Source organism: Trichosurus vulpecula, chromosome 3 (assembly GCF_011100635.1).
Source record: "Trichosurus vulpecula isolate mTriVul1 chromosome 3, mTriVul1.pri, whole genome shotgun sequence".
Classification (NCBI taxonomy): domain Eukaryota; kingdom Metazoa; phylum Chordata; class Mammalia; order Diprotodontia; family Phalangeridae; genus Trichosurus; species Trichosurus vulpecula.
In genome coordinates, this window is record NC_050575.1 from 193,750,396 (window position 1) to 193,822,484 (window position 72,089).

Consider the following 72,089-nt stretch of genomic DNA (forward strand, 5'->3'; position numbering starts at 1 on the left):
TGATACATGATGAATTTATCACAAACAGGAACCACAGACTTCCAAAATGGATATTGTCTCTAATTGAATTTGCTTTAGGAACATTGTTTATTTAAGAATGTTAAGTTCCTCCAGGGCAAGCATTGTTTCATTTTTTTCTGTGAATCACTGGCACCAAGCATATTTCCTTGCAAACAGTAGAAGCTTAATAAATGTCTATTGAATTGAAATGAATTGAGTGTTGTGATATTCTGCAGTGAAATATGTTGAATAATTACTTTCAATTACTGTCAATTAATTACTTAAGCTGAAATAATTTTAAATGACAAAGGTATACCAATCCAGGAAAATATCTTTGCAAGTGAGTCCATATTTCAGTAAATAGGTAAAAATGTATTTCCAACTTAATTTTCATACTTTTAGGCTGTTAGGTTCCTGGACTTGAAGTTCAGAGACCTGGGTTCAAGTCTTGTTTCTGATTCTAGCAGTCATATCATGGACAAGTCACTTAACTTGTCAGAATTTTGGTCTCTTTCTCCTTAAAATTTAGATTGTAGGGGAGGTGGAGCCAAGATAGCAGCTGCAAAGCAGGGACTTGCTTAAGGTCTTCCCCAAATCCCTGCTAACACCTGTGAAAATGGCTTTTTTGAACAAATTCTAGAGCTGTGGAACTCACAAATAGTTGAGGGAAGCAGGTATCCAGCCCAGGACAGCCTAGATGGTCACTGGGAAGGGTCTATCACAAAGTTCTGGGAGTGGAGTACAGTCCAGCGTGGGCCACACCAGGATCAACCTGAACCTGGAGTTGGTGGGCAGAGCAGTTCTTAGGGCCATGAGTCACTGAGCTGTAGCAGTTACCAATTTCACAACCCACAAACACCAAAGACCATGGAGCAGGTTAGTGGGAAAACTGCTGGATCTGGGTAAGAGCAGTCTGGCCCCAGCACTGGGGGTTGTGGAAGTGGCATAGCCACAGCAGCAGGAAGCTCCTTCCACTGCTTCCAGAGCTCCAGCTGTGGTTGCTTTGGCCTCTGGCCCACCTGGTAGGAGGAATCAAGTGGCAGATCAGAGCAGGAGTGCAGGGAGCACTTTGCTGGTGCAGAAGCAGTGTTCTCTTGCTTTGCCCTGCTTGGATCTGGGTCATGGTACTGGTTGATGGTTCTTGGAGGAGGAGGAGGGGTTGTGTGGCAGAGTTTGCAGTGAAGGTGGAGTAGACGTAGCTCAGAAAACATCAGCACATCTAAAACATCTAAAGCTTGGGACAAAGCATTCTCCACTCTATAAGCAGTCATACCCTGAGAAAAAGCTCAAGGGTCAAGTAGTTGGCTGGGAACATGAACAGGAAGTGAAAAAGGGCTCAGACACAAACAATAGAATCTTTTTTTGGTGACAAAGAATATCAAAACATACAGCCAGAAGAAGTCAACAAAGTGCAAGAGCCTACATCAAAAGCCTCCAAGAAAAATATGAATTGGTCTCAGGACATGGAAGAACTCAAAAAGGATTTGGAAAAGCAAGTAAGAGAAGTAGAGGAAAAATTAGGAAGAGAAATGAGAGTGATGCAAGAAAATCATGAAAAACAAGTCAATGACTTTTAAAGGAGACCCCAAAAATACTGAAGAAAATAACACCTTAAAAAGTAGACTAACCCAAATGGCAAAAGAACTCCAAAAGCGAATGAGGAGAAGAATGCCCTGTAAGGCAGAATTAGCCAAATGGAAAAGGAGGTCCAAAAGACTACTGAAGAAAATACTACCCTAAAAATGAGATTGGAGCAAGTGGAAGTTAGTGATTTTATGAGAAATCAAGAAATTATAAAACAGAACAAAAAGAATGAATAAATGGAAGACAATGTGAAATATCTCATCGGAAATAAAAACACTGACCCAGAGAATAGATCCAGGAGAGATAATTTAAAAATTATTAGGCTACCTGAAAACCATGATAAAAAAGAGCCTAGATATCATCTTTCATGAAATTACCAAGGAAAACTGCCCTGATATTCTAGAACCAGAGGGTAAAAGAGAAATTCAAAGAATCCACCAATCATCTCTTGAAAAAGATCCCAAAAAGAAAACTCCTAGGAATATTGTAGCCAAATTCCACAGTTCCCCGGTCAAGGAGAAAATACTGCAAGCAACCAGAAAGAAACAATTTCAGTATTGTGGAAACCCAATCAGGATAACACAAGATGTAGCAACTTCTACATTAATTGATCAAATTTCTTGGAATATGATATTCCAGAGACAACTTCCGGGGGTGGAGCCAAGATGGCAGCTGGAAAGCAGGGACTTGCATGAGCTCCCCACCACCTCCCTCCAAAAACCTATAAAATATGGCTCTGAACAAATTCTAGAACTGCAGAACCCACAAAATAGCAGAGGGAAGCAGGGATCCAGCCCAGGACAGCCTGGAAGGTTGCTGGATGAGGTCTATCGAGCATGGAGTGGAGGGTAGCAGAGCTCAGCCTGGGAGGCAGCGGGACCAGCCAGACCAGGAGCCGGGCAGAACAGGCCCTAGCACCCTGAACCAGTAAGCTGTGGCAGTTACCAGACTTCTAAACCCACAAACACCAAAGACAACAGAGAAGGTTAGTGGGAAAAGCTGTGGGGGACAGAGTTCACAGTTTGGCCACCACCCCAGGGGCACTGGGGGAGGTGCAGCTACAGAACTACATCTGCAGTTACTTCCAGGCCCAGGCCCACGTGGTGGAAGGAATTAAGTGGTGCATCAGAGCAGGAGTGAAGAGCCTGCTGAAGTTAGGTCTGCGTTGGTGGTTCTTGAGGAAGGAGGAGTGCTGGGGTGGCAGAGCTGGGTATATAGAAAAAGCTCAGAAATCAACGGGGCATCCCCTCAAGCTTGGAACAAAGTACTCTTTGCACTACAAGCAGTCATACCCCACTGAAAAACTCAAGGGTCAAGTTAGTTGACTGGGAATATGGCCAGGCAGCGAAAATGCACCCAGATTCAGTCTCAGACTTTGCATTTCTTCTTTTGTGACAAAGAAGACCAAAACATACAGCCTGAAGAAGTCAACAAAGTGCAAGAGCCTACACCAAAAACCTACAAGAAAAACATGAACTAGTCTCAGGCCATGGAAGAGCTCAAAAAGGAGTTGGTAAAGCAAGTTAGAGAAATAGAGAAAAAATTGGGACAAGAAATGAGAATGATGCAAGAAAACCATGAAAAACAAGTCAATGACTTGTTAAAGGAGACCCAAAAAAATACTGAAAAAAATATTGAAGAAAACAACACTTTAAAAAATAGGCAAACTCAAATGGCAAAAGAGCTCCAAAAATCCAATGAGGAGAAGAATGCCTTGAAAGGCAGAATTACCCAAATAGAAAAGAGGTCCAAAAGACCACTGAAGAAAATACTACCTTAAAAATTAGACTGAAGCAAGTGGAAGCTTGTGACTTGAAGAGAAATCAAGATATTATAAAACAGACCCAAAGGAATGAAAAAAATGGAAGACAATGTCAAATATCTCATTGGAAAAACCACTGAACTGGAAAATAGATCCAGGAGAGATAATTTAAAAATTATTGGACTACCTGAAAGCCATGATCAAAAAAAAGAGCCTAGATATCATCTTTCAAGAAATTATCAAGGAGAATTGCCCTGATATTCTAGAGCCAGAGGGTAAAATAGAAATGGAAAGAATCCACAGATCACCTCCTCAAATAGATCCCAAAAAGAAAACTCCTAGAAACATTGTCACCAAATTCGAGAGCTCCCAGGTCAAGGAGAAAATACTGCAAGCAGCCAGAAAGAAACAATTTGAGTATTGTGGGAAAACAATCAGGATAGCACAGGATCTGGCAGCTTCCACATTAAGGGACCAAAGGGCTTGGAATATGATATTCCAGAGGTCAATGAACCTGGGATTAAAACCAAGAATCACCTACCTAGCAAAACTGAGTATCATGCTCCAAGGCAAAATATGGACTTTCAATAAAATAGTGGACTTTCAAGCTTTCTCAGTGAAAAGACCTGAGCTGAATAGAAAATGTGACTTTCAAACACAGCAATCAAGAGAAGCACGAAAAGGTAAACAAGAAAGAGAACTCATAAGGGACTTACTAAAGTTAAACTGTTTTGTTTACATTCCTACATAGAAAGATGATGTGTATGATTCATGAGACCTCAATATCATAGTAGCTGAATATACATATATATATGTATACATATATATATATATATATGTGTGTGTGTGTCTGTGTGTGTCTGTGTACGTATATATGTATATATATGTGTGTGTGTATATATATATATATATACACACACACAAAGGACACAGGGTGAGTTGAATATGAAGGGATGATATCTAAAAAAATAAAATCAATTTAAGGGATAAGAGAGGAATATATTGAGAGAGGGAGAAAGGGAGAGATAGAATAGGGTAAATTATCTCGCATAAAAGTGGCAAGAAAAAGTGGTTCTGTAGGAAGGGAAGATGGTGCAGGTGAGGGGAAATGAGTAAGTCTTGCTCTCATTGGATTTGACCTGAGGAGGGAATACCATACACACTCAATTAGGTATCTTACCCCACAGGAAAGTAAGTGATAGCATGGAGGGCAGATAGGGGGAGGAAGTAATCAAAAGCAAACACTTTGAAAAGGGAGGGTGGAGGGAGAAAATTGAATAAAGGGGGACAGGATAGGATGGAGGGAAATATAGTTAGTATTTCACAACTTAACTGTTATGGAAGTGTTTGCATAATGATACATATGTTGCCTATGTTGAATTGCTTGCCTTCTTAGTGAGGGTGGGTGGGGAGGGAGGAGGGGAGAGAATTTGGAACTCAAAGTTCTAAAAGTAGATGATCAAAAAAAATTGTTTTGGATGCAACTGGGAAATCAGATATACAGGCAATGGCTTATAGAAATCTATCTTTCCCTACAAGAATGTAAGGGGAAAGTGGATGGAGGAAGGGAGTGGGGTGACGTAAGGGAGAGTTGACTGGGGAATGGGGCAATCACAATATATGCCGTCTTGGAGTGGAGCGGGGAGGATCGAAATGGGGAGAAAATTTGCAACTCAAAATCTTGTGGAAATCAATGTTGAAAAGTAAAATATTAAATAATAGAATAAGATTTTTTAAAAAAAATTCTGGATTGTAATACCTGTATATCATCTTGCTAATAAACTCACATTTGTCTACTATTTGATGGTCACAAAGTACTTTGTAAGCTTGATTTCATTTAACTTCACCACCAGTTGCTTAGGTAGTACAAATATCATTATCTCCAATTTGCATATGGAGAAAGGGAGGCTCTGAGCTAATAAGTAGTGGAGATGTCATTTGAACTCTGGCTTCCTAACTTTTTAGTCTGGTGATCAATAACAGCCTAATGTAGTTCAGATTAAGGACTCAGGACTCGATGCTTTATTTGGTCATAAACTTCCTTCGTAGCCTTTAAAATAATTTCTTGTCTTACTTCTGGGTCATTTTATTTGCAAATTTCCACTGTACCCTCCTCTCAAAAAAAGCATTGTTTATCATTACATCATCACCATCATCGTCATCATCCAGATACACTTTTACATATTTGGTTGCACCTACTATACTAAAGACGGGATCATGAGATGCGTGAAATAGGACAAATCCCTTTCCCTCCCTGGACCTCTGCTTCCTCATCTTGTAAAGTCAAAAGGTCAGAATTTATGAACTCTACTTTCTTTGAGCTAAAAAAAACCTATTATTCAGGGGCAAAATGGCCTCCATCCTTCAAGACTTCATCTTAGCGCAATCTGAAGTTGTCTGAATATCACATCCATAATAATTTTACAATTGATTTAAAGAAACAACCTGGATTAACATATCATTTAACCTCTTGAGGCCTCATTTTTCTCCTTCAAGTAATTGTAGGGTGTAGAAGGGAGTAGCCAAGATGATGTTGAAAGGTACCTTCTACCTCTGACATTCAGTTATTCTGTGAGTCAGATAACATTGGAATATGAATGTCTTCTTTTATTTAGCAACAGTAGAAAACTCTGGTGTCCTTTCGCTGTGGCCTCTGTGAAGTTGGCATTTCTATTCCTTGCATCCTCTTCTTCCCCACCCCCAACCTTCTCTGTTTACATTTCACTTGAGTTCTTTCACCCCCTCCCTCCTATAGTAAATTGTCAAGTCATGAGATCGTCCTTTGAAATGAGGTTTGATTTAGGATAACATTTCCAAGTCCCATAATGTATCCCTCCAGAGCCTCCATTAATGCTCGTTATCCATGGCAGAATGTTTGATTTCTAAATATAGGAATAAGGCAATTTTTTAGCTTCCTGAGGTTTTTTTCTTCCCTTTAGAGAAAGAAATGAACTCTGTTTTTTTTTAAAAAAAGACCAGTTTAAAAGTCTTTTTCTATGTACATTTCTTGTTGTTGTCCATCCTTCATTTTTGAAGAGGACCAATTACATGAGGAATGATGTCTTGATTTGCACATGAATTGTGATGACAAAGTCATCAGCCTCACTCTGTCTTCCTCAGTCATCAAAGTCCAGTGGCATGACAAAAGTCAAGATGACTGGTGATGGACCAGAATGCAGTGGATGACCTTGGCATCTTTGAAACCTGACCAAGCTCTGAGCACTCCACAGTGCCTGCTTCAGTTGCTTTCATGGTTATTGGAACAAACTGTTTTCATCTGCCCATTCCACCAGGAAAAGTCTTCATATGCTTGGGGTAGACATTCCTTTAACCCTGTCAGTTAACCTGAACCTTGTTATCTCATCTACCAACACAGTTTCCTACAGTGTGGTAATAAATACAATAAACATAAAGATAGGAACTGGGACACCGATCTGGGAGGCACTATGTATGATACAGGAAAAACAGCGATAGCCTTGAACTCAGGAAATTCAGGCTTCAGTTCCACCTCAAAAACTTAACAAGCCATGTGAATATGGATGTTAGTAAACCTTTCTGGGCCTCAGTTTCCTTATCTATACAATGAGATTGATAATATTTGTACTACTACCTCATTGCTCTGTTGTGAGGAATTGGTTTCACAAAAAAAAAAAATTGGTATGTGCATATGAGTTATCATCTAGATATTTTGAAGGTTATTTTGCCAAAATTCATTGCACGTTGTTTTGGTTAAAGAAAATTGGTGTTCTCAATCATTCCACTTCAAATCCTCTTCTCACTTTGTTCACATAACCCAAATCTTTGTTTCCAATTTCTCATTTCAGTTCCTACAATAGAGGATTTTAAAGTGTTCTTTTGAGAGGCTGGAGATAGTTGATTCTGCTAGTTGCGATTACCTAGCAGCTGATATTCACGTAGAATGTTAATGTTTTCATCTGATTCTCATCGTAATTATGTACAGTAGATAGTACAAGTACTATTACTTCCATTTTATGGATGAGGAAATTGAGGCTAAAAGAAATAAAAATGGCCTATAATATTAAATCTAACTCTAAATCTAGGACCTTATGACTTTTGTATAGTCCAAATCAATTTTGCTCAGATATAGACAACTGGCCTAAGCATTTTAAATTCTGTCTGACCATCCAAATAAACCCAAGTAATTTATAGGTACCCTGTAGACCCCTTAATCCAATCTGAAGAAATAGGCCTGCCCCCTGACATAGAAAGCAAGAGTACCTGGCCAGAAACCCATAAAACCTCTGAAAAGTAGGGAAATCTACTATGGCAGAACAGAGATCAGCAGACAGACCTGGATTGACACAGGGAAAAAGATAACAAAAATTCTCAAGTACCTATCAAGCAAGGCAAGTCAAGTCAAGTCAACAAGCATTTATTAAGTGTTTACGATGTTCCAGGCACTGAGCTAAAAGCTAGGAGTACAAATAGAAGCAAAAAGAAAGAAAGCCTCTGTCCTAGAAGTGCTTATATTCTCATGGGGGAGAAATAACAAAAAAGGAGGACAAACAGAAAATAAAAACGTGGTATGGGTAGAGCAAGGAGTATAATAATAGGGAAATTGTGGAGAAAGTATTCCAGAGAGTCAGGAATGAGAACCCAGAGAGGAATTAAGGAATTAATATTCCTGAGCCAGGAACCCTCCCTTAAAAAGGGTATTCTGGGGAAGAATGACAACTTAGAGAAAGAGGTCACTGGGAATTGTCTAGTGAGAGAAGCTTGCAGAGACGGAAGGATGTTCCAGGATGCAAAAGATACTGAAGCATAGTAGAGCAACTACTTCCAAGATGCCACACACATGTCTCTGAAAGCCTCGTTCTTTTAACCCTCCCACCCCATCTCCTGGACTTGGCCCTGTGGATTTGCTGTACCCATTGCTTGAACTACTTTGGCTTTAGACCACTTGTCTCTCTCAATCTACTTTGCATGTGATATTCAATAATCCAAACTTTCTGACCACTCAATCATCTAAATTCCACAGGTGCCTACACCCTCATGACACAAACCACTGACTCTGAGGTCTCCTATACTGATGAGCTCTTGTTCATTCCATTAGAAAAATAAGAAACTATTAGACCTTAAAAATGTTTATAGGGACAAGCAGATCATAATGATTTCTTCCCCCAAAATGTCAGCAAATGCTTAGCTGTTTAGCCTAACTAAATGACCTCAAATTATTCTTCCCTAATTCCCTGAGGTCTGTTGTCCCCCTGATGATCCCTGAAGAATCAGAACCCCCTACTTTGTCACCCTACCCAGAAATGGACCCCATAGTTTGCCCTCCCTCTTTATTCCCTTACCTTTCCTTCTGCTCTGCTCTCACTCTCTGTCCCCTAATCAATGTTTACTTTCCATTCCTTCAGGGTATTTCTAGGGTACTAAGGGTAAATGGAAAATAAAACTTAATACATATATCATAGCATAATGAGAGCAATCATTGTGGGGACAGAGAGCAAAATGATTTCTCCATGCGCCAGTCTTTGTCTCAGTGTTTTATTTAAGCAGGGTAAAAATCAAAACAAAATAAAACATTCAGACAAGACAATGACTGAGATATATTAAAGACATGGCTGAGGGGGGATGGAACATTATTTCTGTCTTCAAATTCAAATTTTTAGATGGGTTGTCACATCAAAATGGGATTCTATTTATAGTCTTGGAGAGCCAAACAAGAACTAATGTAGGCATAAGTCACAGGAAGGCAAATTATGAGTTGATTCAAAGAAAAAAATTCATTAATAGTTAGAATTACCCAAGAGTGTAATACTCTGACACACTGTTGAGGAGGTACAGGAATAGCTAGTTCCCTCATTACTGGAGGCTTTGGAAAGTAGGAAGATGACCCTTTATTGGGATGAAATAGAGAGGATTGGAGGAATTGGATATATTAACCTAGAAAAGAGAAGATTGGTGAGTGAATGTCACATAAATGCTGTTTTCATATATTTGAAAGATGTCCGTTTGTAAGAGGGATAAGACTTTTTCTGTTTTGCTCAGGGTCAGCACGGGGAACAACGGGTATATGTTGCTGAGAAATAAATTTCATATCTACGTAATGAAACCCATCCTAACAATTAGAGATTTCCAAAAATGGAATTGTTTGCTTCAGGAAGAATAGTAGTTTTCCAGTCACTGGAAGTCTTCACATAGAGACTAAACATTTGTCAGGGGTATTTTAATGGGCATCCTATTGACATATGGTATATATGACCTTAGAGAGTTCTTCAAATTCTGACATTCAATGATTCTATCAATTGGTTGGCAATATGGGTAATTCAATACAATAAAGTACCTGTTATGTGCAAGGCACTGTCCTAAGTTCTCAAGGTACAAATTAAAAAAAAAAAGATAGTCCTTGCCCTCAAGGAGCTTACGACTTATTAGAGGAAGGCAACACACAAAAAGAAGCTGAAAAGTGGGAATCAGTAGTCAACAAGGTACCATAGAAAGAGCCCTAGCTCTGAATTCAAAGGATGTGGGTTCCAATGTCATAAGTAGTGTTTACTATCTAAGTGATCTTGGCTAATTGATTTAGCCTCTCTATTCCTTAGTTTTCTTATCTGTAAAATGAGAGATTTGGGCTACATGATCACTGAGGCCTGCTCAAGTTCTAGCTCTGTGACTCCGTAGCCCAGTGACTTGTCATATAGGTGGTACAGGGCATTCATTATTCAGCTAGATGTTGCATTAGAAGACCTCTGAGATCCTTTCAAGCTTTGATGTTGTATGATTCTATGATTTGAGATAGTCAGGATTTTAGACTCAACAGACTGAAATTGCAGGATGAATTGCTGTTTTATAATAGCAATAATGAGCTTGGCATTTCTCAGCATGCTGTTAATAAATGGGAGGCCTATACTAGGTATGTGATTTTTGCTTTGTGCCAAAATTTAACTTCATGGTACATTAATTTGACACGAAGCACAACTTTCCATTAATAATTTCTGTGATGTTGACATTGCAATGCAAGGACAGTTTGTTAACTTGAAGTGCTATACCCTACCTCCTATACCTTGTAGCCTACATAATTTAGCAAAGTGCCATCTTTGATGACGAGAAGATGGGATCTGGTTTGGAAGCTGCTTGGAGTGGCAAAGGAGCTGGGAGGCAAGAGAGATCTTGGATCAAAGGCTACCATGTCTGGATTGGCAGTTATCACGTTTCATAGCTAACCCAGTATAAATATTCACCTTCTGCATATATACCAAAACTACCTTTCTGAAATTTAAAGCTAGAATGAGATGCCTGTAGATAAAGGTCTTTAACTTTAAGAGTTTTTAAATACTGCCATCTTATTCACCTTTGTTGAGGGCAGCTAGTTGCATCATAAAAAAGTTCTGGGCCTGGAGTCAGGAAGACCTCAGTTCAGTGCCGGCCTCAAACATTCATTATGTATGTGATCCTTGGCAAGTCACTTAATCTCAGTTTCCTAATCTGTAAAATGGGGCTAATGATAGCAGTTACCTTTCAGGATTGATGTGAGGGTAAAATGAGACAACATTCATAAAGGGCTTAGCACAGTATCTGGAACATAATAGGTACTATATAAATGCTAGATATTGTTATTATACCTTTATAAATGTTATATATTATTATTATACCTTTAGTCCACTGAAGAAGTTAACTCTAAAGCAAAACATTTCAGCCCACTGGGAACTTTGAAAGCTGATTTTCAGAAATGGTCTAGTTTTAGAACAGCAACTAACACCATATGCTACAAAAAGCTCCAAATGGATATATACTTCTCTTCTGCCTTTCTTACTTCCTTGGTCTTTTTCACATATTATATTCCAAGTCCTTCTTTTGGTAGGACCAGTCTTGCTGAAGTCCATTCTTTGTTAACTGGCTGAAAATGAAATCAAGGATTCTGTGAAAGAGAGTCACAAGAGTAAGCCAAAATGAATGTCAAGTCAACAAGTGTTTATTAAGGGCTTCTTATATGGCTGGCACTGTGCTCAGTGCTTCTAATATAAATGTAAGTCAAAAGCTAGGCAGCCCTTGTCCCTATGGAGCTCATATTCTAGTGGGGGAAACCAAGTGTAAAAGAGATGGAAAGCTGGGGTGGAAGGGAGAAGGTTCCCATGTAAGAGAATGGTGGTGTAGGCCGGAGAGTCAGGAGTGGAACCAGGAAAGGAGTGAAGTAGTAAGTATGACTGTCCTGGGCACATCTTTGGAATGGAGATTCCAAGGTACTGTCTTAAACTCTTTGGCTCAAGTTCACATTGGAGGTAAAGGGGAATGGGGAAAAATCTGTTATTATGATTGTTTCCTGAGCTCCATTTAAAAATCCAATAGTTTCTTACCCATGGAATATAATGGATCCAAAAAATGACCAAAGTCAATAATATTCAATGTTGGCAGGGTTGTGGAAAGACAGGTGAGTCAATAAGGCAATAAACACAACATCAACGATAATTATGAATATACCTATGTAGTTCTGTATTACAGAGTATGAGAGAGTCTCCATAAAGTAGGTAGAAAGTATAACATTTATTCAGACACCAAAGAACCATATCCTATAAGCAAATGTTCAGCTCCCACAGCCAGTCAGTCTACTTTGTCATAACAGCAAGGAACTTAAAACATGATATCACAACATGGAGCCTCGCCAGTCCAAAACTTCTCTGACCCCCTGATGGGATATTCCCCAAATACAAAATCACAGTACAGCTAAGTCAGACTGTTCAGCTCTATCACAATAGTGCCCATTAGCAGCAATTAGCTGCCATAACTACTCTCTCTCTCTCTTTCTCTCTCAGCATTTCCTGTGACATAACTTCCTTTTGCTGTCAGGAAACTTTCCCACCATATGTGACATAGGCTTCCTGTGATGTAAGAAGGTCACATGGCCTATTAATGGGTGGGAAAGATCTTAAAATCTAAATTGCTGCTGCAACAGGTATACTAATATGCTGTTGTCAGAACTGCAAATTGCCCCAAGCCTTCTATAAAACAACTAGGCATTATTCTAACCGACTAAAATGAGTATATCCTTCAACATAGAAATTCCATTGCTATGCATAAAGCCCAAGGAAGTTCAATATTAAAAAAAGTGTTTTATACAACAAAATACATAGAGCAGAACTTTTATAGTAGCAATATCTAGAAATAAAAGAGGTGTTCATCATTTGAGAAGTTATTAAATAAATGGTGTGACTAGATGTAATGGAATATTACTTTTCCATAAGAAAAAATTAATGTAAAGGCTATAAAAAAGCATGAGTAGACATATTAACTAATATAAATGGGAATAAGCAGAAAAACACTACACACAGTGACTACAACAATGAAGGTGGAAAGTAAAAAAAAAAATGAAACTGATATTGTATAGGTAACAACTAAACCTGATCCTGAAGAAGGTATGAGATAATTAAACTCCTCTTCTTTGCAGAGGTGAAGACATAATGTGTGTGTATATGTGTGTGTGCGTGTGTGTGTGTGTTGGTATGTGTGTGTGTTTAAAACATTGCATATGCTGCCACTCTTGTATTCATTTATTTTGCTAAACTTTTTTCTCTCGGTCTGTGTGTGTGTGTGTGTGTGTGTATGTGTATTTACATATATCTGTTTTATCCTTTGGCATAGGGAATGACTATCTGATGATAGGGTAGAGGGATGAATTTGGAAAGGAAAGTCATATCAAAATGGATGCCACACAATGATCTATTTCCCTCAACTACCAGGACCTGATCAGGCTTGGCAGAACTAGAACAAGGCCAACTCTGTGGAGAGATGAGCATTAAGGATTCATCATAAACTGTTTCAGTAAAGAGTGAGCACAATGATGTTGGGTTGCTGGGGAAGACTTTTCAGTCATACATATGCTCCTCCCCAATTTGTTCTGACATTATGACCAACCTAAATAATATCTCTAACTGGATTTAAGAAGCAAAACAGGAGGTGGACACAGGCTGGAAGTTAGTTCCCAGGTCAAGAAGATGAAAGCCAAATCACTTGACAATGGGAAATATCTGGTACCTTTTCATGTGGGGAGAAGTTGAATCTCCAGAGCCTCTGCCACACTGAAGAGAAACCTTATAACTGCCCTCAGTTGTACTATGTCAAGGCTTTTGCATTAAATACAAACCTTATATGCATATGGCCACTCATTCAGCCCAGAAGACCTACCAGAGTACGTATTGTGAGCTGTTCCATCAGAAAGACCATTTGCAGAATCACCTGTAGACATATAATCCCCATAAGTAGGTCATCCAATGTCCAGTGTCTGGCAAGAACTGTAACATAAACCTGGGCTATTGGTAGTATGTGCCCAAGAATGCTGCCACTAGTGGCAATCTTAGCCGCAAGGTATGTGTCAAAACCTCTGCAAATACCCAGGTTCTGCTGGAGCACACTCAAAGAGAGCTTCAGGCAGGGTTAAGGAGAAGAAACATTCCTGTGATGATTGTGATTGGTGCTTCTATACCAGGAAGAATATGATGAGACACCTGGTAGCACATATAGGGCACAAAATCTCCCTTTGTTGATATTGTTCCCAGATGTTTGTAAGGACCATAATTCAGCACGTAAATAAGTGACACTTAGAAAAATTACTGAAAATAAAGGCAGAACCAGTAGAAATGTTGAGACTCCTCAGCTGCAGCTCCTCAATCACAGTGAAAGAGTTCAGCCCAGGTCTGTGTGTGATATTCAGGGACATGATAGGGGTAACACCTTCTCAAAGATGTTACCTATGGGCATGTTGAGCACCTAACTTTCGGCTAAGGTCATGGATGCCCCATTCTCTGGTTAAAAAATTTTGGCCAATTTTCCTATGAAATCTTCCTCACATAGACTGACATACTATAATCCACATAGTCACAAAGAGTCCAACAAAACTGAACAACAACATAACTTCCAGTAATTCCTTGGACAGAATGGGCAGGAGAAAGGGCCTCCTTGTTTCCTTCCCTGACTTACTCATCCCTTCTGTACTACTACTCTGTATCAGTGTTGTGAGCAATTATACCATTTACACAGTTGATTCAGACAAATCTTTTCAGAGCATTTCATACCTTCTTTGTAAACAAAAACAAACAAGCGAACAAAGGAAAAACCCCAGCTCCTTAATTGAAATACTCTGCTCAGGAAAACCACATTGCACCATACACACTGGGCTCTAGACTACTACTCTTGACACATCAAGCCAGCCCCTACTGCGTGTAGGGTTAATACAACTGTATCTGTCAGTTGAAGCTATTTAAATTATTTACTGTATCATGGGCTCACTAATGAGAATAAATTAATACAGTAATTAAATATGCAGTAGGAAACTGGTACAGGTCCAATTTGTGAAAAATGCCTGTGTCAGCAGGCAGCAGATAATTATCACTGGTGGGAGACTATAAACATTTTTTAAACTTTTGCTCTGATAGCCAAGATCTCAAACTGCTCTTGAAATCTGGCATACACCTACACTTGGCGAATTGACTTCTATTCACTACACGGCTTCTCACACACCTCCTCCCAATTCTCAGCAAAATATAAGCCTGAGTAAAATATTTCTCCTAAAATTTGGCATTTGATATTGATACGTGAATTGAATGGTGGCAGGTAGTTGACATTTCAATATGTATTCCAGACACATAAAGTCATATACTGTGTTATTTACTAATCACAGGCAGGTACTGGTTAGTAAAAGCACTGTATTGTTAGTGGATGGACTATTTCTTTCATGACTAAAGAGAGAGAATACAGCTCTTTTAGTTGCTGTCCCAAGACACAATCTTATTTATTCTACTGTTGAAACCATAAGGTCATGCATCATTTCCAGAGAACAAATATGAAAGTAAATAGTCTTTTTCTCTTCCCTCCCCTTGTAAGAAAAAAGATGTGACCAGGGTGAAAGGCACTGCTTTGAGTCTTTAGAATGATCACAAGATACCCACTAACTGCCCTAGATGTTGCAACTATGATATTTTCTTGTCACTGTGGACCCTGGTTTGCTAAGGATGAGGAGTTGCAAAGGATGAGCATAATTGGCAGTATCTGTGCTAAAGTTTGGGAAAGCTAATGAGAGGAGCAGGGAGATAAAATCTGGGCACTTTTATTTCTGAGGGAAAGGAGACCTCCATCTCTTAAAAGTGTAGGCATCCTACTCAAGGTGATCTCCATGAAGCCTTCCTTGATATGCCAGTTAGCAATAAACTTTCTTGCTTGCCCCTCTCTTTCTCAAAGGACACGATACAGAATATTCTTATCGATTATTATATTCATTTTGTATGTGTCACTTCCCTGTATAGATTGTAAATATCTGATCAAAAGTTTGTATATCTGTCATACAGAATGCTGCAGAGGTATTCAATAAATGTTGATTTTTGTTGTAGTTTCAAACTCTATTTCAATTATTCAGTTTTCTTCACTTTAATTTAACTGATTCCACATACTCTTCCTATGGTTCAGTTAGTTATCTCTGACTACCATATAGACAGAAGCAGCTGTTATAAAACTTGTTTTCCTCAAGTTTTCTCTGTCCCAAGTAGGTTACAAATTTCACTTTAGAGACCATCAAATCTAACCTCCTATTTTACTTTGAGGAACTATAATTTAGAGAACTAAGACTCAGAGAAGTTAAATGACTGACTTAGATAGGTGGCACAGGGGATACAGTGCCCATCCTGGAGTCAAGAAAACATATTTCTAGGTTCAAATGTAGCCTCAGACACTAGATATGTGACCCTGGGCAAGTCATTTAACCCTGTTTATCTCAGTTTTGTCATCTGTAAAATAAGCTGGAGAAGGAAATGACAAACAATTCTAGTTTCTTTGCCAAGAAAACCCCAAATGAGGTTACAAAGATTAGGACATGACTGAACAACAAAAAGAGTCCCACAAGTAGCTAATAGTATAGCTGGAACTTCAACTCAAATCCTCTGAATCTAAGTCTAGTAAGAATATTCACTACCACACTCCTTCCCCAAAATTCGACCCTATATATTGAGCTTCCTAATCTTCCCAACTCTATACCTGAGGATCCCATAGATCTTTATCTATTTGTTCCTTTTGGTGGGATAGATGAAAGTCTAAGGAAGAGGAGGTTCTTCTATTTGACAAAGCAAATTCCTCTGCTTAGGCTCTAAAAACTTGTTCTTCTAGCCCTCTTGTAAATCTTGCTCCCCTAATCATTCCCTCCATGTCTCATTTTCGATCTGTTTCTTTCTCCTTATCTCTTCTATGAAACCAACATATATGCCTAGGCCCTAAAAAACAAAACAAAACAAACAAACAACAACAAAAAAAACTAGCTTGACACTGCCATTAGCTCAAACTATGATCTTATATCTCTCCTTCCTGTCATTGCAGAGCTACTAGAAAGAGTTGATTATTTTTCATACCTTTCCCTATTCACTCACTTCTCAATCCATTATAATCAGGGCTTTGATCCCATCCCTCTACTGAAATTATTTTCCCTAAGGATAACAACAATTCTACAATTCAGATGCATGACATGGATGATGATCCATAAAAAAAATAGAGAAAAAAGATAGGAGTGTCAATGAGAGATTGAAGGGGATACAGTAAATGGGTATGACATGGTTGCATATTCAGCTAAGAAGACAGAAATAGTCAAGAGGTAGCAGGGGACTCAGAGATAAGAGTCACAAAAAATAACAGAGGAGAAATACATTTATATGTATGTATATACATGCATATATATGCATATATGTATGTGTGTATATATACATGTACACATATATACATATACATACATACATATACATACATACATACATACACATACACACACACACACACACACACACACACACACACACATATATATATATATGAAGGGATGTCGGTAATGGTTAAATAAGTGTGACAGATTTTGCAAATGGAGAAATTGAGACCCAGAGAAGTTGTAACTTGCCAAAAGGTACATAGATAATCAATCAATCAACATGTGCTTATTAAGCAAATACTCTAGATTAAACTCTATATTCTCCCCTGGAAAATAATAAAGGAAAAAAATGAAAAGAATTCCTGCTGTCATGGAACTTACATTCTGTCAGGGGAGCCAGCATGTACTAATAGAAATATATTTAAATATGTACAAAATAATTACAAGGTAATTTGAGAGGGACAAAGCTCTAGCATTTGGAGAGGCTAAGGAATGCCTGTTGTGGAAGTTGGTACTTGAGGAAACTCGGGATTCTAAGAGGCTGAGGCAAGGATATTTTATTTCAAGCATTAGGATCAGCCTCTGCAGGGTCACTGAAACAGCAAATGGAGTACTGTTTATGACAATCAGCAATGGGAGGCCTGTTTGGCTGGACCATAGAATATATGAAGGTGAGTAATATATAATAAAGCTGGAAAAATAGGTTACAGTAAGTTGTGGAGTGCTTTAAAGACTAAACAAAGGAATTTGTATTTCATCACAGAGGTAATGAGGTGCCATTGAAGTTTATTGAGTAGATAAATGGGTGACATAATCAGCTCTGAGTTGTAGAAATATCACTTTGGAAACTTAGTGGAGAATGGCCTGGAAACGTGAAAGACTGGAGGCAAAGAGCAATTAGCAGGCAGATGCAATAGGTCAAATGATAGATGGTGAAACTTTAAATCAGTATGGTGGCCATGAGGATGGAAAGAAGAGCACAGATGTACAAGCTGGGCAACAAGACATTGTCACTCATTTGAGATTGGTCAATGAGAGCCCGATCTTTATGAGCATGTGCAGTGAACTTTGCCTGACGCAATCGCCTATGTGGATGTCAGTATATTTATAGGCATTCTATGCCTGTATTTGGTTCCTGAAGGAATCCCTTGTTTCAACAATCTGGCTAGCTGCTGTTGTAGGGGAGAAAGACCAACACAAGCCCAACAACAAGAATGCTGCCAAAGCCCAGGTTTTTTTGATCTGCTTTACTAAGGAAAGCAACTTTAAGGGGTTGATAATCTCACTTTAATCCAGCATACAAATACCACTCTCTTAGTTCAGGGGAAAAAGCCAGCACCCTGAACTTCAGAGCAAATACAAACAAATTACGAACATTGACAAACAGACCAAATACAATTCATAGTTACCAACATCTAAGTTCAGTCCGAGAGCTCACAACAAGGGTTGGCCCAGAGTCACAAGAGCCACCACAGCTGTGGGTAAGAGCTCCAAAAAATAGAAAGCCAACCCCTGGTTTTATATCTTTTTCAGGGTCTAAGTCGCATGTGCGACTCACCCACATGACCTAAAATTTTCACAAAGATACGACTTAAACCCATGTGGTCTAAAAGCCTCTGATGTCCCAAACATGTCACTCAAACCATGTAAACCAGGCCCTCCCCTGAGGCAAAGGAGGTCACCAAGGACTCCCAATCTAATCCAGGAAAACAAAGGTCAAACTCTTCAAGCACACTTGGTTGAACTGAGTGCTAAGAGCCCATTTTGATTGCCAACATACCCCTGAGGCAAGAAGCAGAGGGATCTAGTGCTTAGGGCTCCGATCCTACAGGTGAGAAGTCTCTTGTTTAAAATACATTTCTTGGGTTAGAATCTGGAGGTGATAAAGTTTGAGAATAAGGTCATGGGCTTGATCCTAGAGGTGACTAGTGAGATATGTAACATGTTGGTCTTGGACTAGATCCAATCCAACAAGAACTTTGTCCTCTATTCAGACTGGTGGTATCAGAGAATAGAACTGCTGTACTGATATGGTGCATGGCAATAGATCCCAGCAAATTCAAGATTTCAAAATAAGATTTTTTATTCCAAATCTAGTCCAGTTTACAATGAAATCTCATTTCCAGTTGTCTTTTCTCAGTCCCAATATTGCTTCATTCTTCTGTTGCTTTTAAACAATACTGGCCATTTCTTTCTCTCTTAACTTCAACGAAAATGATTTCACCTGGTTCTCTTATCTACCTTTGCAGTACCTTTTTTGAGACATAATCCATTTCTCAGTGCTTAAATATGAATGTCCATCTATCCTAAGTCCTTTTTTCACTCTATGCTCTCTTTCTTGGTGATCTCTTCAGGAATCATAGGGTTTATTATCATTTCTATTTAGATGACTCCCAGATTTGCAATACCAGCCATAACCTTCCTCCTGAATGCCATTTCACACTTCCAACTACCTGGAGGACAGTTTTCCCTAGATGTTCAATGATTCAAATTCAACATGTATCCAACAACCTCTTTATCTTTCTATAGAGGGTTCATCTCTCTTCCAAACTCTTTTCCTACCCTCTCAGGCTTCTATGTTTAAAATCTTAGAACCATCTTTGACTCTTTTTCCTTCTTTCTTACCACCTATATGCAGTACATTGCCACATCTTATAATCAATCAGTACTCAATAGCAGTGCTCCAACATATCCCTTTCTTTCCATTCACAGTTCTCACCCCATGCCTGAGACCTTCTCACTTCCTGCCTGTACTATTATAACAATATCCTAAGTGGTCCTCTTGTTTCTAACAACTGTCCTCTTCAATCATTTCTCCACACAGCTGCATAGGTAGGGTTTCCAAAAAGTCTTAGTAGAGTTTTAAGCTTATTAAAACTTATTTCATTTAAACCTATTCAAGGTTAAAACTGCACCAAGACTTTGGTGACAACTTATATATCAGATCATATGACTTATCCACCAGAAATCTTTCAGTGGGCCATTGCCTGTAGTATAAAATACAAACTCTTTGGCCTAGCATTTAAGCTTCTTTTCAATCTGGTCCCCACATATTTTTTCAATCTTATCTCACATGACTTCCTTTTATATTCTATGTCCCAGCTCATTGAACATATACCACTTGGCCTCCAAACTTGACATTCCATCTTCATGCTTCCATGCAACTGACAAAATCATCTTCCATGCCTTCAATCCATTCTCTCCACAGCACTACTTCTGAGTTCTTGCTTTGTCTCAATTCAGCATTACCTTCCCTATGAAGACTTTCTTTATGCTTCCAATTGTTAATGTTTTCTTCCTCCTTTGTATGGCCTTGTATTTGCTTATCTGTGCATAGACTGAATCTGCCTTTGTCGAGACTAGGGTCTGGTCTACTTTTCTCTTTCTTTTCTTAGGGCCTAGAATAGTACTATATACAAATTAGACACTAAGTATTTGTTGAATTGAATTGAATTGTGTCTTTTGCATGCATGTTATGCACAGTTTAAAATATGAAAAGATAGGCAGAAAAAAATCCCTTTGGGGACTGATTTCACAGCTGTTTGTCAAAGAAGGATCTTCAGATTCAGAGAAGCAATGTAACCATAGGTGATAAGAGCCATATCAGTTTTTAGGACACTTAGAAGTTCTGAGATAGTGAGCAGCGTGCCAAGTGTTTTCAAACAAGCTAAGATTAGAAGAGATGAAATCCAAGAATCCAACATGAAGGACTTCATGACTTCTGAAAGCAGATTTTGGAAATGAGTATTGAAATGTAGATGAGGGAAGAAAGTAGAGAACACTTAATGCATGAAGGTAAAAGGACAAATTTACACTGAGGTGATGCTTCCTAAAATAAGGAAAAGACGATTTAGATGCTTCTTTGTCCTTTTGCCAGGCTCCCTTATTTGATATCATAGTACTTTATACTTCTCTTATGTACTTAACACATTCTGTTTATGTCGTATTTATCTGTGTACATATTTTAGGCAGTTAGGTCATCCAGTAGACAGAGCTCTAGACCTGGAGTCTAGAAAACCTGTATTTAAATATAGTGTCAGACTCATTGTGCAGTCAGGGCAAGGCACTTAACCTCTGCCTAACTCAATTTCTTCATCTGTAAAAAGGGGATAATTAAACCACTTATCTCCAAGTGTTATTGTGAGGATCAAATGATAGAATATTTGTAAAGTACTTTTTTAATTTTAAAATTCTTTATAAATTTAGCTATTCTAAATGTCCTAATCCCTCTATATTTCAGAATTGGACTCATATCTTATTTATTTATTTTTATATCTTTTCTAGTTCCCATACAAGAGCATTATTCTAGAAGGTTGTTGATAAATGTTACATGAGTAAATATCCTCCCCATCCTCCTTTCTTAGAACTAGTTGTAATATTGACATGTGGTTTTCCTGAAGGGGAAACATCTATGGAGGATGGCTTCACTCAGTTGCTTGTCCGAGCCCATTCATTCCACAAATATTAATTTAAAAAAATTCTCATGGCATGAAAAGTCCTCTGCTACACTCTAGAGAAGATAATATGTTTAATCAAGATGTGGTCCCTGCATGAGACAAAATTATTAGATTTGAGAGTATATACAAGCACCCATCAGTTTTCATTGATGGAATCTATTCTGGCAAGAAAACAAAAGGAAAAAAGGGAAAGTTTTATTAATGTTTTTCCTTCCCTTTCTCCACATGCACTTTCCATCAAGGCAAAGCCCTTCAGAGGTATAATACTGCTCTAAGTGGTCTGGTATATGAGGTAAAAGAAGGCTGAAGGGCTCTGCCAGGTTGATTTCTCTTCCAGCATAGTGCTTTCTTCTCAATACTCATTATTTTTAATTGCTCTTTTCAGAGATCCTGAAACCTGTTTCCCTTGGATTCCTCATTATTCATCTTAAAGCACAATCTGATTTGCTTCACTAGAAAAGAAGAAAAAAATCCATGTTCCATAATTTGAAAGATGCAATACACTATCACAGGGTTTATACGTCTTCAAAGCCCAGCAGGATGCAGATTGGAACACAGGAGGGAGTTTCATAGAGTTGTTACATACACAAACACTGGGCCTGCCAGCCAGCTCCAGGGAGGACCACCACAGGCCAGTAAAAATTCTGCAGTTTGGGTTTTGATTTAATCACCAAGTATCCACCATGAAGCAGAACCATCCAAACTCCTGTGTTCCTGTTTCCTAGGTGTCCACATTCAGAGACTGGAATTATAAGAGAAGAATATTATTATTGAATCTCTAATGCTGAAAGTAACGTTAGAGACCACCTAGCCCAAATGCTCAACCAATGCAGGAGTGTCCTGAAGGCCAGTGTAATGGAGTGGTAAAAGCCCTAGGTTTGAAGTCAGAAGACCTGAGTGCAAATCCCCAGTTTAACTACCTAGCTGTGTGAACTTGATCAAGTTGCCTAACATTCTTGCTCTCAGTTTGCTCATCTGCAAAATTGAAGGGGTTGGATACTTGCTAAGGCCCTTTCCAGATCCACATTTGTGATTCTATGATATAGCCTGAAGAAAGATTGGACCACTAAATGTATAAATAGGGTGTCCCAAAAGTCTTAGTGCAGCTATATCTTTAATAAGGTTATTAGTAATAGTAATAAATAAGCTTAATAAGTTTATAAATAATAAATAAACTTATTAAGCGTACAACTGTACTAAGGTGTAATAAGCTTCATAACCTTATTCAGTTTAGAATCGCACTAAGACTTTTGGTATACTCTGAATAGTTATTTGAGTAGCGTCCTTAGTTTACAAACTGCAACAAAAATTCTGAGTATAGACTTCAACTCCTAACCTGCCTGGGCCTATCATAAGCCCCTTTATTCTATTCCTGAAGTGGTGGCACACTGGTCAGAAACAAAAACAAAAGTTCACAAATATAATGGATATAATTAAAGATACTCTCAAAGTACATAGTTTCCAAACCCATGGCGGGACTTCTCATTCTTCTTCCCTGGAAGGAAGGAGATATGGGTAGTTAGTTAATACTACAATAGAAAGAGTGATTTGAATTCAAATCCCAGTTCTGACATTCACTAACTATGTGATAAGAGATGAAGTCACTTCACTCTCCTTAGTGTGGCACTTGAGGTTTTGAAATAATTGCACTTCATAAAACTGTTTGTATATCATAAAGCTAAAATAATTAAATCTATTTCTATTATGGTCACTAACCTATTATACATACAATTATTTTTTAGTTGAGTATAATAGTGTATCCTATTTCCATAGTTACATGGTTTATAAAACATTTTTTATACAGTAACCTTTTAGGTAGACTGTATAAGCGGCATGATATTCATTTATACAGACAGAGATACTGAGGTTCAGTAAGGTGAAATGACTTATCCAGACTCACAAAGTTGTAAACCAATTGAGCAGGAATTCATACCCACATATCTAGGCTTCATATTCAGTCTCTTTAAGTTGTGAGGACTCTCAGATTCAAAAACAAATGTCTTATAAACATTGCCCATTAATATTTTATCAATCTTCCTCATCATATTTTTTTTTCATCAAAATTGAAATGATTCGGGGTCTGAGCCAAGATGGTGGCTGGAAAGCAGGAACTTGCTTAAGCTCTACCCCAAATCCCTGCAAACACCTGCAAAAATGGCTCTGAACAAATTCTAGAGCTGTAGAATCCACAAAAAAGCAGAGGGAAACTAGTCTCCAGCCCAGGAGAGCCTGAACAGTCTCTGGGAAGGGTCTATCACATGGTGGTGGGAGTGAAATGCAGCCCAGCATGAGCCATGCCAGGACAGACCAGACCTGGAATCGCCCAGCCAGAACAGGCCTTAGGGCCATGAATCAGTGAGCTGTGGCAGTTACCAGACTTCTCAACCCACAAAGGCCAAAGAGCAGGTTAGTGGGAAAGTGTGGGATTGAGGTTAGAGGGGTCCAGCCCCATCCCTGGGGGTGGCAGAAGTGGTGCAGCAGTGGCAGTGGCAGTGGCAGCAGCAGGAAGATCCTGAGGCTGCTTCCAGAGCTCCAGCATCAGCTGCTTCCCGAATCCCTGGCTCACACTGTGGAAGGAATTAAGCGGCAGATCAGAGTGGGAGTGCAAGGAGCACTTTGTAGGCACGGAGGCAAGTTCTCTTGCTGTGCCTGCTTGGATCTGGATGGTTATCCTGATTGGCAGCTCTTGGGGAAGGAGGAGCACTGCTGTGACAGAGCCTGCGGTGACAATGGAGTAGAAGTAGCTCTGAAAACAGCAGCGCTTGGGCCCTAAAGCTTAGGACAAAGTACTCTATACTCTACAAGAAGTCACAGCCTGACAAAAAGCTCAAGGGTCAAGTAGTTGGCTGGAAACATGAACAGGCAGTGAAAATGAACTCAGACTCAAACTCTGACTCAAAATCAAACACTAGATTCCTTTTTTGGTGACAAAGAAAAGCAAAACATAAAGCAAGAAGAAGTTAACAAAGTGAAAGAGCCTATATCAAAAACCTCCAAGAAAAATGTGAATTGGTCTCAGGCCATGGAAGAGCTCAAAAAGGATTTGGAAAAGCAAGTAAGAGAAGAAGAGGAAAAATTGGGAAGAGAAATGAGAGTGATACAAGAAAACCATGAAAAAACAACTCAAAAACTTGCTAAAGGTTGCCCCAAAAATACTCAAGAAAATATCACCGTAAAGAATAGACTAACCCAAAAGTCAAAAGAGCTACAAAAAGCCAATGAGGAAAAGAATGCCTTGAAAGGCAGAATTATCCAAATTGAAAAGGAGGTCCAAAAGACCAGTGAAGAAAATACTACCTTAAAAATTAGATTAGAGCAAGTAAAAGCTAGTGACTTTATGAGAAATCAAGATATAAAACAGAACCAAAGGAATGAAAAAATGGAAGACAATGTGAAATAGCTCATTGGAAAAAACACTGACCTGGAGAATACATCCAGGAAAGATATTTTAAACATTATTGGACTACATGAAAGCCATGATCAAAAAAAAGAGCTTAGACATCATCTTTCAAGAAATTATCAAGGATAACTGCCCTGATATTCTAGAGCCAGAAGCTAAAATAGAAATTGAAATAATCCACCAATCACCTCTTGAAAAAGATCCCAAAAAGAAAACTCCTCGGAATATTGTCACCAAATTCCAGAGTTTCCAGGTCAAAGAGAAAATACTGCAAGCAGCCAGAAAAAACAATTTGAATATTGTGGAAACATAATCAGGATACTACAAGATCTAGCAGCTTCTACATTAAGGGATCAAAGGACTTGGGATATGATATTCTGGAGGTCAAAGGAGCTAGGATTAAAACCAAGAATCACCTACCCAGCAAAACTGAATATAACGCTCCAAGGCAAAATATGGACTTCAATAAAATACAGGACTTTCAAGCTTTCTTGATGAAAAGACCAGAGCTGAATAGAAAATTTGACTTTCAAATACAAGAATCAAGAGAAGCATGAAAAGGTAAATAAGAAAGAGAAATCATAAGGGACTTACTAAAATTGAACTGTTTGGTTTACATTTCTACATGGAAATATGATGTGTATAATTCATGAGACCTTTCTCAGTATTAGGGTAGTTGAAGGGAATATACATAGGCAGAGGGCACTGGGTGAGTTGATTATGAAGGGATGATATCTAAAAAAAATAAAATTAATGGGTGTGAGAGGAATATATTGAGAGAGGGAGAAAAGGAGAGATAGAATGGGGTAAATTATCTCACATAAAAGTGGCAAGAAAAAGCAGTTCTATTGGAAAGGAAGAGGGGGCAAGTGAGGGGGAATGAGTGAATCTTGCTCTCATTGGATTTGACTTGAGGAGGGAATAACATACACACTCAATTGGTTATCTTACTCAACAGGAAAGTAAAGGGAAGGGGATAAAAAATGGGGGATGATAGAAGGGAGGGCAGGTCAGGGGAGGAGGTAATCAAAAGCAAACATTTTTGAAAAGGGACAGGGTCAAGGGAGGAAATTGAATAAAGGGAGAGAGGATAGGATGGAGGGAAACAGATTTAGTCTTTCACAACATGAGTATTGTGGAAGTGCTTTACATAATGATACATGTCTGACCTATGTTGAATTGCTTGCCTTCCTAGGGAGGGAAGAGGGGAGAGAATTTGGAACTCAACATTTCAAAAGCAGATGCTCAAGAAAAAGTTGTTTTTGCATGCAGCTGGGAAGCAAGATATATAGGGAATAATCCACAGAAATCTGTCTTGCCCTACCAGAAAGTAAGGGGGAAGGGAATGTGGGGGGAGTGGGGTGACAGAAGGGAGGGCTGACTGGGGAATGAGGCAATTAGAATATATGCCATCTTGGAATGGAGGGAAGGGTAGAAATGGGGAGAAAATTTGTAACTCAAAATCTTGTGGAATTCAGTCTTGAAAACTAAAATATTAAATAAAAATGATAAAATAAAATGAAAAAAGTGAAATGGTTCTTTTTAAAATTACCAAATTAATTTTAATTGTCATATATCTAATGGCCTCTTCTTGAACTTAATTCTTTCTTGAACTCCCTCCCCCCCACCAGCATTTGACCTTGTTAAACACCTTGTACTCCTGCATAATAACTCTTCTCTGGGTTTTCATTACAATTAAATAGGCTTCAGTCTCTTTTTCTCAATCTTCAATAATTTCATATCCATTCATTGTGAGTGTCCCACAAGGCTCTGTCCTGGTCCTCTTTTTCTTTATTCCCAGTATTCTTTCATTTGATGATCTCAGTAGGTAACATGGGTTAAATTATTTTTTTTATGTGAATAATTCTTAGATCTTATATCCAGCCCTAGATTGTCTCCTGAGCTACAGTACCTCATAACCAATTGTGTTGGACAGCTCAAAGTGGATGTCTCATAAGCATCTTAAACTCAATATCTCCTCCCTAAAAAACAAAACAAAACACAATTATCTTTCCTCTAAAACTCTCTTATTTTTTCCATTACTCTGTTACTATGAAGAGGGCTACAATCCTCTCAGTCAAGCAGTCCCATTTTTTCTTGCTCACCTTAAAAATCTAATCCATTGTCAAAATCTAACTTCTCTACATCTCTCAAATGTGTTCCCTTTTCTCTACTTACAGCTGCTACTCTTGTCCTTGCTTTCATCATCTCTGCCTTAGTCTTCTGACTGGTCTCCCTTCTTCAAGTCTCTCCCATCTCTAATTCATCTCCCACTTACCTTACAACAGTCTTCTAAGTAACATTCACTGCTCTTAGCTATCTGGCCTTTTCCTAATTTTACAATCTTCTTACGTTCTACTCCTTTCCACATACTTAAATGACTTAACAAAAGTGATTTGCAGCTTAAACCACTACACAAATGCTGGCTCTTATTCCTACTGCTACTACTCCTCAATCTACACTGGTCCTCTCAATGTTGCATGTACATGATATGTCATATCCAATGCCTATACCTCTGTGGCCTTGCACTGACAGATCTCCTGGCCTTGAAGGGTATCCTTCCCACTCTCCTATTCTTAGACTCCCTGGCTTGCTTTAAGACTCAGCTCAAGGAATATCCAGTCCAGAAGACCTTTGTTTTCTCTTCCCCCTTTGCAGCCCTCAGTTGCTAGGTCCATCTGCTCAGCTTATGTTCCCTCTCTTCTGGATTTATGTTGCATGTTTTGATTTATATATGTTGCTTCCCTTATTAAAATGCAAGCTCCATGAGGGTCAGGACTATTTTTGCTGTTTTTATATATCTAGTCCTTAGAACTGAGCCAAGCATGCAAATCCTTTTTGATCGACTTAGATTCAGATTTAGAGTTTGATGATCTCTTAGCTTGTAACTAACTCAACTCTATCATTTTAAAGATGAGAAACTGAGGCCAAGAAAGGTTAATTGACTTGTTTATTATTGACAGGAACAATTTTCTTAGTTAGACTTTGAACCCAAGTCTTTTAGGCTCCTAGGAATAACCTGAACCACTATATCATACATAGGAATGTGATCAAAATGGTGAAAGGCCTTCAGTTCATGACATATGAGTATTGGTTGAAGGAACTGGGGATATGTAGAATGGAGAGGGGGTCAGACTTGATAACAATCTTGAGTATGTAAGGAACAGTCATTTATAAGATATATATATATATATACATATACATATATATATATATATATATATATATATATATATATATATATATAATTTTTGACTCTAGAAGGCAGAACTAGGAGAAATGAGTAGAAATTGTAGACAGGCAAAATTAAAGTTGTTGAAAAGAAAAATTTCCTATTATCCAAAAGTAGTACGGGTTGTCTGGGAAGGAATAAATTCCTTTTAATGATACCTTCATTTAGATGTTGAATAACCACTTCTCAGTGATGTTGTAAGGAAAATTATTATGCCTCAGACACTTAGTTGCCCTGTGACCCTGGGCAAGTCACTTAATCCTGTTTGCTTCAGCTTCCTCATCTATAAAATGAACTGGAGAAAGAAATGGCAAACCATTCCTGTATTTTTGCAAGGAAATTCCCAATTACACTCATGGCGAGTAGGACATGACTGAAATGACTCAACAATAACTATAAAAACACAAGATGAGCTAGATGGCCTATGAGGCATCTTCTAATTGACAGTCTGCAATTTTCTAACATTTTTCTTTATAATCTTCAAAAGACCTTTACTTCTCTACAGCTTTAATTCAATTATTATTTTTGTTTACTTCTTTATTTGTTTTAATTTTTTTAATTTTATTTTTAATTTATGGAATAAAAAAAAATTCCATAATATAGTACAATAGAAAGATAATTGTTCATGAAACTGCAAATTTATTATTCATAACTTGCTATTCCTTTCAAATATACCACAAAATTGTCATTTATATTTTTATTTTATCATTCTCTGTATATAAATTATATCCCCTCCCCCCTCTCTCTCGCATCCAAACTATACATGCTCTTGTATGTAGAGACTGTATCTTTTGTCATCCCGGGGATAGTGTTTTCATGCTCATAGAGGTTAGAACTAGAAGGCACCTGAAAGATCACTGAGGGTCAAGTCCTCATTTTACAGAATGGGAAATGAAGTGTACCATTTGCCCAGTATCACATAATTAGTGAATAGCAAAGATCAACTCCAAAGCCAGTATTCCTTTTCATTACTCCCCACTTTTTCTTCATAGCAGGTAAACAGTCAATGTTTGTTTAATTGAAAACTAAATAGAAATGAATTAAATGCTTAAATCTTTGCCTGCTACTCCACTGTCTAAGGAAATCACCAACTCTCATCCTTACCTTTGTGGCATGAAATGAAGTGACTGCATACACACCTCAAGAGCCTTGACAAAAAGTTGCTCATCAAAATTTTTGCCTTGGAATGCAAGTTCCTAGAGGGCAGAGAATGTATCTTACTTAGTATTTTCTATCTCTGACACTCAGCAGAGCCTTATGTATAACATATGCCTAATATATCTTGCTGAATTCAATCACTTGGGAAATTGAGTCCCTCCCTATGGCATAAACCATGAGGATTTAATCATGAAAACTGTGGCCAGGATTGACCAAAATAAAGTTCTCACGCTTGCTCTCTTCCCTACTGAGAGCACAATTGCTTCCCATAGGAAACCACATGCAATGTTTTCACAATCCTGGAATCCCCGAGTTAATTTTATGGCAGCCATTCCTCATGTCAGAACACCCACTGTTAGTTTGGAACATCTTTATTGCTTCAACAGTGAAAGTTGGTTTAGGTCAATTACATTAATAAGGTTAATAAGTTACATAGTGAAGTTTCATATGGCCAAGGTGAGACTGCTCATAACTCAATTAAAAGGAAAAAAGGTTAAAAGCTTTTAATTGGAGAACATGCATTCCAGGTCAGATGAGCTGTAAATATCATTATGAAACTAGGATTAAATAAAATAAGATTATCCAACGATGTTGTTGAAAGATCCATATGTGGAACTTTATCTAAGATCTCCATCACACTGATCCCAAATGATTTGATATGACCTGTTTCTCTACAAGACTCAAAGAATAGCAGGAGATTTTACATTTTTCTGTTTAAGTCCATCAATGTAGATATTTTAAACAAAAGCAATTTGATGGAGTAAAAATGGATAAGGAGACTTGAGTATGAGTTCAGGCTCTTTCACTAACCAACTATAAGACTTTTGGCATGGCACTTCTCCCTAGGACTCAGTTTTCTCATATATAAAGCGACTTTGATAATGTGATCATTTCTGATAATTATTACACTTTAAACATCTATGTAGAGTTACTTTTCAGAGACTTAGGCATTTTTCTAGAGACTGCTGGAATTTCTCACTACAGCTCTCTAGTGAGCCTGGAGCACTGAGCCTGGAGTCAGGAAGCCTTGAGTTCAAATTCAGCTTCATACAACTAATAACGTCATGACCCTGGGCAAATTACGTAACTTCTTTTTGCCTCAGTTTCCTCAATGGCAAGATGAGGATAGTAACAGAACCTAACTTGAATGGTTTTCATGAAATTCTAAAGAGATATTTGTAAAGATGTGAGCACAATTTTTGACACATAGTAGGTCCTTAATAAATGCTTATTTCCTTCCTTTGTTAACATGGCCTTAGTGATACGATCAGAGATTTAGAGCTGTAAGAAATATTAGAAGTCAATGAATCTAATCTCATTTTATACTTGAAGAAACTAGGGTCAAGAGAGAATAAGTGATTTGACCAAGGCACTAGGCGAAGTGTTGGGGATAAAAAGCCAGGAAAAAACAACCCCTGACCTGAAGAAGCTTAATTCATTCTAATGGAGGAGACAATATGAAAAACACTTTTTATATACGAGATACATCTATTTCATTTATATCTATAGCTATACACACACATAATTCTTCTCTTTTTCTTCTGTTTTTCTTTTTCCTTCTTTCTTCCTTCCTTCTTTTTCTTCTTTCCTTCCTTCTTTTTCCTTTCATTTTTTCTATCCATCCATTCATGCATGCATGTTTACAAACTTAAACATACAATGTCCTAAAAATATTACTGCAGTTTTGAACTTAAATGGCTTAAATGGGGGAGGTTGTCAAGGAAGCTGGGAAAAGTGGGAAAGAATTCTAAACTTGGGACATACCCACTGAAAAGGCACGAAGTTGAGATATGTTAGGTCCTGTGCAAGGAAGAGCAAGACAGGACATGGAGGGGAATAAGGCATGAGAATACTAGAAAAGTGGAAAGTGGTGAAGTTCTGAAGGGCTTTCAAAGCCAAATTGATGATTTTATACTATCTTCTGGAGATGAAAAGGAGTCACTGGAGTTTTCATGATCATATCTGTGCTCAAGGAAGACCACTTTGACTGCCAAGTGGAGGATGAACTGGAGTGGGGAGTGATTTGAGGCAGAGCTACTAAACAGACATTCTGGGGAACATCATTCTTCCCTCAGTTTTAGTAAGAGAATTGCATTTAGAGTCAAAGATCCTAGTCTGGAATGCCAGTTCTGAAATATTACTATAGATGTGACCTAGGCCAAGCTCCTTAACTATCTAGTCCTTAGTTTCCTTATCTGCAAATTGAGAGAGCTGTACTAAATTAACTTCAAGGTCCACTCTTTCTCTAAATCCTGTGATCCTGACTCCTTGTCACGAAAAGGTGACAAGTATCAGGAGGGGAGAAGAAAGTATTTACTTGGGTCAGAAAGTTCTTAATAAAGCTATACCTATTAATAATTAGAGAGACAGAATAACAGACTTGGAATCATGAGAGAGCACGTTTCTTATCCCAGCCCTAACACGAGCTGTATGATCCTGAGCAAATTATTCAATTTATTTAAACCTCAGTATCTTTATCTAAAAATTAGGATAGGATACGAAGCAAGGAAGCGGTTGTAGGAAAGTGCGGTCCCTCTTGGAGGCTGGGGGCGGGATTTTCTTCCAGCTGCAGCCTATAAGAGTGCAATGTCTCCAGAGAGACAGCGCCAGGCTCCAATCGGGAGTAGCTTATGTTTCGCTTTTGGGAGCAGTTGGCTACAGCGTTGTTACACCTCGCCGCCCCCCCGGCCCCCACCCGCCGAAAACTTCGGTTTCCGGGGAGATTCCAGGAGGTGCCTTCCAGTCTGGGGAACATAGCCAGTGGCAACAAGACGTCCAAAACGCTCGCGGAGGAGGCGGCAGCGACCCCAGACGGAGGAGCAGCGACCCAAGCCCGGGGCCGCGGATACTGTGGACACAAGGGCCCCAGCACCGCCCAGGACCAGTGGAGATAATATATTTATGGGCCTGTCAAAGATCTATACCTACGTGAGCCCGCAGAGATCCTCTGGAACTCGTCCTCTAATCTAGGAGGAAAACTCTGTTGCACATCATCAAGTCATATGCCAGAGGAAAGCCTTAACCGAAATGCCCAAGAAAGAAGGGGAAAAGGATTGGCAGCTCTATGAAATCAGAAGAGCAGAAAGGCAAAGACCTGAGGAGGGATTCTCTGGAGACCCTTCCAAACCACAAATCCATAGGTGCAGGAAACCCCAAAGCCATGGCGCTGCCTGCCAGTGCTGCTGATGCCTCCGGCGCGAAGCATGCCCCGAAGAAAACCCCAAAATCAAGCAGGCCTCCAGGAGAAAAGCTCGGGGAAAAATTCACCAGAATCGCAAAGTCACTGATTATTACCCTGTGCGACCCAGCTCCCGCAAAAGCAAAGCTGTGATATAGTCAGAAGAAAAGATAAAACTGGACGAATTAATTGAAAGCTAGAAGGAAGACGGCAGGAAGATCGGTATCATCGATGGCAAAGGCAGAGAGTGATAGCCACCCAACAGTTTACAAGAGGAAAGTTTGTGGTAGAGTATCATTGAGATCACTGACGCCAAGAATAGAGAGGCCCTCTACACTCAGGATCCTTCAACAGGCTGCTTGCTACATGTGCTATTTTCAGTACCCGAGCAAAACCTACTGTGTGGATGCCGCTCAAGAAACAGATCTTCTCGGGAGACTGATCAATCACAGCAAGTGTGGTAACTGCCAAACCAAACTCCACGACATTGACTACGTGCCTCACTTCATCCTCCTCACCTCAAGGGACATCAAAGCTGGCGAAGGGCTGCTGTATGACTATGACGACAGCAGCAAAGCTTTCCCGGAAGCCCAACTGTGGCTCAAACACTGACCTGTGCTTCACTGGACAAATTCCCCTCGAAAAGAATTAGAGTTTTTCTTGTTTTGGGGGGGAGGGGGCGTAGGGGTTACACCTAAATTTAGTGAATTACTTCTGATGTTTTTAAATCTATTAAAATGCCTTTTCACTGTAGTAATTACAAAAAATCTGCTGCAAGTTCCCTCCCCAGAAGGTGTGTGTGTGTGTATTTGTATGTATGTGCGGATGTGTGTATATGTATATGTATACATATATATATATGTATATATATATATATATATATATATATATATAATTTTTAATCATTATTTATTTATTTAATATTTTTTGTTTTCAGCATTAATTTGCTGAAATATGCCATGTATTCTGATTGCCCCGTTCCCCAGTCAACCCCCCTTCTGTCAGCCCACTCCCCGCCCCATCCCTTTTTCCCTTACTTTCTTGTAGGGCTAGGTAGATTTTTATGCCCCCATTGTCTGTATATCTTATTTCCTAGTTGCATGTAAAAACTTTTTTTTTCGAACATCTGCTTTTAAAACTGAGTTTCAAATTCTCTCCCCTCTTCCCTCCCCACCCACCCTCCCTAAGAAGGCAAGTAATTCAACATAGGCCACATGTGTATCATTATGCAAAACTCTTCCACAGTACTCATGTTGTGAAAGAATTTTGCTCCTTCCTATCCTATCCCCTTTTATCCAATTTTCTCCCTAGACCCTGTCCCTTTTCAAAAGTGTTTGCTTTTGATTACCTCCTCCCCCTATCTGCCCTCCCTTATATCACCCCCCCTTTTTATCTCCTTCCTCCTTCTTTCCTATGGGGTAAGATACCCAATTGAATGTGTATGTTATTCCCTCCTCAGGTCAAATCCAATGAGAGCAAGATTCACTCATTCCCCCTCACCTGCCCCCTCTTCCCTCCCAACAGAACTGCTTTTTCTTGCCACTTTTATGTGAGATAATTTACCCCATTCTATCTCTCCCTTTCTCAATATATTCCTCTCTCATCCCTTAATTTGATTTTACTTGTTTACTCCCTTCATAGTCAACTCACCCTGTGCCCGCTGTCTATATATATATATATATATATATACGTATATTCTCTTCAGCTACCCTAATACTAAGGTCTCATGAATTATACACATCATCTTTCCATGTAGGAATGTAAACAAAACAGTTCAACTTTAGTAAATCCCTTATGATTTCTCTTTCTTGATTACCTTTTCATGCTTCTCTTGATTCTTGTGTTTGAAAGTCAAATTTTCTATTCAGTTCTGGTCTTTTCACTGAGAAAGCTTGAAAGTCCACTATTTTATTGAAAATCCATATTTTGCCTTGGAGCATGATACTCAGCTTTGCTGGGTAGGTGATTATTGGTTTTAATCCTAGCTCCATTGACCTCCAGAATATCATATTCCAAACCTTTCAATCCCTTAATGTAGAAGCTGCTAGATCTTGTGTTACTCTGATTGTGCTTCCACAATACTCAAATCATGTCTTTCTGGATGTTTGCATTATTTTCTCCTTGATCTGGGAGCTCTGGAATTTGGCAACAATATTCCTAGGAGTTTTCTTTTTGGGATCTTTTTCAGGAGGTGATAGGTGGATTCTTTCAACTTCTATTTTACCCTCTGCCTCTAGAATATCAGGGCAATTCGCCTTGATCATTTCTTGAAAGATGGTATCTAGGCTCTTTTTTTTGATCATGGCTTTTAGGTATTCTAATAATTGTTAAATTATCTCTCCTGGATCTATTTTCCAGGTCAGTGGTTTTTCCAATGAGATATTTCACATTGTCTTCCATTTTTTCATTCCTTTGGTTCTGTTTTATAATACCTGGATTTCTCATAACGTCACTAGCTTCCACTTGCTTCAGTCTAATTTTTAAGGTAGTATTTTCTTCAGTGGTCTTTGGACCTTCTTTTCCATTTGGCTAATTCTGCCTTTCAAGGCCTTCTTCTCATTGACTTTTTGGAGCTCTTTTGCCTTTTGAGTTCATCTATTTTGTAAGGTGTTATATTCTTCAGTATTTTTTTGGATCTCCTTTAGCAAGTCATTGACTTGTTTTTCATGGTTTTCTACCATCATTCTCATTTCTCGCCCCAATGTTTCCTCTACTTCTCTAACTTGCTTTCCCATATCCTTTTTGAGCTCTTCCATGGCCTAAGACCACTTCATGTTTTTCTTGGAGGCTTTTGATGTAGGCTCTTTGAGTTTGTTGACTTCTTCTGGCTGTATGTTTTGGTCTTCTTTGTCATCAAAGAAAGATTCCAAAGTCTGAGACTGAATATGAGTGTGTTTTCGCTGCCTGGCCATGTTCCCAGCAAACTACTTGACCTTTGAGTTTTTCATCAGAGCATGACTGCTTGTAGAGTAGAGAGTACTTTGTCCCAAGTTTGAGGGGTTGCACTCTTATTTTCAGAGTTATTTCTACACAGCAAGCTCTGCTACACCAGCACTCCTTCTCCCCCAAGAACCGCCAACCCAGACCACAATTCAGATCTTAAGCAGGCTCTGCACTCAAGGTCTGATTTGCCCCTTAATTCCTCCCACCAGGTGGGCCTGGGGCTAGAAGCAACTGCAGCTGCAGTTCTGTCCTCAGAGGTGCACCACTTCTACTGCCCCTGGGGCGGTGGCCGAACCTTGAACTCTTTTCATTCGGTCCCCCACAGCTTTTCCACTAACCTCTGTTGTCTTTGGTGTTTGTGGGTTGAGAAGTCTGGTAACTGCCACACCTCACTGATTCAGGGCACTAGGGCTTGTACTGCCTGGCTCCCAGTCTGGTTGGTCTGGGTGCAGCCCCCACTAACCTCTGCTTCACTCGGCTCCCAACTCCATGCAATAGACCTTACCCAGTGATCATCCAGGCTGTCCTGGGCTGGAGCCCTGCTTCCCTTTGCTATTCCATGATTTTGGCAGCTCTAGAATTTGTTCAGAGCCATTTTTATAGGTTTTTGGAGGGACCTGGGGGTGGGTGGAGCTCAAGTAATTCCCTGCTTTCCAGCTGCCATCTTGGCTCTGCCATATATATATATATATATATATATATATATATATATATATATATATATATATATATATATATATATATATAATGTTTTATAACAAGCCAGTCCCTTCCCCTTCCCCACCTTTTGCTTTTGAAAGCTTCCTTTCTCCATGCCACTACCACCAGTCATCACACTCATCACTGCTCTTCTCTCAGGCTGCCTCATTCAGGGTACCAATACCCGGTCCCATATCCACCAGCTGCTCACCCAACTATATGGGGGCAGGAAGAAGTCTCTGAATTTCATCTCCACTCCCTGTCCCAGAGCAGGGCTTCCTATACCAGGGCTTAATCCTCTCTAGAAATGTGAACACCAAATTTATTCAATATCAGCTACTTAGATGTACATAAGTTACTAAGTGAGTAAAGTTGCTGAATTCTTATTCTGTTTGAAAACAGAGTTCTCTAGCATGACCAGATATCTTCCCATCTTTCTCTTCTCCATCACCCCCTACATACCTGGTTTTTTTGTTTGTTGGATTTTTGTTTTTGTTTTATTTTTTGGTTGTTTTTTTTTTAATTTGCTGTGTAGATAGAGCAAGATTTGCTTACACATTATATCATATAACCTGGTATTTTTCCTGAATATACAGCTATGGAGTAAAACAGGAGTCTCTTTGAAAGAGAAAAGTAGGATTCCAGCCTCTGATGGTTACTGGTATCCTAGGCACTCGAGCAAGGCAGCAAGAGCTTCAGGCTTAGGGGCGAAAGAGGAGATGGGATTTTTGGCTTCAGTTGAAATGGAGGGGGTGGCTTACCCCTCTCACAGAACAGAACTGATCAGTCATTTCAGATGACAGACAGAGGACTGGAGTGAGCTAGCGATGACCTTGCCAGTATGCCCCACTGCATTCAGGGAAATCTGAAAGGGGGGTTCATACAGGGCTCTCCCCTCTTCCTTTCTGTTTCCCTGGGATTTGCCATGGTGCTACCTAAGAAAGTCTTCCCATTACCTTCTCTGGTTGTCAGGGAGTTAAAGAATCAATCAGATGGGCATGTGTCAATGTGAGCTTATATATCTTGTTTGTTCCTGTTTGCGGTTTAGTCTTGAATTTTAAAAGCAGAGTTGAAGAGTATTTGTCTCTGTGAAAAACAAAACAAAAAAGGATAAAAAAGTTTTAAAATATTTATCGCCAAAAAAATTTTAAAAATAAAAATTAAGATAATATTCACATTACCTACTTCACAGAAGTGTTCAAAGGAAACTGCTTTGCAAGGTGTACAGCAAAATATAAATGACATTCGATAGATCAATCAACAAGCACTATTAATTTATCAAGTATTTTGCTTAGTGCTGAGGATACAGATAGAAAGACTGAAACAATCCCTACTCTTTAGGAGCTAGTATTATAATAGGGGTGATGAGTACACATATAAAACAAATATAAAGAGAATATGCAGAATTAAAAAGTAAACCAGAAGATAATTCAAATGGAAGTAGGATTTAGGAGTAGGATTTGCATTTGGGAGTAGGAACTCCCAAAACTAGGTCAGGATCAGATAAGTTTATATATAGAAGGTGGGTTTTCAGCTGTATCATGAAGGAAATGAGAGGCTCTAGTAGACAGGTGATTTGTATATGATCTGTAGTATTAAATTAGATTTTAAAATGTGTGTCGGTATCATTTTAAGGTTAGTAATTATTTGTTATTTTTCAGTTGTCTGAGTCTACATGATCCCATTTAGGGTTTTCTTGGCAAAGATGCTGGAATGGTTTACCATTTCCTTCTCCAGCTCATTTTACTGATGAGGAAACTGAGGCAAACAGGGTCAGGTGATTTGCCCAGGGTTACCTAACTAGTAAGTGTTTGAGGATGGATTTGAACTCAGGTCTTCCTGACTCCAGGTCCCAGCACTCCATCCACTGCACCATTCATAAAGTATTGAAAATAAACTTTCCAGTTTACAAAGTGCTTTTCTTACAGCAACCCTGGTTTGGAGAGCATAGAACAAGTATATCTACCAACTTTATACATGGAAAAAATGATGTTCATTAAGATGATGTGATTAGGCCACAGTCATTCAGTCAATGGTAGACCTGGATAAAATATCTCATATAAAGTTAGAATATTTTACTCATGGGGTCAAGTTTGTGGGCCAGTTAGTAACACACAAAGAATTATCAGGAGATGCACACTAAGAATCCCTAGAATTTTTCTTTTATATCAGGAGAAATAAATAAATTTATTAGAAATTATTCTAACAAAAATCATATTATTATCTCAAGAGATGCAGAAAAAGCTTTTGACAAGATATGAAATCCATTCCCATTAGAAATACTAGAAAGTACATGAAGACATGGAACCTTCCTTAAAATGATAAGTAATACCTATATAAAACCAAGAACAAGCATTATCTGTTATGAAGATAAACTAAAAGTCTTTCCAATAAGATCAAGGGTGTACATTATCACCACCATTATTTAGTGTTGTATTTGAAAAGCTAACTATCACAATAAGGCTAGAAATTGAAAGGAATTGAAGGAATAAAATTAGGCAATGAGAAAACAAAACTATTAGTCTTTGCAGATATGATATACAGAGTATACTTAGAAAACCCTAGAGAATTAACTAAAAGATCAGTTGAAATAACTAACAATTTTAGCAAATTTGGAGGATATAAAATAAATCCACATAAATCATCAGCATTTCTATACGTTACTAACAAAACCCAGGAAGAAGAGATAGAAAGCAAATCTCTATTTAAAATAACCGCAGACATAATATATTTAGCTTACCTGCCAAGACAAACCCAGATACTATATGAACAGAATTATGAAACATTTTTCACAGAAATGAAGAGAGAGCTAAATGATTAGAGAAACATTAATTGCTCATGGGTAGACTAAGCCAATATAATAAAAATTAAAATTCTACCTTAACTAATTTACTTATTTATTGCCATACAAATCAAACTAGCAAAGAATTATTGTAAAGAGCTAGAAAAGTAATAACAAAATTCATTTGGAAGAATAAATGGTCCAGAATACCAAGGGAATTAATAAAAATAAAATGTGAGGGAAAGTGGCCTAGCAATATCAGATTTCAAACTATGTTACAATCTGATAATCATGAAAACAATCTGGTATTGGCCAAGAAATAGAACAAAGGATTGGTGGAATAGATTAGTTACACAATATAATAATGACCGTAGTAATCTATTAAATTACTATTGTAACTTTGTATTTGATAAACCAAAAAATTCAAACTTTGGGGACAAGAACTCCCCATTTGACAAAATTACTAGAAAAACTGGAGAGCAATTAGGCAGAAGCTAGGTACAAATCAACAAAATGCTAATAAAATAACTATGAGGTACTACCTCATGACTATTAGATTGGCTAACAACAGAAAAGGAAAATGATAAATATTGTAGATGATATGCAAAAAAATAGGTAATTTAATGCACTGTTGGTAGAGTTGTGAACTAGTCCATACATTCCAGAGAACAATTTGGAACAATGCCAAAGGGATATCAAAGTCTTCATACCTTTTGTTCCAATGATACCACTATTCAGGCTACCTTCCAAAAAGATCAAAGAAAAGAGGAAAAGGACTTATATGCATGAAAAATATTTATAGCAATTCTTTTTATGGTGGCAAAGAATTAGAAATTGAGGAGACACTCATCAATTGGAGAATGGCTGAAAATTTGCAGTATGTGATTGTTATGGAGTACTATCATGTTATAAGAAATGATGAGCAGGATGGTTTCAGAAAAACTTGGAAAGACCTTCGTCAACTGATGCATGGTGTAGTGGACAGAACCAGGTGGGCATTGTATGTAGTAACAGCAATATTGTAATGATGATAAACTATGAAGGATTTGGTTACACTTATCAATACAATAACCCAAGATAATTCCAAAAGACCCATGATGAAAAATTCTATCCACCTCCAGAAAGAGAACTGATGAAATCTGAGTGCAGATTGAAGCACATTTTTTCATTTTCTTTATGTATCTTGATTTTTTTCTTTTTTTAAATATTGATAATATGGACATATGTTTTACATGACTTCACATGTATAATTGATAATTGCTTACCTTTTCAGTAGGTGAAATGGGTCACACAGAGGAAGAGAATTTGGAACTCATTTTTTTTAAGGCCAACATAGATAAAATTCAAAAGAACCTATTGTTCAAAAGAACAATTAAATGTTAATAGGTAGACATATACTTAAATTTGAAATACTAAGATTATGAAAAAAGTAGTATACTATTTAAATAATCTATGTCAAAAAGAAAAAAAAGAAATTGACTAAGTCATACATGAACTCCCAAACTCCTAGCATTTTTCTATATACTACATATACAATTACTCAAGTCAGGGAAATCTTAGAATAATCACCTAGATAGGCCTTTAGAAACCATGCCATCTTCAACCCTTCATTTTATTTATTTATTTTGAAAGCTGTTTTCAGTTATTTACTTTGTTAAAACATCTTAAGTTATTTTTATTTACTTTTAACATTCTTTTCTTTTTAAATTTTGAGTTCCAAATTCTTAACCTCCCTCTTATGTTTTCCCCATCACTGAGAAGTCAAGCAATGTGACCTCATTATATATATAAAATCTTGCAAAACATATTTCAATATTACTAATTTTGCCAAAAAAGAAGTGAGAAAATTGTACCTAAATTTGTACTCAGAGTTCACCAGTTCTCTCTCTAGAGGTGGATAGAATTTATCATCATGAGTTCTTTGAAATTGTCTTGCATCATTGTATTGAACAAAGCAACCAAATCTTTCACAGTTGATCATCATTACAAAATTGCTATTACTGTGCATAATGTTCCACCAGTTCTTTTCACTTCACTCAGCATCAGTTCATATGGGTCTTGTCATATTTTCGGTTTTGTTTTCCCTTAAATCACCACTCCCTTTACTATTTTTATGGCATAATAGTACTTTATTACAATCATATGCCACAACTTCTTTAGCCATTCCCAAATTGATGAGCATCCTCTTGATTTTTAATTCCTTGCCACTTCAAAAAGAGTTACTATAAATATTTTTGTACATTTAGGTACTTTTCCTTTTTTAATCTCTTTGGAATACAGACACAGTAGCAGCTTTGTTCATTCAAGTTGTATGCATGGTTTCATAGCCCTTTGATATGATTCAAAATTGCTTTCGATAATGGTTGGATTAGTTCACAATTTTACCTACAATGCATTAGAGTCCCAATTTTTCCACACCCGCTTCAATATCTGTCATTTTTATTTTCTGTCATATTAGCCAATCTGATAGGTATGAGGTTGTACCACAGAGTTGTTTTAATCTGTATTCCAATCAATAATGAATTAGAGCATTTTATATGACTATATATAGTTTTGATTTCTTCTTCTGAAAATTACCTGTTTATATCCTTTGAGCATGTAACAATTTGAGAATAGCTCTTATATTTATAAATTTGACTCAGCTCTATACCCAAAATATATTTGAAAATGAGGCTAGCAGAGAAAAATTCTATGTTTTTATATTACTTCATTGTCTATGGCCCCTTTCAGGAAAATGTATTTTCACTGATTATTTCCTTTAATTAGGTCTATTTTTGTTTTTGCTTTGTCGTGATTGCTATTTCTTCTACTTCTCCTTCTCATTCTCCTCCTCCTCTTCCTCCTTCCTCTTTACTTCTGCCAAAGCATATTATAGTCTGCTCCTTTAACTCTGTATGTTTGTCTTTCTGCTTCAATTGTCTCTTGTAAATAACATATTGTTAGATTTTGGTTTCTGATTCATTCTTCTATCTGCTTCTTTTTATGGGTAAACTCAACTCATTCACATTCACAGTTATGATTACTTACTGTGTATTTCCTTCCATTTCATTTTTTCCTGTTTCTTATTCTCTCTTTTTTAATCCTGTCTGTCCTCAAAAATCTTTTTCCTTCTAACCACTTCCTCCTTTAATCCACTCACACTTTTATTATCTTCTCTTTTTTTCTTATTCTTTTTTCTACTATTTCCTTATTGGGTATAATATATTTCTATACTCAACTGTATGTGTGTGTGTGTATGTATTCTTCCTTCTTTGAATCAATTTTGATGAGAGTGAGGTATAAACATTGTCCACAAACTCACCTATTTTCCCCTCCACTGTAAAAGTTCTTCCATGCAAACCTCTTTTATGAGAGTAGAATTCCCCCCCATCTATCTGTCCCTCTAGTTTTTCCTAGTGTATCCCTCTTTCACATCCCTTCTTTTTTTTAGATCATTTTAACATAAATGATGCACATACATGCTCTCTTTATATGCAAACTCCTTTTAACTGCTCTAATGATGATAAAGTTCTTAGGAGAATGTAAAAAGTTTCACTGTACTAAGTTCCATATGATTACTGGTTCATCTTTACCTTTTTATGCTTCTCTTGAATCTTTTGTTTGAACATCAAATTTCCTGTTCGGCTCTGATCTTCTCATCAGGAATGCTTTAAAATCCTCTATGTCATTAAATATCCATTTTTCCCTCTGAAGGATCATACTCTGTTTTTCTGGATAGGTGATTCTTGTTTATAATACTAGCTCCTTTACCTTCCAGAATATCACATGCCAAGCCTTCTACTCCTTTAATATGGAAGCCATTAAATCTTGTGTGATCCTGAGTGTGGCAGTACATTATTTGAATTCTTTCTTTCTGGCTGATTGAAGTATTTTCTCTTTTACCCGGCACTCTGGAATTTAGCTATAATATTTCTTGAGTTTTCATTTGGGGATTTCTTTTAAGAAGTGATTAATGGATTCTTTCAATTTCTATTTTATTCTCTAGATCTAAAATAATGGAACAGATATCCTTTGTACTTTCTTAAAATACAATGTGTAGGCTCTGTCTTTGATGATGGCTTTCAGGTAGTACAGTGGTTCTAATATTATCTCTCCTAGATCGATTTTTAAAGCCAATTACTTTTCCAATGAGCTATTTCAATTTTCTCTTATTTTTTTCATTCTTTTGACTTTTTTTTTTGCTCTCTCATGGATTCATCAGCTTCCACTTGCCCAATTCTTATTTATAATGAATTGTTTTCTTCAGTGAACATTTTTACTCCTTTTTGCATTTGGCCTATTCTTCTCTTTAAGAAGTTCTTTTCTTATTTGAATTTCTGCGCTTCTTTTGCCATTAGGCCAATTCTCATTTTTAAGGCATTATTTTTTTCAGTATTTTGTGTATCTCTTTTTAAAAGCTGTTTATTTTCTTTTCATTTTTAAACTTTTTTTACATTACTCTAATTTCTTTCCCCAATTTTTACTCTACCACTCATCATTTTCTTTAACTCTTCTAGAAATTATTTTTTTTTCATTTGGATCCAATTATTCTTTTTCTTTGAGGTTTTTTTTGTAGCTGTTTTCACATCGTTGTCTACTTCTGAGTTTATGTCTTGGTCTTTCCTGTTACCATAAAACTTTTTTTGTCAAATTCTATGTTTGATGTGTGATCATTTTTACAGCCTGCTTCTTGAATTTGAAGTTTATGCTGAAGTTGGGCTCTACTCACCTGGATGTGCTAGGCATGGAGTCAGACTTTTTTGTGCTCCTGTTTTCAGAGCTAATTCTGGGAATCTACAAATCTTCTGTGCTTTTGTGGTGGCTTGATCTTAGGAGAGGTCTTGTTGCTGTTATCCTGGTCTGCCCTCTAAGCTTTCATTGTACAGATGAGAAAAAAGAAACAGAATGGGAGTAACTTTACAAAGGTAGCATAGCTAATATGTGGCCAATCTGAATTTAGAATCCAGGCCTCTCGACAGCCAGGTCCATGGTCTTCCAGAATGACACATTATTTTCATTAATGGGGAATGAGGTAAGAATATGCATTGCTCCATTGAGATTAAGCTTAATAATAGACAAATGGCTCGAAGGTCAGTTCCTCTTAATATTGAGTCAGTACTCTCCTTTTCCAGTGGGAAAGATGGCACCCTCTTAGTTATTCAAGCAAAGGTTCATATTTCAGGGATCCTTCTCCTTTTATTTATCTTGGAATTTCCCCCTGGCAATCAGAATCATACTGAAAATCAGAACAAAGAATTTGCTTTTTTAGCTACTAGTCTTCACTAGTCTACTGCCTAAGGCCAGGAGGGCTCTGCCTGGAAGGAGTTCCAGCAGAGTTTTGAAGGTCAGTTGTTCTGAGAATACTTAAATGATATCTCTCACTATAACATCAAATACTCAAGATTGGCTTCTGCAAGAGTTGGCAGATACTGCTAACTTCCTACTCCATGGACCAAATACTTTCATTATTTTCAAGCTGGAAAAAAATGTAGTATTTATATAACACTTCCTCAAACCCCTTCCATTTTGCATCAAAGGATTCTTCCTTATTGGTTTTCTCAATTTCCTTTTGGTCCCATCAAGAAATCTTTTTGCTTTCTCCTACTTTCAAAGTTTCTTGGTTTGCATAAATATACACATTCTAAGATAACTTTCATATTCAGAAAATAGAATATGAAGGAATGTGAGATAAATTGTTTAGGTTATTGTCAAACAAAAAATACAAACTTTTAAAAATTCAATTTAGGCTGTTTTCTAGTTATATTTCATTTAAGTGTATGCTTTTGATAGCTATGTTTTTATTATACAGTGGTAGATTCTAGGTGCCAAGGTTATGGATTCAGTCCACATATAAAAACAGGGAGATAGCTATGTTTCAGTTATAAGATGAGGCTCGAACATGGTAAAATACACATTGTAAGAACACTGATACTGGAGTCTGACAAACTGAGTTTGAATCTTGTGTCTGGACTTACTACCTTACTACCTTTTTACCTTACTTCTAGCTTTCACTTATTAGGATACCAAGTTTCCTTATCTGTAAAATTGGAGGGTTATACTAGATGACCTCAAAAGTTCTAAGTCCTATAAACCTAGAAATCAGAACATCTTGGTAATCCAGTTTTCCCATTTGTAAAAATAAGATGATCTTCCAAGTCTAGTACAAATCTAAGTTATATAAAATTATATAAAAGAAAATCAAGCATTTCATATGAGAGATATTTGTAATATAGACCACTGGGCATACATGTGGATGGCTCAATACAAATCCCCTGTCCCACTAAGAGTAATCTCAATGGTAGCATCCTCTATAATTCTATGCACACCAAATAACATGCAATTTTTTTTTATAAATGCCTGAGTTATTTGTCCAGTGCTGGAGTGGGGTTTACACTGAATCATTCACACTCATTTGACATTTCCCTGCTATGGTTTATTGTATCCATCTGTAGGAAGTTGGGTGGTGTCTACAACAATAAAATAAAATTTCTTTCTATGAAAAAGTTTTTATTAGGATTATTTTTATGGACATTATTTTATTGACTTGAAGTTAATCTTATAAACTTATTCAATCAAAGATAACAAAATAGTATATGGTGCCAAAAAGGGTAATCGTTCATTTGAAGTCATTTATCTTAAATACATGCTTCTTATGACTTCACAAATTAATTTGTTGCTTAATGTTTTTCATTTGTATTTAATTTTTAAAATGGACTAGAAGTTGTGGATTGTTAGAACTGAAAGGAACTTTAGAAACTATTCCTCTTATTTTATAGGTAAAGAATCTGAAGCCCAGAGAGGCAGGGACTTGACCAAAGTCATTTAAGTAAACATGGTTAGTACTAGAACTATATTGTTATATTATTATGTTGAGCTCCAGACAAAGAGATAAAGGATCTAGTCATAACTCTTCCTTTAACTTACCACTTGACCTCAAGCAAGTCAATTCCTGTTTTGCCACCTTGGCTTATTCAGCTCTAAGATTAAATGGTTAGACTAGTTGATCTCTAAGGTCTCTTACAGAACAAAATTATTTGTCCTATATGATTATGTTCCACAATTTAAGAATTGTGACACTGGAGTTGATAGCAGGAAGGTAGAATACGATAGTGATATGTAAGTAACTTGGAACAAGCAATAATCTTGACAAGGTTTCATGTTGTGACAGCAATGGTCTTGCATATGTGCCTTCACTAACTAATCCCAGTTCTTTTGCTCTTCAACAGATAGTGTTTCAAGACCTATAGTCTATTTTTGTAGCCAATGCTAGGTCTTGTGTGATTCTAATTGTGGCATCACCATATTTAATTTTTTTTCTTTTCTTTTCTTGTTCTTCATAATATTTTACCCTTAATCTGGGGTTTTGGAAATTGACTATGGTATTCCTGTGGATTTTCCTTGTAGGATCTCTTTCAGGTAATGGTCAGCAGATTTTTTTTTCTATTTGTACTTGTCCTTCTTCTAACGCTTCAGAATTTTCTTTAATTATTTCTTGTATTATGGTATCAAGATTCTTTTTTTGATCATAATTTTCAGGTAGTCTAATGATTCTTAGGTTTTCTCTTCTTGTTTTGTTCTTCAGATCAGTTGTTTTTATTGTCAGATATTTCACATTCTCTTCCCTTTTTGCATTCTTCATATCTGTTTCATTATTTCTTAATCTCTCATAACTTCACTGGCTTCCCCTTGTTAAATTCTGATTTTCAAGGAGTCATTTTCTTCCTTAAGACTCTAGATCTCCTTTTCTAATTGGTTTACTTTCTTTTCATAATTGTCTTGTTTTTCTTGGATTGTTCTTTTCTTGTTTTTAGTTTTTCTTCAATCTCTCTCATTTGATTTTAAAGTCTTTTTAAAGTTCTTCTATGAGTTCATTTTGGGCAGGTGACCATTCAACATTACTTTTTGGGGTAGAAGAATTTGAAAGAAAAAAAATGTGAAAAGTTCTAATTTACTTCCAGTTCAGTAGGATTAAATCAGGTAGCATAGCTGACAAAAATAAAAAGAAAAATTGTGTTCATGGAATTTCTTATGGTTGGTGATCTCTTCCTCTAGGAGACTAAATGATTTTTTCTTCCAGTTTTCACCTAGTTAACTTTTTTTTTAATTTTCTTATGCATAAGTGGCATAGTGAAAGAGCACTGTTTCCGCAGTCCTTGGTCCTGGATTTAAATGCTTCCCCTGAAATTTACTTAACTATGTGTTTCTTGGGTAAGTCATGTAACACTTGACATTCCTAGACCTCAGTTTATTCATCTATAAAATGAAGGGATTGAAGCAGAGTTCCCTTTCAGCTCTAAATTTTATTTTTTTTATTTTTTCTTCCAGAGAATTTTGGGATAAGAGGTACCATCTAAGGATTTCCATCACCACATCTTCAATAAGTCATCATTTAACCACTTTGAATACTTCTGCTAATGTGGAACTTACTGGTTTACCAAATATCTCATTGCATTTTCAAATTGATTTACCTATGAGAATGCTCTTTCTGAATTTGAGGACTGTATCTGACCTTAAACATATATTTCTCTAGAGTCATACTATCAAATAATCAATACACATTTATTAAAAACCTACCATATGCCAAAACCCTATGATAGGCATTTGTGGTACAAAAACAAAAATGAAACAGTCCCTGCCCCCAAGGAACTTAGGTCTTTCCAAGGGAGAGAGGACATGTTTACTATATGAGTATGCAAAATAGATGAAAAATAAATCCATTGAAAAGGTAAATACTTCCTTCACAATAATCTTTTAAACATTCACTACCACCTAAGTCAATTAAAACCTATATTTTTTAAAAATTGCTTTGAGGAATAATCATGTCAATGTATACAAGGAGATATTTCACTTCCTGAGAAGTATTTCCAGAGAATCCTGAGAAGATTTCCAGATCTGGACTTTTATAGGTACAGATGTCACATATAGATACATATGCTAAATATTTCAAAAGATTTGTGATTTAATTGCCCCCAGACTCAAATTATTAACAATCCCACCCCATAACTTAGTAGAACCTTTCAGAGTATTTGGGGGGGCAAAAATATAGCCTAGTGACCAAACCTGGTGATGAAGCCTTCTAAATATAGCTAGGCTAGTCATTGGAAAATATTAGCTGACAATCCCACAAGTAGCCTTTCCAGATAATTAGAACTTTTGAAAGTCAGTGTTCTGGAGTTATTGCCCTGGATCACTTAAAGTCATAACCTTGGAATGAGGTACTAGAGGAGGATGTTAGTGGAGGGCATTCTTAATATGTGTGTCAATGTGTATTTAAATGTTTAATATGCAAGCTAAAATTGTGAAGGGTCCACTGGCTCAGTCTTCTTTGGCAACGTCATAGTAGACATTGAGTGATATTCTAGCTTTTTGGAACTGGAGATGGGAGAAATATAGACTGACATCATTCTTCTCTCATTTGATTCCAAAAAAGAGAATAGGTCATCAGTTGAGGGAGAGTCCCTAGTGGACATAGTTTGAAGGGATAGTTTGTTATTATCAGGAGAGAATCCCTGGATTCAAAACCATCATTTTCTTTTTAAAATTTTATTTATTTATTTTTAGTTTTCAACATTCACTTTTATAACATTTTGAGTTCTATATTTTCCCTTTCCTTCCACTGCCCTATTCCCTCCTCAAGATGGCATGAAATCTAATACAAGATATGCATGTATAATCATATTAAAAGTATTTCTACTTTTGTTATGTCATGAAAGAAGAATCAGAAGAAAAGGGAAAATCCATGAGAAAGAAGAAAAAGAGAGAAAATACTATGCTTTAATACTTCATTTGGACTCCATAGTTCTTTTTCTGGATGTGGATAGCATTTTTTTTATCATGTGTATTTTGGAATTGTCTTAGATCATTGCATTGCTGAGAAGAGCTAGGTCTAACAAAGTTGGTCATTACATAAGGTTGCTGTTACTGTGTACAATGTTCTCCTGTTCTGCTCACTTCAGTCAGCATCAGTTCATGTAAGTCTTTCCAAATTTTTTTTGAAATCCACCTACTCATCATTTTTCATGGACAACAGTATTCAATTAAACACATATACCATATCTTGTTCAGCCATTCCCCAATTTATAATCAACCCCTCAATTTCCATTTCTTTGTTGCCACAAAAAGAGCTTCTATACATATTTTTGCACAGGTGGGTTCTTTTCAGTTTTTTAGTATCTCTTTGGGATACACACCTTGTAGTGGTATTTCTGGACAGTTTTATAGCCTGTTTGGCATACTTCCAAATTGCTCTGCAGAATTGTTGGACAAGTTCACAACTCCACCAAGACATTAGTGTTCCATTTTTCCTAGATCTTCTCCAACATTTGTCATTTTCCTGCAAATCATTTTCAAAACATCATGTGGACAGTACTGAGGTTGAATTCCCAATTTATTGAGGACCATCAAGGACTTATGAATCAGGACCAACTTAATCTAAAATTGAATTTTCTTTTGTATACAAAATAAGTTACTTCCATTTACTTTATTAGCTAGAAGAACTTGGAATGAAGAAAGTAAAAGAAATTACTTCAGGAGCCAAGATGGTGTCTGGAAAGCAGGGACTTGCTTAAGTTCTCCCCCAAATCCCTCCAAACACCTATAAAAATGGCTCTGAACAAATTGTAGACCTGCAGCACCCACACAATAGCAGAGGGAAGCTGTTGCCAGCCCAGGACAGCCTGGATGGTTGCTAGGTAAGATATATCACACTATGCTGGGAGTGGAGCAGAGCAGAGACCAGTATGGGCCACGCCCAGATGAACCAGACTGGGAGCCAGGCAGAACAGACCCTAGCACCTTAAATCAGTGAGCTGTGGCAGTTACCAGACTTCTCAGCCCACAAACACCAAAGACAACAGAGAAGGTTAGTGGAAAAAACTGTGGGGACAGAGTGAAAGGAGTACACAGTCGGCCACTGCACCAGAGGCGGCATAGGTGGTGGAGCTCTGAGGCTGCTTCCAGAGCTACAGCTGCAGTTGCTTCCAGCCCCAGGCCAGAATTAAGTGGGAGGAATTAAGTGGAGGATCAGAGCAGGAGGGCACAGCCTGCTTAGATCTGAGTGGTGGTCCGGGTTGGCGGTTCTTGGGGAAGGAGCAGTGATGGTGTGGCAGAGCTTGCTGTGTAGAAATAACTCAGTAAATGAGAGCACAGCCCCTGAAGCTTGGGACAAAGTACTCTCTACTCTACAAGGAGTCATACCCTGATGAAAAGCTCAAGGGTCAAGCAGTTGACTGGGCACATGGCCAGGCAGCGAAAACAGACACAGATTCAGACTCAGACGTTGGGATATTTCTTTGGTGACTAAGAAGACCAAAACATACAGTCAGAAAAGTCAACAAAGTCAAAGAGCCTACATCAAAAGCCTCCAAGAAAAACATGAACTGTTCTCAGGCCATGGAAGAGAGCAAAAAGGATTTGGAAAAGCAAGTTAGAGAAGTAGAGGAAAAATTGGGAAGAGAAATGAGAGTGATGTGAGAAAACCATGAAAAACAAGTCAATGAGTAGGTATAGGAGTCCCAAAACATACTGAAGAAAATAACATCTTAAAAATATAGACTAACTCCAATGGCAAAAGAGCTCCAAAAAGCCAATGAGGAGAAGAATGCCTTGAAAGGCAGAATTAGACAAATGGAAAAGGAGGTCCAAAAGGCCACTGAAGAAAAGACCATCTTAAAAATCAGATTGGAACAAGTGGAAGCTAGTGACTTTACGAGAAATCAAGGTATTAGAACACAGAACCAAAGGAATGAATAAATGGAAGACAATGTGAAATATCTCATTGGAAAAACCACGGACCTGGAGAATAGATCTAGGAGAGATAATTTAAAAATTATTAGACTATCTGAAAGCCATGATCAAAAAAAGAACCTAGATATCATCTTTCAAGAAATGATTAAGGAGAACTGCCCTGATATTCTAGAGCCAGAGGGTAAAAGAGAAATTCAAAGAATCCACTGATTGCCTCTTGAAAAACTTCCCAAAAAGAAAACTCCTGGGAATATTGTTGCCAAATTCCAGAGCTCCCAGATCAAGGAGAAAATACTGCAACCAGCCAGAAAGAAACAATTTGAGTATTGCAGAAACACAATCAGAATAACACAAGATCTAGCAGCTTCTACATTAAGGGATCGAAGGGCTTGGAATATGATATTCCGGAGGTCAATGGAGCTAGGATCAAAACCAAGAATCACCTACCCAGCAAAACTGAGTATCATGCTCCAAGGTAAAACATAAATTTTCAATAAAATAGAGGACTTTCAAGCTTTCTCAGGGAAAAGACCAGAGCTGAACAGAAAATTTAACTTTCAAACACAAGAATCAAGAGAAGCATGAAAAGGTAAATAAGAAAGAGAAATCATAAGGGACTTACTAAAGTTGAACTGTTTTGTTTACATTCCTACATGGAAAGATGACGAATATAATTCATGAGACCTCAGCATTAGGGTAGCTGAAGGGAATATACATATATATAGACAGAGGGCACAGGGTGAGTTGAATATGAATGGATGATATCTAAAAAAAAATCAAATTAAGGGATGAGAGAGGAGTATATTGAGAGAGGGAGAAAGGGAGCAATAGAATGGGGTAAATTATTTCACATAAAAGTGGCAAAAAAGCAGTTCTGTTGGGAGGGAAGAGGGGGCAGGTGAGGGGGAATAAGTGAATCTTGCTCCCATCAGATGTGACCGGTATCTTGCCCCACAGGAAAGCAGGAGGAAGGAGATAAAAAAGGGGGGGCATGATAGAAGGGAGGACAGATGGGGGAGGAGGTAATCAGAAGCAAACACTTTTGAAAAGGGACAGGGTCAAGGGAGAAAATCGAATAAAGGGGGATAGGATAGGAAGGAGCAAAATATAGTTAGTCTTTCACAACATGAGTATTGTGGAAGTGTTTTGCATAATGACACACATGAGACCTATGTTGAATTGCTTGCCTTCTTAGGGAGGGTGTGGGGGGGGGGGGAAGAAGGGAGAGAATTTGGAACTCAAAGTTTTAAAAGAAGATGTTAAAAAAAGAGTTTTTACATGCAACTAGGAAATAAGATATATCAGCAATGGGGCATAGAAATCTATATTGCCCTACAAGAAAGTAAGGGAAAAGGTGATGGGGGGTAGTGGGGTGACAGAAGGGAAGGCTGACTGGGGAATGGTACAATCAGAATATATGCCATCTTGGTGTGGGGGTGAGGGTAGAAATGGGGAGAATATTTGTAATTTAAACTCTTGTGGAAATCAATGCTTAAAACTAAAAAAATATTAAATAATGATTGCAAGTTCAAAAAAAACTAAAAATAAATATAAAAAAGAAGTATAAACTATTGACAAAATGAATGAATTTTAAAAATCACTAAACATATGATAGATGTAGACTAAATTAAGTCTCAAATTTTACTTTAAACCTTCCCTCTTGGCAAAGATAAAAATAAAATAAAATGATAACTTTTTGTGGTACCATGGGAAGGCTGAAATAGCAATGTGATTTTAGTAGTGCTACAAAGTAACCTAACCATTTTGGGGGAAAATGAATGTCTATCCCAAAGAGATCAAAGAGAGAGGAAAACTTCTCATATAACATATTTCTGTCAGTACTATTCATAGTAGCAAAGAACTGGAAACAAAATGGGTACTCACAAATGGCTTAGTAGATTATGATACAGGAACATATTGGACTATTAACATACCATTAAACATGTTGATCACAAAGAATTCAAAGAAACTTGAGAAGGTTTTTATAAACTGATGTAGAACAAAGTAAGCAGAAATAAGTGATCAACATATAAGATTATCACAACAATGTAAAGCAAAATAAGATAGAAGGGTATCATAATTCTGACTAATGCAATGACCAATAATGAGTTAAGAAGTCTGATGGGGAAACATATTGCCTGCCTCTTTTTTTTAAATGGGCGGATCAGAAGCGTGGAATGAGACATACATTTTCAGACATGAGCAATGAGTTGATTGCTTTTTTACTACCCTTTTTTTCCCTATTAGGTAGGGGTGGAGTGAATGAGAGGATGTGACATTTGTATATGTGAATCTCTTCTCTTCTCTTCTGTTGTCTTCTATTCTCTCTCTCTCTCTCTCTCTCTCTCTCTTTCTCTCTCTCTCTCTCTCTCTATATATATATATATATATATATGTGTGTGTGTGTGTGTTTATACACATATATGGATATACTTTAATATCTAAATGAATCTTTAATGTTTATTTACTCATACATGTATAATCAAAATATTTTTAAAAGGAAATTAAAAAAAATTCAAGCAAGTTTTTTTTGAACGTTCAAGAAGCTTTATCTTCAGAACTTGGGTGAATTAGCAGCTAAAGAATGGGTTCAGCATTAATATTTGGTAGCAATAAATGCATGTTACATACTTTTTTTAGGAGTTCATCCAATAAATATATGGTGATTCAATCAGATGAGTTTCAAGTAAACTCGGATCTGAGTATCTCAACATCAGGCCCCCAAAAATGCCTGTATGGAGTTGAGATGAATCAAAAGACAGGAATGAAATCCTTAATATGGGTAATACAAAAATAAAATTTTGTGTCTGAGTTATTTATTTTAGGGAAGAACCTTAGAAGAAAAATATTGATAGATTCCATTCATATAATGCTTTACGGGTCCCTAGAAAAGTATCCTTAATGCAACTTTTTGAGGAAGGTAATAAAGATATTATCCCCATTTTACAAATGGAAAAGCCAGAGCTCTTTAAGGCTAAAGGGTCACCCAGTATCATAGTAACTAATCGCTACCTGACCCAGGGATCAAACCTAGGTTGTAAGTCATAATATTTAGAGGCATAATGAATCCTAGAAATGACCTGGTCCAACCTCCTTACTTTATAGATGAGAGAACTGAGTGCCAAAGACTCATGTGTCTTGCCCAAGGTCACACAGGTAGTAATTAACAGAGATTCCAAACCAGACCTTCTCCTTATCTTTCCAGTGAACACTACCTTAACTAGAATGACTTCTGAACATGCAGACGAGGGAAACAGTATTCTTGTATTCTTTGCTTCTTTGCTCCCACCAATGGTCTCTCCTGTCCTTATCTGTATCTCAATAGTGGGAGGTGCCATTGTAGTGGCAAATTGTTCTTATGATTCTATCCTACCTTAGAGGACCCTTCCTTTGTCACACACATCTTCTCCTTCCCTGCCTTAACTAGCAAAACATTCCCCACCCCTTTAAAACTATGTTGCACATCTGTTTTTGAACATCTGTTTTTCAAAAACAAACAAAAAAAAGTTTTTGCATGCAACTAGAAAATAAGATACACAGGCAATGGGGCGTAGAAATTTATCTTGCCCTACAAGAAAGGAAGGGAAAAGGGGATGGGAGGGGAGTGGGATAATAGAGGGGAGGGCTGACTGGGGAACAGGGCAACCAGAATATACGCCATCTTGGAGTGGGGGGGGAGGGTAGAAATGGGGAGAAAATTCGTAATTCAAACTCTTGTGAAAATCAATGCTGAAAACTAAATATGTTAAATAAATAAATAAATAAATTTTTTTAAAAATCTGGAAAACTATGTTGCACATGTGTTACATTTACTCTTATCCATGTTTCCCTGTAGTAGAATGTAAGTTCCTTGAAGGCAGAGGCTGCTTCTTTTCCCTTTTATTCCCAGCACCTACACATACTGTTGTTGCTGTTGAGTCTTTTTAATTATACCCTCCTCTTTGTGACCCCATGTAGGGTTTTCTTGGCAAAGATATTGGAGTGGTTTGCCATTTCCTTCTCCCGTTCACTTTACAGATGAGGAAACTGAGGCAAACAGGGTTAAGTGACTTGCCCAGGTCACATAGCTAGCAAATGTCTGAGGCCAATTTTGAATTCAGGTCTTTCTAACATCAGGGCCAGTGCTCTATCCACTGGGACTTTCGGCTCCATATTATGCACTTATAAATGCATATTGCATTGAAGTTTATTGAAGCTAGATGGTCTATATTTCTTCTTATCCAATTTTCAAATATCTTGGCATTTTTTAAGCTTGCAGCAAAAAAAATGATAGCCTTGCATGTTTTATCTATATTTAGATGACTTTGCTTTCTTAGAAATGGTCATGATTTCACATAAATATATGTAGATAATTAATAAGGCATTAACTTCAGCAATTTATATAATTTAAAGACACTTATATCAGGTAGTAAAGATACAATATTAAAAAGTTCAATTAGGTCTGAGGTTTTATAGACCATGAATTAATGGTATCAGGGGCCCCACAAAACCAATTAATTTGTTAAAGATATTTAAACAGGAACATGGCCAAGTCCAAGCTACCTTGAAGCCTATTAAAAATATCAGTTGTGACACTATAGTCCATCAGCTAACAAAGACTTCACTGACCACAGTGGGGTAATGGCACTACTTCCAAATTCCTGTTTACACAACAGGGGATGTGGGAATAAAAGAATAAAAGTTTTTTTTTTTCTCTCTGAGGACAACGAGAGAACTAGAATTCAGTTACATGCCAATAAGCTTCCATATTTTTCCTCTACTTTGTGACAAGGTATCCATTTACAGAACCCTAGAAGTTTAATGACTAAAGATATTTTATTCTCTGCTTTCACACAAGAGGAAACTGAAGCCCAGAGATGTAGAAGTACTTTCCTAGCGTCACACTTCAAGCAAGCAATGGGACCATAGCAGGGACTGACATATTTTGTTTTCCAGTCTACTGTGTTTACCTTCACATCCTGCTACCTCCTCCACATAAGCTAGTAAGAAAAGTATTAATCTTGGAATCAAAAAACTTGAGTGTAAGTACTTAGTAACTATATAAAACTAGACATGTTGCTAAATCTTTAGTCGTGTAAAAAGAGGGGTAAGAACATATGCAGAAGAGAATAGTATATGCATTGCTTCACAAGGCTGCCATTAGAAGTGTGCATTATAATCAGTTAACAAATAATAAAAGTGTGTTGATTTGACCTGAAGCACTTGATCAGTATAATCCTCATTATCATTATTAGCATTATTGTTAATGCTTTGAAAGACATAATCAAGTTCCCTAGGCCACTGCAGACATGGAGTCCTTTGAAATTAGTCCCATAGATATCAAATAGTTTAGTGTGGAAAACTGCAGCCACCACATTATTCAAGACTCAGGCTCAAAAGACACAACTCAATTTGACAAATGGCTTTTAAGTGCCTCCTGTGTGAAGAGCATTGTGTGAGACCCTGAAGGGAACACAAAATTTAATTAAAGACAGCCCTTGTCTTCCCAGAGTTTACAATCTAAAAGGGAGAACAGATACATACACAGATAACTAGAATTAGAAGAAAATAATAAGAGGATAAGAGAGGGACAATGCTCTGTGGGTCCAAGTAGGAAAGACAAAATGAATGGGAGGGAGAAACTAATGGAATTAGATAAATCTCTAAACTAAAGTCTAACACTTCCTCATCTTTCAAGAACATCAAGTCTTCTTGGAGAATTCTGACAACGCTCTACGGAAGAATAATTGAGGCCAAATACTTCCACAATAATGAATGGAAGGAATGAACAAAATAGTGATCCCAATTTGTTACCCAGTGATTAGCTGTATCTACAACCAAAATTCGGGAAGGAAACAAATTGATCCCAAAGAGCAGTATAGTACAGTGGAAAGAGAACAGCTTTTAAGATAGGTGATCTGTGTTCTGACTTTGACACCTACAGGGGCAATCTGGGGCAAGATGCTTAATATTTCTGAACTCATTTTCCTCATCTGTAAAATCAGGAGGTCAGACTAGATGTTCTCTAGAATTTTTTTCAGCTCCAGATCTTCTATTCTATGATAATTAAAAAGGTCAGAATGAACATGTAAATAGATACGCACTCTAATAAACAGGAATTACTGTGAAAAGCCCTTTTTTTAAAAAAAAATCTGGGAATAGTTAAAGGAAAAAAAATCATTTCTTTAAGGATGTGGCTATCAACTGTGAAGGTACTTCTACCACCAATGCTGATAATGATCCTACCACATCTTAGTTCTGTTCTGTGTGAGTTTTTCTGATAAGACAATTCAACATATCTCTAAATCCTAAATTTAAGGCTAGAGGAACCTTAAAGTTCACCTAGATCCTTATTTGACAGGTGAGGCAACTGAGGTCCAGAGCTATTTAGTGGCTTGCTTGAGGTCAAATAATTTGTCAATGGTAGAGCCATGAGTTGAGGTCTCTGATTCAAAATTCTGTCCCCTTAGTTGTGCCATCTCTATTACAAGCATCACCTTCCTTAGCAAGGCAGATAACAAGAAGACAGATTAACAGTTAAGTCAATTATCAAGCCCAGAAATCAAGCCTCTTCAGCTTGAGCTCTATTAATACTGCCTTTGGGAACTCAGGGTCACCTCCAAGTCATGATGAGGTATCAGAGTGGGGCTTTAACAGAGAGGAGCCATAAACACATCAGTAAACTTGTGAACCATTTTAGCTTTAATCTTTGGTTTTCCAGATCCAGGAATGGACTCCTTCCTACTGTATTTAAGGGAAGAAAATAGAATGCTTAGCATTCTGTGGTGCTTTTAAGATCCTCAAAGCCTGCTCCAAATATTAATTAATCAGTCTTCACCATAATGAAATCTACCCACATATCTTTGACAGGGAGCAGGCTAAATGACATGCCTTCTATTTGGTGAGTGGTACTTATTAACATGCTGGGTGGGATGCTAAAAGATGGAAATCTATTTGTGATTTGTCTTTCCAATCCCTTTCTGATTTACTGGATTAATTCCCGACCCTGTCATCATCTAGTTTTTAAAGCTCTGTAGCTTAAACTGGCATGAATTCAAAGAAACGCTCCTGAAAAATGAATAGGTACCAGAGATAATAAAATTAGATGTCAGTGCATTAAACCTTTTTTCCCCATGGCTGGTCATCACAAAATATCATAAAATCTGTCATAATAAAGGGCAAACTGTTATAAATAGGCTGATGAGGCATGAAAGATCATATGTGATTTATTTCCTGTCATTCAACAAAATGGGTTGGTTGTTCACTTGAAGACACACAACTTTCGGTTAGTATGGACTCGTGAGTATTCCATTCCTTTTATCCTGGAGACAGAGATATACTCCAGGACTACGGGAAAATTACAGATAAGGGAAGTCTATATTGCAAGATAGAAACAATTCAATTTAATTCAACGAGGATTTCCCCCATTGCCTACCTTGTGCAAAGCCCCGTGCTTGATGTTGTAACAAGAAGACCCGAAAGCTTCCTAGGAGATGAGATTCCTCATGTTGCTGTCCAGAGCAGCCTATTTTTGTGAGACTATTAGATTTCCCTGAATCATCCACACTTCCTAAATCTTAATCATTGAGAAACAGAAACTTAACTTTGCAGAACAGAAAACAATGTTAGTATTGAAAAACAACAAAAACCAAGACGTTATCAGTGATCCATGAACAATTTCAAACAATGGAATCATAGAAATTTTATGTTCATCTAGTTCACCCTTTTTGTCTTACAGATGAGGAAACTGAGGCCCCAAAAAGAGAAATGACTTTCCCAGGGTCACATAGCTAGTTATATGTTGAACCTGGACTAGAATCTAGATTTACTAATTTAACCACATTTGAATAATCTTCGTCTTCCCGCATCTTCCTGCAAACAGGTATGATGGCTACCTCATATATTCGTCAATTTTATAGGCTGAGGAGGGAAGAAGAGAGGAGAAGGGCAATAAAAACTGTTAGTCAAGTTTAAACTAACGTGCTCTCTTATTCATCTTTTAAAATGCTGATTAAAGCCTTCAATAATGTTGCTGTTCAATCTTATCTAACTCTGTGACCCCATTTAGGGTTTTCTTGGCAAAGATACTGGGGTAGTTTGCCATTTCCCTTTCCAGATCATTTTGTAGTTAAGAAAACTGAGGCAGAGTTAACTGACTTACCCATAGTCACACAACTAGTATCTGAAACAGAATTTGAACTCAGGTCTTCCTGACTTTAGCCCCAGTCCTCTAACCACTGTACCACCTAGCTGAAGCCCTTTTAAAAGAGAGCACCTGTAAACTGCGCTTGACTTAGTGAGCAGCCTTAGTGAAGGCATTAACTGTTGAATTAATTGTTGTTGGCTCAATTGCAAAACTAACTCTTCCATCAGTCAACAGTGTGGCATCTCTGACCCTGGTATGCCTCTTTACGAGATGTGTGAAAATTATGTTCTTGTGCTAACTGCTTAAAATCTGAAACAAAAGAATTCAGCTTCCTTTAAAAGAGTGTGTGTGTGTGTGTGTGTGTGTGTATGTGTGTCTGTGTGTCTCTGTGTGCGTGTGTGTGTGTCTGTGTGTTTCTCCTGCAGTGTTATAGCATCTAGTCTGATGCTGTAGACAAATAACTAGCTGCAGCTGTTGGATTGCTGTTGTGGGCATTTGGACACTTTAAAGATACATTAAATCTCTGCAACACCTGTACTCAAACAAGTGATATAAATTAGGCAAAATTTCAGTTACTTATATGGTGATGTTAGGGAGTTGGCTGCATTTAACAAAAAACAACCCAAAAAACCCAAAATAACAAAAAAGATTAAATTCTCAATAGATTGCAAAGGATTTACTTGGTAATGTAATGCTTTATTTTTCTCAAAATTAATTCACCACCTGCCTTATCACTTGAGACCATCATTTTCCCAAGTTAGAAAGTTTTCCTTGAAACCCCCATCACACATACACATGTGAAATCAGCTTATAAACAAAACAGCGACATTCTTGGTCTTTCCAGTGATACAGGCTTTGGGTAATATCCTAACAGGGCCTCCTCCACCTTCCTCCTTTTCCTTTTTCTTTCTAGATAAACCATTAGTGAGGCAGGGATCTTAAGAAATTAGCAAGCTACTCGACCTTGATACATACAGCTTTTGATGGAGGAGCTCTGCAATTGCGATTTATTCACAAAATGTCTTAGAGATGGAATTGCAGATTCACAAAATGTCTTAGTAAGAACTGACCTTATAATATAGAATTCTAGAAGAAAGAAGCTTTGAGTTCACCATGAATAGCAGCTAAATTTTATAAAGGAAGAAACTGAAGCCCAGAAATAGGTGACAGTCCAAGGTCATACAGCCATTACATGGCACTACTTTAGCAATTAAATAATTCTCTGACCCAGTCTAGTGGTTTTTGCACTAGTCCACTGCAACTTCCTTATTGGAAAGGAAGGAAAATAAGAGTTGAGAGATGGCTTTACACAATACACATCTAGATTTAAAGCCAATCTTTACAAAATGATTTTGAGATTTTGTTTATGTAGTTGGGATGATTGGTGGGGAGAGGGTGCTAGTGTTGGAGAGTACGCAGGAACATCATAAAGCTCTCCTTCCTTTTTTGAGCTCAAGGAATTTCACAGTTCATAGCATCATAGATTTCATTCTGGAAGGGACTTGAGAGGTCGTTCAGTCCAAATCTATTTTATAAATGAAAAATCTAAGATACAGAAATAAAGGTCACACAGACAATAACTGGCAGGGTCAGAATTCAAATCCAGATCCTCTGACTCTAAATCCAGCCCTTTTTCCACTATAGCAGGCTAGAAAGTCTCCATTTAGTTTGTGGATAGTACCAGCTACCATGAACATAGAATTTTAAGGTTCGTAAAGTGCTTTACATAGATGATTTCATTTCATCTTCATAATAACCCTTGAGACAGGTGGTATTACTTTCCCCATTTTATGGTTAAAAGAATCTGAGATTCAGAAAGGTTAAATTTTGTACAGGTTCACAAAAGAGGCAGGATTCAAACTCAAGTCCTTGGGACTCCAAAACCAGAGTTCTTGCCAGCTGGCTTTTCTACCAGTTGTACTGGATCATGGAATATATAGCCCCAAAGGCATTAGGCCCTGGTTCCTTTTCTCTTGCTCTAGAATGGGAGCTGATGTCAAATTCTCAAGATATATTTTTCAATGATCATGCAGCCATTTTCAGGGACCGCCAAGATTTACTCACTAAGAATTGCTGTTGATTTCTGCTTAGTGCCATTGGACATGCTCCCTCACAGTCTGGTATGAGAGATTGCTTGTTTCCACCTGCAGGGCCTGGCTCAATTTGGCCCAGATGGGCTCCAATCCTGAAAAGCCCAAGAGGAAGAATAGAAAACTTCGATGATGCATAGGAATGGTTTCATTTTTACCTTTTGTAACCTTGGTCCTTAGTACAGTGCCCAAACTGTCAATATTTGTTGATTGACTGGAACTCCTTGTTCCTTCTAATTTCAGTTCAAGCCCAAACTTCTAGAGGTGTCTTTCCTGATCTTGTCACCTCCCCCACCCTTACCCAGCTGCTTTTGCCCTCCCCCTCCAAAAAATGCTCTGTATGGATATTCTGTATAGTTGTGGGGAAATGCAACTTAATGGATAAATAGCTAGCCCCAGAGCCTAAAGCTGACCTGTACTGATGGAGGAAGGTCCTCCTGGAAACTCCATATTCTCATGAAATTACGGGTTCATTTTAAACACACACACACACACACACACACGTATGTATGTATGTGTATATATATATATATATATATATATATATATGTATGTGTGTATGTGTGTATGTTTATTATATAGTTTATTATATACACACATATATGCTTACATATTTATTTTATACACATGCACACATGTACATACGCATACACATGTATATACATATATGAACATGAATATACGAATACAAATAAACATTTACATTTGTACATGTTTTCTCCTTTGATAGAATGTAAGCTTTCTGAGGGCAGTGACTGTTCAAGTTTAGTCCTTGTAGCCCTAGTCCCTAGCACAGTACCTGGCATGGCATAGGTACTTCATATATGCATTTGGATTGATTGATTGATCTAGTCTGCATGAGAGTAATGTGTGAACCTCATTACTGGGTCTGAAATCCCTTCAGACTCTGACTGTTCACTGCATGGCTTGTATTTTGGATGACTCATTTTAAATAACTAACGCCTTATGTCCTCAAGTTGAGCACATCACTTTGGTTTCCCCATACAAATCCCCACTTCTGTTCCTAACTGTTTCCACTCCATTGCTGGGTATGGTCACATGTGACTTCCCAGGCCCCAATTCACAGCAGTGCCCAGTCAACTCCAAGCATCTTTGGCCTTATACTGACAGGATCTGAAAGGTTTTACCAGCTTGATCAATACATTAGGGAATTGCATATCTTCCCTTTTCCTCCTTCTGCTAATTGGATATATGCCATAGGACCAAAGATGAAAAGGTCACTAGATTTCATCTCAGCTTTATCATTATACTGAAGAAGAATCCTTGGCCTAAAGCAACAAAGTGACTTGGTCAGGTCCTTCGGGTACCAAATAGCAGAGGTCAAGTTAAATCTAGGACTTCTTACTCTTCATCTCATCTCTTTCCATTTTGCTTTGCTTCCTACTAGATGGCACCCGTAATAACAATAGCTAACATTGATATAGTGCTTTAAAGATCACAAAGTAATTTACAGAAGTTTGATCCTCATGAGATTCTTGTGAGCTAGATGCTATTATTATCTCCTTCATATGAAAAGAGTGAGGCTGAGAAAGGCTCAGTATATTGGCCAGGATCACACAGCTCATAAGTGTTTGAGGCAGGATTCTTACTTATGCCTCTCTCAGATACTCTGACCATTACTCTACTTGGTCACTCCAGCATGTAGAGTAAGTAGAATGAGCACTGTTTTTCAATAGAAAAAACTTAGATTCAAGTCTGAATTAAGCTGAGTGACTTTGAACAAGCCTTTCTCTAGGACTGAGTGTCCTCATCTACAAGTGATCTTTAAGGTCTTTTCCAGCTTTAAATCGTAGGAGCTGTAATAAGCCTCTGACCTACCTTCCAGGATTGTTGTGAGGAAAGTGATTTGTAAACCATAAAGGCCTATATAAATGTGAGTTATTACTTTATGAAGGGTACACATCATCAATGAGGTCATGGCCCAGGATAGAGAAAAAAGGAGCTGATGGCTCTGAATTCTGGCATCCATAGAGCTGCTTTCCCTTTGTTCCTACCTGGAGGCCATAATTACAAGTACCTCAAAGTTAGCATGACAGCCCAGTGTTATTTGCATGCAGGCTGTGCCAGTGAGGCTGTAGCTATTGGCTAAGACTATTCTCTTTCTCTCTGATGGTAAGGGATAGACAGAAGAAATCACAGGACCACACATTTAGAGGTAGGACAGACCTCTGAGACCATTAGGTCAATCTACTACTTCTACAGATAAGAAAACCAAGGCTGAGAGAAATTTACTTCGTGCCCATAGTTACATATCCAGTAAGTGTGTGAGACAGGATTTGTACTCGTGTCTTCTAGATTATAGACACAGTGCTCTATGAGATGAGAAGAGAACAGAACAGAACAGAAAGAAAAAGACCAGCATGTGCATGGGACAATCATCAAACTTTGTTTTTGTTATTTAATCATTTCAGTTCTGTTCAGTTCTTTGTTAATCCCATTTGGGTTTTTCTTGTCAATGGGCTTGTTTATCATGGTTTAGTTCAAAGGGCATTAGCTTATGGAGCAAGAGACCTATGCTCCATACCTATCTCTACCACTAATGCACTGCGTTATCTTGATCTTTAATTCGTTGCTTCTCCTTGTCTTCATTTATTAAGGATGAAAAGTAGTATTCTCACCAGCTGCTTCATGGAGTTGTTGTAAGAATCAAATTAAAACATGTCTTCAAAGCCTTTTGTAAATATTTAGACTCCACATAAATGTAACCAGTTATTCTTAAATTATTGCTCCTTGATGTATTTTCCAGATCAATTGTTTTCCCTTGATATATTTCAGATATTTTTCTTTTTTCAGTCTGTTGATTTTGCTTTGTTGTTTCTTGATGGCTAGTGGAGTTATTAGATTCCATTTGATAAGTTTGTAATTTTTAAGGAGTTATTTTCTTCACTATCTGTGTACCTCTTTTACCCTTTGGCCAGTTGTGATTTTAAAGGAGTTATTTCCTTTCGTATAGTTTGTGCTTCTTTTACCAAGCTGTTCTTCTTTTTTCACAATTTTCTCAGATTATTTTCATATCTGTTCTCAATTTTCCTCTAGTGATCTTATTTTATTTATTTATTTATTTATTTATTGCTTTTTTATATCTCTCTTTAGCTTTTCTAGGAATCCTTTTTGGACTTCTGTCCACTTTGCATTTTTCTTTGATCCTTTGCTTGTAGGTCCTTTCAGCTCATTGTTTTCTTCTGAGTTAGTATCTTGAGCTTTCTCATCACCATAGCAACTTTCATGGTCAGGTTCTATCATAGTTCTTTTCTCAATTTTCCACCCTATTTCTAGACTTTGGAATTTATGTTAGAAAGTGGACTCTGCTTACCTCTGGGGCTAGGGCATTATGTCAGGCTCACCAGACATCTTTTATGTCCTTTTATGTTCTGCTGAGTTTGTGACTCAGTGGGTGCTCATAAGTTTTTAGTGCTTCCAAAGTGGTATGATCCAGGGAGAATTCTCCTCACTGCCCTCATAGTCTGTGGTCTGGACCCTTGCTCCCTCATGACTGTAAGCACTCTTCTCTACATAGGAACTGTGACCTAGAACTGAGTAGTGGGTAATAGAATGTCAAATGGCACCTGACTCTCTGTCCAAAGCTTGGACAGGGATCCCCCTGGGATCTCTTTCTGACTAGGTGTTCAATAACCTTACAATTCCTAAGTGTTGGGTGACATTAAATCTCATTGCTACTTCTGCTTTGCCAGATCCAGCTCTCAACCCATTGACCACAGATCACTATCTTCCTAATCTACCATGGACTAGAAAAAAATGACCCACTTTGATTTTTTTCTTGGCTTTTTTTCTCAGAATTTGATTTAGGGGATTTTTAAAATTGTTGCATGGGCAAGGAGAGGGGTTGGGATAGCTTATCAAAAATGCTGACCTCTCTCTCTGCCATTTTGCATACATTCACTCAATATGACCCGTGATTAAATTACTTTTTAATGTATATGTTTTGATCAATGGCCAAAACAATTCATGTTTAATTTCTCAAAATGAAGAAATGGTATTTGTTTTTGTTATTTAAAAATCTGTTTTCAGTTTGACATTGGAAGGTTATCAGAGAAAAGTTTACCATGATTCCTTCATAAGAAATTACTGAGCTTTACTTTTCTTTGTCATATAAGTAAATGTATTTTTTTCCTATTTAAAATTACCTCTTGAACCAAGGTGGTGAATTATAGGCAACCAAGCTGAACTCTTAACATTACTCTCCAAACAACTTTAAAATAATCAAATTTGGGAGAGGCAGAGCCATCAAGTTTAGGATAATACATTTTTTCTTCCATAACAAAATTGAGGAGGTCAGCAAAAGGAGCAATGATGGCCATAGAAAGCAGCAGATTGGAGGGCTCCCAGCCCAGCAATAGTAAAGTGGTGGGGGGCTGGGTCAGAAAACTAGTCAGAAAGAGATTACAAGAGACTCTTTGCTGGCACTGGATACTTTGGCACTGAATGACAACTCTATTTTCCATATTCAGTTCTGGGTGACACTTCCAGGGCAGAGAGAAGCACTGGTGGCTGATCACAAAGGAGCACATGCTCTGGTTGCAGTTCTAAGGGAGAGCAATGAGAAGAAGAGCATTAATAGTGAAAGGGAAAATGGGCAGAGGTGTTGGGCAATATTTGAGCTTCTGTCTCATTACCTTTGTTTCAAAGAAAGAATACACACACACACACACACACACACTCACATCCAATTGTGTATAGAAATGTAACTTACTGCATAGGGAAATAGGAAGGGAAGGGGCTAAGAAAAAGGGGGGATGTTAAAAGGGAGGGTGGAGTAAGGAATGTAGTAATTAGAAGCAAAATAGACTTTTGAGGAGGGACAGGACAAAAAGAGAGAAAGAAAGATAAACAGAATAAACAGTTAGTAATCATAATCATGAATATGAATAGGATGAGATCACCTATAAAAGCAGATAGCAGAATGCATTAAAAACAAGAAAGCAAAAATATGTTGTTTACAAGAGACACATTTGAAACAGAAAGACATACACAGAATTAAAATAAAGGGATGGACTAGAATCTAATATGCTTCAGCTAAACTAAAAAAAGGCAAGGGAAGCAATCTTGATGAGGAGGAAAAGTAAAAATTGTCCTAATTAAAAGCGATAAAAAGAAAAACTGCAGGGGGTGGAGCCAAGATGGTCACAGGAAAACAGGGACTCGCTTAAGCTCTCCCCAAAAATCCCTCCAAACACCTGCAAAAAATGTCTCTGAACAAATTCAAGAGCTACAGAGCCCATGAAATAACAGAGGGAAGCAGGTCTCCAGACCAGGACAGCCTGGATGGTCACTGAGAAGTGTCTATTGGCAGAGCACAGCCCAGCATGGGCCACACCAGGACAGACCAGGCACTGAGGAGATCGGGCAGAGCTGGCCATAGGGCCATGAGTCATTGAGCTGTGGCACATACCAGACTTCTTAACCCCCAAAGCCAAAGACAACTTAGCAGGTCAGTGGGAAAACTGCTGGATCTGGTGAGAGGAGAGTGTGATTGGCGCCAGCCCAGGGGGCAGTGGAGGTGGTGTGGTGGGGCAGCTGCAGCAGCAGGAAGCTCCTGCAACTGCTTCCAGAGCTCCAGCTGCAATTGCTTCCCCAGACCCAGACCCACCCCATGGGAGGAATTAAGCCAAGAATTGGAGTGGGAGGTAGGGTTCTGTTGTTTTGACCTGCTTGGATCTGGGTCACAGTCCTAGTTGGCAGTTCTTGGGGGAGGAGGAACACTGGTGTGGCAGAGCTTGCCATGTAGAAGTGCTCTGAAAACAGCAACTCAGTGCCCCTGAAGCTTGGGACAAAACACTCGTCATTCTGAAGGCAGTCATACCCTGACAAAAACCTCAAGAGTTGCAGCTGTGGAATCCAGCCAGGGATCCAGGTTGGGAGAAAGCTGGATGCCTAGAACAAGTGGAGATCCTCAGGTGTCCCAACACAGCATGGGAGTCTCTCAAAGTGATAGGAGGCAGCAGCACAGTGCCTGTGACTGTGAGACATCTACTCCTGAGGCCAAAAGTTTGAAACCCACCATCTTAAACTTCAGTAGACATAATGGCCAGGTAAAGGGCTCACATCTCTCCGCCCCTCACTAGCCCAGAGAATTCCTCAGGAAAAATGCTGGAATAGAGGAGGCAGAAGTGGGGCTTCAGTAGCCAAACAGTGGGAATTCCTGAGTCCCAGCAGGGGGAGCCAGCAAGGGTCAACACCAGGTGCCTTTGCACAGCCAGGGGAAGTGGCAGACACCAGCACAGACAACAGCTGAGACCACTGGTGCTGGAGAGCACCCCCAGGAGAGGAGGAAACTTCCGATAGCCAGACAACCCCTCCCCCACACCTCAGAAAAGTGAAGGCCATAATGCACAAAGCCAGTAACTAGGCTCACAATTCCCAGAAAAAGAATGCTGGGACAGAGAGCCCTGAGCCCCAAAAGCAAAAATCCACTGTAAAGCCAGGGAAAAGCTAATCAGCATGAAGAAGAACATGAAAAACCAAGGACCATTGATTCTTTTTATAGAGACAGGGAAGAACAAAATACCAATTCAGAAGAGGACAGCATGGACACTATACCCACATCTGATACCACAAAAGGGAATATGAACTAGTCTCAAGCACAAAAAGCATTCCTGGAAGAGCTAAAGGAGGATTTTAAAAATCAAACTGAGGAGATAAAAGAAGAAATGGAAAAAGAAAAACACTGATGAAATCAAATCATCAAAAAGTAAAATTGGTGAAATGGCTGAGATTCAGAATCTAAATAGAGAAAATGATACCCTGAAAGGTAAAACCATCCAATTGGAAAAGGAAACTCAAAAGAAAAATGAAGACAGCAACTCATTAAAAATTAGAATTGAGCAAGTGGAAGGTAATGATTCTATGAGGCATCAAGAAGTAGTCAAACAAAATGTAAAGAATGAAAAAATACATTAAAACATAAAATATCAGATTGTAAAAACAACTAACATGGAAAATAGATCCAGGAGAGACAATTTAAGAATTATTGGTCTACTAGAAAGCCATGATGAAAAAAGAGCCAGTTATCAAAGATAACTGCCCAGAGGTCCTAGAACCAGAGGGGAAAATAATCAATGAAAGAATCTACTGATCACCCCCTGAAAGAGATCCCAAATTGAAAATTACAAGAAATATTACAGCCAAATTTCAGAATTATAAAGTCAAGGAGAAAATACTGCAAGCAGCCAAAAAGAAACAATTCAAATATCATGGAACTACAGTCAGGATCACAAAAGATCTTTCAGCTTCTACATTAAATGACAGGAGAAATTGGAATATGATATTCCAAAGGGCAAAGGAGCTTGGACTACCATCAAGGATCAACTATACAGCAAAATTGAGCATAATTTTTCAGACAAGCAGATGGATATTCAACGAAATAAGGGAATGCCAGACCTCCATGATGAAAAGACCAGTGCTCAACGGAAAATTTGATCTTCAAATACAAAATGCAAGAGAGACATAAAAAGGCAAATGGGGGAAACACCCACAAACATTATTAATCAATAAAGGCAAATTGTTTACATCCTTATATAGGGTTATATTGTTATATTTGTGTATGTGTGTATGTGTGTGTGTGTGTGTGTGAATCTTGAGAATAGTAGTAATTATGACAACTGAAAGGGATACACATAGACAGTATAAAATAAGTGATATAATGATAAAAAATCATAATTAATAGATGTAAAGGGAGGGTTCGGGAACAGAGGTAAGGAGCTAATAGAAAAGGGTAAATTACATCAAATGAAGAGGCACAAAAACACATTATAGTAGAGGGAAAGATGGGAGGGAGAAGAGTAGTATATGAGCTTTACTCTCATTGGATTTGGTTCAAGAAGAGAATAACATACTCTGAAAAGTATAGAAAACAAACTTGTCCTACAAGCAGTAGGCAGGGAAATGTGAAAGGAAAGGGGAGGGTGGTCAGAAGGGAGTGAAGAAGTAGCAAGGGGAAAAGGTTAAGATAAGGGAGGGAAATCAAGAGGGAGGGTAAATTGAGGAAGGTGGTGGTCAAAAGCAAACTCTTTTGAGGAGCAGAAGGGGCGAGGTAGAAATAAAAGCATAAATGTGTCAGGGGGAACAGGATGGAGAAAAAGACACAGCTTGAAATTGTAACTGTAAATGTGAATAGTATGAACTCTCCCATAAAAAGGAGGTGGATAGGAGAATGAATTAAAAACCATAACAATACAATATGTTGTTTACAAGAAACACATTTGAAAAGGGGGGATATAAACATGGTAAAAGTAAAAGGATGGAGTAGAATATATTGCACTTCAACTAAAGTAAAAAAAAAGCAGGAGTAGTAATCCTAATCTCAGGAAAAGCAAAAGCAAAGATAGATCTAATTAAAAGAGGGAAGAAAGGACACTATATCCTACTAAAAGGCACCATAGACAATGAAGCAATATCATTATTTAACATATATGTACCAAGTGGTATAGCATGCAAATACTTAGAGGAGAAGTTAAAGGAGTTACAGGAAGAAATAGACCACACAACCATACTGGTGGGGGACCTCGACCTCCTCTCTGACCTTGATAAAGCTAACCTCAAAATAAACAAGACAGAAGTTAAGGAGGTGAATAGAATTTTAGAAAAGGCAGATACGAGAAAACTGGAGAAAAGTGAATGGAGTTAAAAAGGAATATACTATTTTTTTCTCAGTGGTGCATGGCATATGCTCAAAAATTGACCATGTACTAGGGCAGAAAAACCTCACAATCCAGTGCAGAAAGGCTGAAATAGCCAATGAATCCTTATCGGATCATAATGCAATAAAAATATTTGTAATAAAGGACCATGGAAAGATAAACTAAAAATTAATTGGAAAATAAATAATCTAAACCTAAAGAATGAGTGGGCCAAAGAACAAATCATAGAAACAATTAATAACTTCATTCAAGAGAATGACAGTAATGAGACAACATACCAAAACTTATGGGATGCAGGAAAAGCAGTTCTTAGGAGAAGTTTTATATCTCTAAATGCTTACATGGATAAAATAGAGGAAAAGGAGATCAATGAAATGGGCATACAACTGAAAAAAAAACTAGAAAAAAAAACAAGTTGAAAATCCCCAATTAGATGCCAAATTAGAAATATTGAAAATCAAAGGAGAGATTAATAAAATTGAAATCAAGAAAACTATTGAACTAATAAATAAAACTAAGAGCTGGTTTTATGAAAAAAAATAAAATTGATAAACCTTTGGTCAATTTAATTAAAAAAAGAAAAGTAAACCAAATTACCACTATCAAAAATGAAAAGGATGAATTCACCTCCACTGAAGAGGAAATTAAAGTAATAATTAGGATGTATTTTGCCCAACTGTATGCCCATTAATTTGATAACCTCAGGGAAATGCAGGAATATGTACAAAAGTACAAATTGCCCAGGTTAACAGAAGAGGAACTAAATTACCTAAATAACCCCATCTCAGAAAAAGAAATTGAGCAAGCTATCAATGAACTCTCTAGGAAAATAATTTCCAGGGCCAGATGGTTTTACATGTGTATTCTAGCAAACACTTAAAAAACAATTAATTCCCATACTTTATAGACTATTTGGTGACATAGGTGAAGAAGGAGTCCTACCAAATTCTTTTAATGACAAAATATGGTACCAATACCTAAACCAGGAAGAGTCAAAACAGAAAAAGAAATTATAAACCAATTTCCCTAATGAATATTGATGCAAAAATTTTAAATAAAGTATTAGCAAAAAGATTACAGCAACTTATAATGAGAAAAATCCACTAAGACCAGGTAGGATTTATTCCAGGAATTCAAGGCTGGTTCAATATTAGGAAAACTATCAGCATAATTGATCATATCAATAACTAAACCAGCAGAAATCATATGATTTTCTCAATAGATGCAGGAAAATCTTTTGACAAAATTCAACACCTATTCCTATTAAAAAACACTAGAAAACATAGGAATAAATGGAGTCTTACCTAAAATTATATATAGCATCAACCTAAAAGCATCATCAAGCTTTATATGTAATGGGGATAAGCTAGATGCATTCCCAATAAGATCAGGGGTCAAACAAAGATGTCCGTTATCACCCCTATTATTCAATTTGGTACTAGAAACGTTAGCTTTAGCATTAAGAGAAGAAAAAAGAAATTGAAGGAATTAGAATAAGCAAAGAAGAAACTAAATAATCACTTTTTGCAGATGATATGATGATTTACATAGAGAATCTGAGAGATTCAAGTAAAAAACTACTTGAAATAATAAACAACATTAGCAAAGTTGCAGGATATAAAATAAACTCACATGAATCCTCAGTGTTCCTATATATTACTAACAAAGCCCAACAGCAAGAGATAGAAAGAGAAATTCCATTCAAAGTTACTGTAGACACTATAAAATATTTGGGAGTCTATTTGGCAAGACAAACCCAGGGCCTATACGAACATAACTATGAAACACTTTTTATGCAAATAATGTCAGATCTAAATAAATGGAAAAATATCGGTTGCTCATGGTTAGGCTGAGCTAATATAATAAAAATGAGAATTTTACCTAAATTAATCTATCTATTCAGTGCCATACCAATCGAACTATCAAAAAATATTTTACTGAGCTGGACAAAATTATAACAAAATTCATCTGGAAAAACAAGAGGTCTAGAATATCTAGGGTATTAATGAAAAGACATGCTAGAGAAGGTGGGCTAGCCATACCAGATATTAAACTGTACTATAGAGCAGCAGTCATCAAAACTACCTGGTACTGGCTAAGAAACAGGGGTGTGGATCAGTGGAATAGAATAGGTACACAAGATGGAGAAGTCAAAGACTATGGCAATCTACTCTTTGATAAACCCAAAGAGGCCAGCTTCTGGGCTAAGAATTCACTATTTCACAAAAACTGTTGGGAAAATTGGAAAATGGTAGGGCAGAAACTGGGCATAGACCAATATCTTTTTTTTTTTATTTTTTTTCTTTTTTTTTTAATGCAATTTATTTATTTAACATATTTGGTTTTCAGCATTGATTTTCACAACAGTTTGAATTACAAATTTTCTCCCCATTTCTGCCCTCCCCCCCCACTCCAAGATGGCGTATATTCTGGTTGCCCTGTTCCCCAGTCAGCCCTCCCCTCTATCACCCCCCTCCCCTCTCATCCCCTTTTCCCTTCCTTTCTTGTAGGGCAAGATAAATTTCTACGCCCCATTGCCTGTGTATCTTTTTTTTTAGTTGCATACAAAACTTTTTTTGTTTTTGAACATCTGATTTTAAAACTTTGAGTTCCAAATTCCCTTCCCTCTTCCCTTCCC

At 37.6% G+C, this 72,089-nt stretch overlaps 2 pseudogenes; both read left to right on the plus strand.

The window, feature by feature from the left end:
- Window positions 1–13,213: 13,213 nt before the first annotated feature.
- Window positions 13,214–14,078, plus strand: LOC118842345 (annotated as a pseudogene).
- A 17,784-nt stretch (window positions 14,079–31,862) lies between these two features.
- LOC118842346 lies at window positions 31,863–33,022 on the plus strand (annotated as a pseudogene).
- Window positions 33,023–72,089: the final 39,067 nt, after the last annotated feature.